General features: G+C 57.9%; 1 protein-coding gene across 1 annotated transcript; it reads right to left on the bottom strand.

Moving 5' to 3' along the window:
• Positions 1-26841: 26841 nt before the first annotated feature.
• MN1 (MN1 proto-oncogene, transcriptional regulator) lies at positions 26842-68686 on the bottom strand (the record flags this gene model as incomplete). Its single annotated transcript, XM_080717955.1, has 2 exons — positions 26842-27023; positions 64906-68686. 2 exons carry the CDS (start codon positions 68684-68686, stop codon positions 26842-26844), a joined length of 3963 nt encoding a protein of 1320 aa, XP_080574081.1.
• Between the last annotated feature and the right edge of the window lie 2881 nt (positions 68687-71567).

The following is a 71567-nucleotide window of genomic DNA, read 5'->3' as shown; positions in this document are numbered from 1 at the left end:
TTAATGAGTACATTCAGTGGGCATTGTTAAGCTCTTATTGGGCGAATGAATGGACCGTGGAGAGTGAATCCACGGGATAGCATCTGTGCCCTCTGCTGCCTCCTGTGCTCACGGCAGACATCGCTAATCGATGCCAGCACGCTCTTCCGTACAGCGTTCGGTTCAGGCTTCTTTCCGACGGCCACCTTCAATAACAACGGCCCCTAAGACACGGAATTCTGATCCACTATCTATTTTCTAGATGGAGGCAAGAGGAGGGCTGGTGGGGAATCTGTGCAGCCGCCACTCCCTCCAGAAGACCCGGGGCCAGCGGGCGGGCACAGCTGGGCAGCTGGCAGGGGCTCAGCCCGCCGGCCGCGCTTGGCTCTCTGGCGGCGTCCCTCCTGCTCGGGCCGCCCGCTCCCCACAGCTGCTCTTTTGAAAGCCGGGCATGGGAAGCTGCCGACGAGTCTCTCTGCTCCCTCTCACGCCACTGTCCCCTCGGCGCCAGCCGTGCTCTTGCCCGGGCTGCTTAATTAACAGTATTATTAATGCCCAGAGGAAAGTCACCGGCTCTTCTCTGGCTCGCAGCTTCTCTGGCTCAGAGGACAAGCTGCAGGCAGCCAGGAAGCAGCCGGTGCCAGCAGACGCCCCCTCCCACCTCTGGGCCTCGTGTGCCCGCGCCCAGCTGGGCGGCCGTCGAGGGCGGGCGGGAGGAAGGGGCCGGGAGGGCGTGCAGCCAGGAGGCGCCCGCGTGGTTCCTGCACCCTGCTCCGAGCAGCGGGTGGAAGCCAAGTTCAGGGGAGCGGTTAGAGCCCCGCGTGGGATGGCCTGCGACGCAGAGGAGAGCAGAAGTAAATAGAAGACACGTCTAGCGGCTGAGCCACCCTGGGAACCTGCCACTGTCTCTGCTCCGTTTGGTCTGTGTAAAAAGTGTGTCCTACGTGGGGGCGCACGCTTGTAACCCCAGCATTCGGGAGGCTGAGACGGGAGGATCGCGGTTCGCGGACAGCCTCGGCTACTTAGTGAGGCCCTCTGCAACTCAGTGAGGCCCTGTTTCAAAATAAAGAATAAAAAATAGAGTTAGGGGTGTAGCTCGGAGGTAGAATGGCCCTGGGTTCCGTCCCCAGTACCGAAAAAAAAAAAGTATGTCCCATGGTGGCACGCACCTGCTATCCCAGTGCTGGGGAGACTGAGACAGGAGGATCACAGGTTTAAGGCCAGCCTCAGATATTTAACAAGACCCTGTTTCAAAATAAAAAAGACCAGGGTAAGCTGGGCGTAGTGGTACACGCTTGTAATCCCAGCATTTGGGAGGCTGAGACAGGAGGACCGTGGTTCGCAGACAGCCTCAGCTACTTAGTGAGGCCCTCTGCAACTCAGTGAGACCCTGTTTCAAAATAAAGAATAAAAAATAGGGCTGGGGGTGTAGATTGGAGGTCGAACGCCCCTGGGTTCCATCCTCAGTACGGCTAAAAGAAAATAAAAGAAAAAAGACCAGGGCAGCTCAGAGGTAGAGTGCCCCTGGGTTCATTCCCTAGCACCAAAAGAAAAAAGAAAAAGGAAGGGTGCCCCTGTCTAAGCCCTTTGTGTGCCATCTCGTCTATTCCTCGTTGTAATAATCCCCAGCTAAATCCCAGGTCACCGCGCCACACGCCATGCCATAAAACACCCACAATGGCAGCCGGTTATTCATGCAGGGCTCTGCAGGAGCTCGCACCTGTGCACCACAGCTCACCTAGAGAAGAGGATCGGAGAGAGATCAGCCTCCAGAGTAGCTCAGCCAGGAGCTGGGGCGGGCTCAGCTAAGAAGGGTGCCTGGCACGGCACGCACCAAGGTGCTGGGTTCATCCCCAGCACCACAAACAAACAAACAAAGCCCCCCAAAATAAAACAGCTCCTTTGTGGGGCTGGCAAGGTAGTCCTGGCCACCGGCAGGGCGCTCAGCCAGGGCTCTGCCAGGCAGGGCCTCCGCTCCTCTCCTCCTAACATGGTGGCCGGGTTCCAAGAAACTGGGTTTAAGAGAACCAGGCACAAGTGCCAGCCATTTTTATGACCCGGCCCCAGAAATCTTGTGTCTCCTCTTCAAGTGATTAAGACAATCGTAACTGCTCACCCAGGTCGAAGGGGAGGGAACCCAACCAGACCAGGGAAGGGCCACCCCATCATGACCACCTCCAAAACACAGCCTACCACACTCTCCCGAGAGGTCATGAGCTAAGCACGATCGCTCTTCCCGGTTTAGAGATGGGGAAATAATGTTCAGAGAACTTAAGTTATTTACCCAAGGTCACACCGCTAAGCGCTGAGCAGGGAAATAGATGCAGCCAGTCTGACTTTAAAACTTAGCCTTTTTCAAACATTTATTTACTTTTTTTCCTTTAAGCCGTAGAACATTTCCTCCTAATGCACATGGAAGATGTGTAAAAAAAAAAAAAAAAAAAAAAATGGAGGAAGAAGCAGAAACGGGGGGCCTGGGCCCTTCTGTGGCCTCCAGACTCCTCTGAGATAAAACTTCTTTATTGGGGGTGGGGGCATTGACCCCAGGGACATTCTACCTTTGGGCTACACTCGCAGCCTTTTTATTTTTATTTTTTAAATTTTATTTATTTATTTATTTATTTATTTATTTATTTGCAGTACTGGGGATTGAATCCAGAGGCATTCTACCTCTTAGCACTTGTAGCCCTGTTATTTTTATTTATTTAATTCATTTTTTTTGGTGGTACTGGGGGTGGAACCCAGAGGCTTTCTACCTCCGAGCTATACTCCTAGACCTATTTTTTATATTTTATTTGGAAACAGGGTCTCACTAAGTTGCTGAGAGCCTCACTAAGTAGCTGAGGCTAGCTTCGAACCCGTGCAGCCCTCCTGTCTCAGCCTCCCAAGCGCTGGAATTACAAGCGTGAGCCACCACGCCCGGCTTTTTTTATTCTTTACTTTGAAACAGGCTCTCATTAAGTTGGGAAGGCCTCACTAAGAAGCTGAGGCTGGCTACAGACCACGATCCTCCTGTCTCAGCCTCCCAAATGATGGGATTACAAGCGTGCACCACCACACCCAGCTTTTTTTAAATTTTTGAAACAGGGTCTTACTGAGTTGCTGAGGCTTTTGCTAAATTGCTGAGGCTAGCCTAGAACTTGTGACCCTTCTGTCTCAGCCTCCCAAGGCAGACAGGGGTTACTGGCAGGTGCCCCCACTCCTGGCTGGGGTTCAGGCATCTTAAGGTGGAGTACGGGGGAGACAGCATCTTTGTGTTCAGCACGGGTGAGGAGCGTGTCCCGGCCCGGGTTGGGAGACCTACCGGGTGATCAGCTCTGGCCGGCTCCGCCGTCCCTGTCCCTAGGAAACTTCCAACCACGCGGCTCTGGGGACAGAGGAGGGCGGGTGACTCATCCCCCCCCCCACGTCTGCCTGGGCGTCAATTCCCAGGTGACGTGACTTTGACAAGAACACGTGTTAACTATAAAAAGCAAGGTTATAAAAATAGCCACCTTGTCGCGAGGCGGAGGGAGAGGGACGCCCCCTCCCCATGCAGAGGAGCGAGAGGAGACACCCAACACTTCCGGGGTGGGGGTGTGCCTGTCCCCACCCTGCCGGGATCACAGGGCAGCGACATCTTGGAGATTTACCGAGGCCCCTGCCAGGGCGGCCTGGCTGCTTCAGGCAAATTGTCCCTGTGCACGGGTCATGTGATGTCTGCCAGCTTCGTTCTCCTCCTCCCCGGGGCTCAGCAAGCCTGCAGGCACTGAGGGGCAGCTGGAGGCCCAGGGCAGCCCGTGGGCGGCTCACAGCCCCGCCCTGGACCCTTGTGCAAGTCCTCCCCCTGGACCCTTGTGCAAGTCCTCCCCCTCTTCCTCCCTGGCTGGGCCATCTTGAGGGAGTGTCCTAACTTCTCTGGGCCTCCGTTTCTGCACCTATAAAATGGGACCCATGTCAGCTAAGGGGGCACCGGGAGGCGGGGGTGACATCCGCAAAGCTGGAGTGTCCAGGGTCCACCAGGCAGGTCCCGCGAGCACCCGCTTCCACCAGGACACTGCGGAGTGCAGCCCGGGCAAAGCCTGAGAGCTACTTGATTAATGTTCCATTTAGTGCAATAAACAATACAATTACTCACCACTTGCAAAGTGAGCGGAGAGCGGGGCGGGCGGGCAGGACGGGGTCTGAGTCAACCACGCGGAACATGGCAGGTTCTTGGGCTCAGCCCAGAAAGCTGGGGCCGCGGCAAGGGTGGGGCAGGAGTCTCGGGGTCCTCCACCATGGGCTCTTGCCAAGGAGGTGAGGCTGGAGTTAACTAAAGGCCACTGAGCATCTGTGGCTGGCACGTCCTTGGGCACCGGCCGGGTGGCTCCGGAGTCTCAGCCACAATGGCTTTCCGGCCCCAGGCTCTGTCAGCTGCCGGCTGACCTAGGCTGGCCTTGGCCGAGACAGAGCGCTACCTTGGTCCTGTCTCGCCTGCCTTCTTCCCCAGCAGGCGGGCCTCTTAGCAATGGAGGAAGAAAGGAGTGAGCAGGCGGGTCACCACATGGGCTTCTCCAGCCTCTGCCGGGTCCAGGGGCTGCTGCCATCGGCCAGAGGCAAGTCACACAGCTGAGCCCAAAGTCACAGAGGACACTAGAAGGTCACCGGGCCAAAGACAGACAAACGCTCCTCAGCCTAGAGTTGGGTCCCAGCCGACAAGTGTACCCCAAGTTGAAAATAGCGGAAGGAGCCAGGCAAAGTGGCGCGCGCCTGGAATCCCAGTACTTGGGAGGCTGAGACAGGAGGGTCACAGGCTCGAGGCCAGTCTCAGCAACCTAAGTAGAGTACCCTTGGGTCCAATCCTCAGTGTCTAAAAAATAAAAAAATAATTCAAGTACCACAGCCTCTGGCCAGCTAAAGCCTCCCTTGATGTGACTAGAGGGGCTGGCCCCACCCAGGCAAGTGACCCCAAAATCCTCCGTGCAAAGGTGGAGTTCCACCAAAAAAAAAAAAACACTTTAAATATAGATCTGGGCGTGGTGGTGTACGCTTGTAATTCTAGTACTTGGGAGGCTGAGACAGGAGGATGGCAGTTCATGGACAGCCTCAGCTACTTAGTGAGGCCTTCTGCAACTTAGTGAGACCTTGTTTCAAAATAAAAAATAAAAAAATTGGGCTGAGAGTATAGCTCAGAGGTAGAATGCCTCTGGGTTCCATCCCCAGTATTGCAAAAAACGAAACAAAACAAAAAAAACTCTTAAAAAATAGAAAGGGCTGGGGGAGTAGCTCAGAGGTAGAATGCTCCTGGATTCCATTCCCAGTACCCAAAAACCCAGCCGGGCGTGGTGGCGCACGCTTGTAATCCCAGCATTCAGGAGGCTGAGACCTGGAGGATCGCGGTTTGCGGACAGCCTCAGCTACTTAGTGAGGCCCTGTGCAACTCAGTGAGACCCGGTTTCAAAATAAAGAATAAAAAATAGGGCAGGGGGTATAACTCAGAGGTCAAATGCCCCTGGGTTCCATCCCCAGACCCACAAAAAAAAAAAAAAAAAAAACCAAACAAACACAAACCATGTTGACTCTTTGCCGTGGCCCCTGAGATGGGAGGCTGGGTCTCCTGAAGGGGTCCTGTGTGAGGGCAGCCCTCCCTGCTCACCCCTCCCCAGCATGGCCAACTCCCCTGAGTCCTGGTCCCTGTCCACACCGGCCTTGGCACGCTCAGAGGACCAGCCTGGTGTCGGGCTGCTCCCTCCCAGGGGGCGCCACAGCCCAGCGGGGGCCCGGGGTACAGAGCAACCCGGAAGTGATCGCCCTCGTGTCTTGGGTGCAGCCAGGGAAGCCGCCATCAACCAGCACCCCTTGCCTACATTCCAAGAGATAACGGATCAGATCTCTTCCCTGTCCCTCTCACGCAGATGTTTTCAGCTCAGGGTTTGGGGCCAAAGCACTGTGAGCTGTGGAAAGGCCCTGCCCTCCCGGGCCGGGCGCTGCCTCCAGCACCAGAGCATGATGACCCAGCCCCAGCCCGAGAGCAGCCCGGCCTCCAAGGGGAGCCCGCAGGCCAGAGCGGGACGGGCGCAGGAGGCGCTGGCGTCCTGGGGTGGGGCCGGGCTGGCGGGGAGGGCACAGGAGCCAGACCCCACTCCATTCTCCTTTCTTTACCTCGGTGGCCATGGGCACTCCTCAGTTTCCTCATTAGAAAAATGGGTAGAATCGTGTCAATCCCAAGGGAAAGTGGTCTAATAACAACAGCAAGATGAGGAGACATCAGTATTGATAGTTACCGATACAGTCAACCACCATCACTACCAGAAACAGCACCAGTGTTCTCATTATCACCACTAACACTGTCACCGTCACTATCATCACCAACATCAGCACCATCCCATCACCACCAACACCATCACCACCATCCCCATCACCATCACCATCAACACCATCCCATCACCACCATCCCATCACCACCATCCCATCACCACCAACACCATCACCACTATCCCCATCACCATCACCATCACCACCATCCCATCACCACCATCCCATCACCACCAACACCATCACCACCATCCCCATCACCACCAACACCATCACCACCATCCCCATCACCATCCCCATCCCATCACCACTATCCCATCACCATCCCCATCATCGCCATCCCCATCCCCATCACCACCATCCCCATCACTACCATCCCATCACCAACCCCATCACCATCATCCCCATCCCCATCCCATCACCACCATCCCATCACCACCATCACCATCACCATCACCACCATCCCCATCCCCATCACCACCATTCCATCCCCATCCCCATCACCACCATCCCATCCCCATCCCCATCACCACCATCCCATCCCCATCCCCATCACCACCATCCCATCCCCATCCCCATCCCCATCATCACCATCTCATCCCCATCCCCATCACCACCATCCCATCCCCATCCCCATCACCACCATCCCATCCCCATCCCCATCACCACCATCCCATCCCCATCCCCATCACCACCATCCCATCCCCATCCCCATCACCACCATCCCATCCCCATCCCCATCACCACCATCCCATCCCCATCCCCATCACCACCATCCCATCCCCATCCCCATCACCACCATCCCATCCCCATCCCCATCCCCATCATCACCATCTCATCCCCATCCCCATCACCACCATCCCATCCCCATCCCCATCACCACCATCCCATCCCCATCACCATCACCATCACCACCATCCCATCCCCGTCCCCATCCCCATCCCCATCATCACCATCCCATCCCCATCCCCATCACCACCATCCCATCCCCATCCCCATCACCACCATCCCATCCCCATCCCCATCCCCATCATCACCATCTCATCCCCATCCCCATCATCACCATCCCATCCCCATCCCCATCACCACCATCCCATCCCCATCCCCATCACCACCATCCCATCCCCATCCCCATCACCACCATCCCATCCCCATCCCCATCACCACCATCCCATCCCCATCCCCATCACCACCATCCCATCCCCATCCCCATCACCACCATCCCATCCCCATCCCCATCCCCATCATCACCATCTCATCCCCATCCCCATCACCACCATCCCATCCCCATCCCCATCACCACCATCCCATCCCCATCACCATCACCATCACCACCATCCCATCCCCGTCCCCATCCCCATCCCCATCATCACCATCCCATCCCCATCCCCATCACCACCATCCCATCCCCATCCCCATCACCACCATCCCATCCCCATCCCCATCCCCATCATCACCATCTCATCCCCATCCCCATCATCACCATCCCATCCCCATCCCCATCACCACCATCCCATCCCCATCCCCATCACCACCATCCCATCCCCATCCCCATCACCACCATCCCATCCCCATCCCCATCCCCATCACCACCATCCCATCCCCATCCCCATCACCACCATCCCATCCCCATCCCCATCCCCATCACCACCATCCCATCCCCATCCCCATCACCACCATCCCATCCCCATCCCCATCACCACCATCCCATCCCCATCCCCATCACCACCATCCCATCCCCATCCCCATCACCACCATCCCATCCCCATCCCCATCACCATCACCACCATCCCATCCCCATCCCCATCACCACCATCCCATCCCCATCCCCATCACCACCATCCCATCCCCATCCCCATCCCCATCACCACCATCCCATCCCCATCCCCATCACCACCATCCCATCCCCATCACCACCATCCCATCCCCATCCCCATCCCCATCACCACCATCCCATCCCCATCCCCATCACCACCATCCCATCACCACCATCCCCATCACCACCATCCCATCACCACCATCACCATCACCACCATCCCATCTCCATCCCCATCACCACCATCCCATCACCACCATCCCCATCACCACCATCACCACTATCCCATCACCATCACCATCCCCATCATCCCATCACCACCATCCCATCACCACCGTCCCCATCACCCCAAACACCATCACCACTATCACCATCACCATCACCATCACCACCATCCCATCACCATCCCCATCACCACCATCCCATCACCACCATCCCATCACCACCATCACCATCACCACCATCCCCATCCCCATCACCACCATCCCATCCCCATCCCCATCCCCATCACCACCATCCCATCCCCATCCCCATCCCCATCATCACCATCCCATCCCCATCCTCATCACCACCATCCCATCCCCATCCCCATCACCACCATCCCATCCCCATCCCCATCACCACCATCCCATCACCACCATCACCATCACCACCATCCCATCCCCATCCCCATCCCCATCATCACCATCCCATCCCCATCCCCATCACCACCATCCCATCCCCATCCCCATCCCCATCACCACCATCCCATCCCCATCCCCATCCCCATCATCACCATCCCATCCCCATCCTCATCACCACCATCCCATCCCCATCCCCATCACCACCATCCCATCCCCATCCCCATCACCACCATCCCATCACCACCATCACCATCACCACCATCCCATCACCACCATCACCATCACCACCATCCCATCCCCATCCCCATCACCACCATCCCATCCCCATCCCCATCACCACCATCCCATCCCCATCCCCATCACCACCATCCCATCCCCATCCCCATCACCACCATCCCATCCCCATCCCCATCACCACCATCCCATCCCCATCCCCATCACCACCATCCCATCCCCATCCCCATCCCCATCATCGCCATCTCATCCCCATCCCCATCACCACCATCCCATCCCCATCCCCATCACCACCATCCCATCCCCATCACCATCACCATCACCACCATCCCATCCCCGTCCCCATCCCCATCCCCATCATCACCATCCCATCCCCATCCCCATCACCACCATCCCATCCCCATCCCCATCACCACCATCCCATCCCCATCCCCATCCCCATCATCACCATCTCATCCCCATCCCCATCATCACCATCCCATCCCCATCCCCATCACCACCATCCCATCCCTATCCCCATCACCACCATCCCATCCCCATCCCCATCACCACCATCCCATCCCCATCCCCATCCCCATCACCACCATCCCATCCCCATCCCCATCACCACCATCCCATCCCCATCCCCATCCCCATCACCACCATCCCATCCCCATCCCCATTACCACCATCCCATCCCCATCCCCATCACCACCATCCCATCCCCATCCCCATCACCACCATCCCATCCCCATCCCCATCACCACCATCCCATCCCCATCCCCATCACCACCATCCCATCCCCATCCCCATCCCCATCACCACCATCCCATCCCCATCCCCATCACCACCATCCCATCCCCATCCCCATCACCACCATCCCATCCCCATCCCCATCCCCATCACCACCATCCCATCCCCATCCCCATCACCACCATCCCATCCCCATCACCACCATCCCATCCCCATCCCCATCCCCATCACCACCATCCCATCCCCATCCCCATCACCACCATCCCATCACCACCATCCCCATCACCACCATCCCATCACCACCATCACCATCACCACCATCCCATCCCCATCCCCATCACCACCATCCCATCACCACCATCCCCATCACCACCATCACCACTATCCCATCACCATCACCATCCCCATCATCCCATCACCACCATCCCATCACCACCGTCCCCATCACCACCAACACCATCACCACTATCCCCATCACCATCACCATCACCACCATCCCATCACCATCCCCATCACCACCATCCCCATCCCCATCACCACCATCCCATCCCCATCCCCATCCCCATCACCACGATCCCATCCCCATCCCCATCCCCATCATCACCATCCCATCCCCATCCTCATCACCACCATCCCATCCCCATCCCCATCACCACCATCCCATCCCCATCCCCATCACCACCATCCCATCACCACCATCACCATCACCACCATCCCATCCCCATCCCCATCCCCATCATCACCATCCCATCCCCATCCCCATCACCACCATCCCATCCCCATCCCCATCCCCATCACCACCATCCCATCCCCATCCCCATCCCCATCATCACCATCCCATCCCCATCCTCATCACCACTATCCCATCCCCATCCCCATCACCACCATCCCATCCCCATCCCCATCACCACCATCCCATCACCACCATCACCATCACCACCATCCCATCACCACCATCACCATCACCACCATCCCATCCCCATCCCCATCACCACCATCCCATCCCCATCCCCATCACCACCATCCCATCCCCATCCCCATCACCACCATCCCATCCCCATCCCCATCACCACCATCCCATCCCCATCCCCATCACCACCATCCCATCCCCATCCCCATCACCACCATCCCATCCCCATCCCCATCCCCATCATCACCATCTCATCCCCATCCCCATCACCACCATCCCATCCCCATCCCCATCACCACCATCCCATCCCCATCACCATCACCATCACCACCATCCCATCCCCGTCCCCATCCCCATCCCCATCATCACCATCCCATCCCCATCCCCATCACCACCATCCCATCCCCATCCCCATCACCACCATCCCATCCCCATCCCCATCCCCATCATCACCATCTCATCCCCATCCCCATCATCACCATCCCATCCCCATCCCCATCACCACCATCCCATCCCCATCCCCATCACCACCATCCCATCCCCATCCCCATCACCACCATCCCATCCCCATCCCCATCCCCATCACCACCATCCCATCCCCATCCCCATCACCACCATCCCATCCCCATCCCCATCCCCATCACCACCATCCCATCCCCATCCCCATTACCACCATCCCATCCCCATCCCCATCACCACCATCCCATCCCCATCCCCATCACCACCATCCCATCCCCATCCCCATCACCACCATCCCATCCCCATCCCCATCACCACCATCCCATCCCCATCCCCATCCCCATCACCACCATCCCATCCCCATCCCCATCACCACCATCCCATCCCCATCACCACCACCCCATCCCCATCCCCATCCCCATCACCACCATCCCATCCCCATCCCCATCACCACCATCCCATCACCACCATCCCCATCACCACCATCCCATCACCACCATCACCATCACCACCATCCCATCCCCATCCCCATCACCACCATCCCATCACCACCATCCCCATCACCACCATCACCACTATCCCATCACCATCACCATCCCCATCATCCCATCACCACCATCCCATCACCACCGTCCCCATCACCACCAACACCATCACCACTATCCCCATCACCATCACCACCATCCCATCACCATCCCCATCACCACCATCCCATCACCACCATCCCATCACCACCATCACCATCACCATCATCCCCATCCCCATCACCACCATCCCATCCCCATCCCCATCCCCATCACCACCATCCCATCCCCATCCCCATCACCACCATCCCATCCCCATCCCCATCCCCATCACCACCATCCCATCCCCATCCCCATCACCACCATCCCATCCCCATCCCCATCACCACCATCCCATCCCCATCCCCATCACCACCATCCCATCCCCATCCCCATCCCCATCATCACCATCTCATCCCCATCCCCATCACCACCATCCCATCACCACCATCACCATCACCACCATCCCATCCCCATCCCCATCACCACCATCCCATCACCACCATCCCCATCACCACCATCACCACTATCCCATCACCATCACCATCCCCATCATCCCATCACCACCATCCCATCACCACCGTCCCCATCACCCCAAACACCATCACCACTATCACCATCACCATCACCATCACCACCATCCCATCACCATCCCCATCACCACCATCCCATCACCACCATCCCATCACCACCATCACCATCACCACCATCCCCATCCCCATCACCACCATCCCATCCCCATCCCCATCCCCATCACCACCATCCCATCCCCATCCCCATCCCCATCATCACCATCCCATCCCCATCCTCATCACCACCATCCCATCCCCATCCCCATCACCACCATCCCATCCCCATCCCCATCACCACCATCCCATCACCACCATCACCATCACCACCATCCCATCCCCATCCCCATCCCCATCATCACCATCCCATCCCCATCCCCATCACCACCATCCCATCCCCATCCCCATCCCCATCATCACCATCCCATCCCCATCCCCATCACCACCATCCCATCCCCATCCCCATCCCCATCACCACCATCCCATCCCCATCCCCATCACCACCATCCCATCCCCATCCCCATCACCACCATCCCATCCCCATCCCCATCACCATCACCACCATCCCATCCCCATCCCCATCACCACCATCCCATCCCCATCACCACCATCCCATCCCCATCCCCATCCCCATCACCACCATCCCATCCCCATCCCCATCACCACCATCCCATCACCACCATCCCCATCACCACCATCCCATCACCACCATCACCATCACCACCATCCCATCTCCATCCCCATCACCACCATCCCATCACCACCATCCCCATCACCACCATCACCACTATCCCATCACCATCACCATCCCCATCATCCCATCACCACCATCCCATCACCACCGTCCCCATCACCCCAAACACCATCACCACTATCACCATCACCATCACCATCACCACCATCCCATCCCCATCCCCATCACCACCATCCCATCCCCATCCCCATCACCACCATCCCATCCCCATCCCCATCACCACCATCCCATCCCCATCCCCATCCCCATCACCACCATCCCATCCCCATCCCCATCCCCATCATCACCATCCCATCCCCATCCTCATCACCACCATCCCATCCCCATCCCCATCACCACCATCCCATCCCCATCCCCATCACCACCATCCCATCACCACCATCACCATCACCACCATCCCATCCCCATCCCCATCCCCATCATCACCATCCCATCCCCATCCCCATCACCACCATCCCATCCCCATCCCCATCCCCATCACCACCATCCCATCCCCATCCCCATCCCCATCATCACCATCCCATCCCCATCCTCATCACCACCATCCCATCCCCATCCCCATCACCACCATCCCATCCCCATCCCCATCACCACCATCCCATCACCACCATCACCATCACCACCATCCCATCACCACCATCACCATCACCACCATCCCATCCCCATCCCCATCACCACCATCCCATCCCCATCCCCATCACCACCATCCCATCCCCATCCCCATCACCACCATCCCATCCCCATCCCCATCACCACCATCCCATCCCCATCCCCATCACCACCATCCCATCCCCATCCCCATCACCACCATCCCATCCCCATCCCCATCCCCATCATCACCATCTCATCCCCATCCCCATCACCACCATCCCATCCCCATCCCCATCACCACCATCCCATCCCCATCACCATCACCATCACCACCATCCCATCCCCGTCCCCATCCCCATCCCCATCATCACCATCCCATCCCCATCCCCATCATCACCATCCCATCCCCATCCCCATCACCACCATCCCATCCCCATCCCCATCCCCATCATCACCATCTCATCCCCATCCCCATCATCACCATCCCATCCCCATCCCCATCACCACCATCCCATCCCCATCCCCATCACCACCATCCCATCCCCATCCCCATCACCACCATCCCATCCCCATCCCCATCCCCATCACCACCATCCCATCCCCATCCCCATCACCACCATCCCATCCCCATCACCACCATCCCATCCCCATCCCCATTACCACCATCCCATCCCCATCCCCATCACCACCATCCCATCCCCATCCCCATCACCACCATCCCATCCCCATCCCCATCACCACCATCCCATCCCCATCCCCATCACCACCATCCCATCCCCATCCCCATCCCCATCACCACCATCCCATCCCCATCCCCATCACCACCATCCCATCCCCATCCCCATCCCCACCATCCCATCCCCATCCCCATCCCCATCATCACCATCCCATCCCCATCCTCATCACCACCATCCCATCCCCATCCCCATCACCACCATCCCATCCCCATCCCCATCACCACCATCCCATCACCACCATCACCATCACCACCATCCCATCACCACCATCACCATCACCACCATCCCATCCCCATCCCCATCACCACCATCCCATCACCACCATCCCCATCACCACCATCCCATCACCACCATCCCATCACCACCATCCCCATCACCACCATCCCATCCCCATCCCCATCACCACCATCCCATCACCACCATCACCATCACCACCATCCCATCCCCATCCCCATCATCACCATCCCCATCACCACCATCACCATCACCACCATCCCATCACCACCATCACCATCACCACCATCCCATCCCCATCCCCATCATCACCATCCCCATCACCACCATCACCATCACCACCATCCCATCACCACCATCACCATCACCACCATCCCATCCCCATCCCCATCATCACCATCCCCATCCCCATCCCTATCATCACCATCCCCATCACCACCATCACCATCACCACCATCCCATCACCACCATCACCATCACCACCATCCCATCCCCATCCCCATCATCACCATCCCCATCCCCATCCCCATCATTCCCATCCCCATCACCACCATCACCATCATCACCATCCCATCACCACCATCACCATCATCACCATCACCATCACCATCACCATCACCACCATCCCCATCACCACCATCCCCATCCCCATCACCACCATCACCATCACCATCACCAGAACCTTCATCATCTCCATCACCATCACCACCACCACCAGCATCACCATCAATATTCCCATCATCACTGCCACCATCACTAACACCACCACCGACCGCCACCATCCCCACCATCCCCATCTCCGGACGAAGCGCCATCCTCCGGCCAGGGCTGGTGCCTTCACCGAGTCACCGTCCTCCTGCAGGTGGGATCACCGAGCTCTGGACAAGCCACCTTTCTCCTGGCCGCTCGCTCACCTCCTCCACACCACACTCCTGCTCAAAGCCGGCCCTTCCCGGGCCCTGTGCCCCTCCAGCCCTGCCCCACTCCCCTCCCCACTACGCTTCCCACGCCTCCCTCTGTCTCCAGGACTGTAATCCAGAACCCAGAATGGACTGGATGCAGCAGCTGAGGGGAGGAGAGGGGTGTTAAAGACACATCCCCACCAACAGGAGTCTACCTAAAGTTGCAAGAGGGTTGGAAGGAAAACCGCTGTCTCCCTGGGGAAAGTCAAGATTCTAACCCCGTCCCCCCACCCCACACTTTTAGGAGACGGGCCTTTCTCATGGCTAAAGTTACGTCATTTCTTCTCTGAAGCAGACCTTCCTAGTTCAAATCCCGACCCCACCCCTTCCCGTCTTTGGAGGACTGGGCTTCCTGGACTATACAATGGCTGGTTGAGACAAGAGGACCTCTGGGGGCCCTTCCTATCCTGAGCCCTGCACAGCTGACCTGGGCTCTCTCTGCCAGATCCACACACTTTTTATTTATTTATTTATTTATCTATTTATTTATTTACTGAGGCTGGAGCCCAGGGGTGTTCTACCTCCTAGCTGAAGCCCCGGCCCTTTTAGTTTTTGTTTTGAAACAGTGTATTGCTAGGCTGCTGAGAAGCCCACTAAGTTGCTAAGGCTGGCCTCAAAACCGTGATCCTCCTTTTTCAGCCTTTCAAGTACTGGGATGACAAGTGTGCGCCACTGAGCCAGCTGTGAGCCTCAGTGTCCCCAACAGGGCTCTCTCCTTGCGTCCTTTCTGGAAACAAAGCCTGGCAGAGGTCCGGGCCACCTCTGCACACTGTGGCCCAGGCCTGGGGGCCCTGGCTGGGGAGGAGCTGGAGAGGGAGCCCAGGGAGGGTGGGCACTGGAGCTTCACGTCTGCCCTGTGTCCTCCCTGCTCACTCCTTTAAAGCCACAGGCCTGGTGGTGCATGCCTGTAATCTCAATACTGGGGAGACTGAGATAGGAGGATCACAGGTTTGAGGCCAGCCTTAGCAGTTTAATGAAACCCTCAGAGACTGGAAATAAAGACTCCAAAGGGCTGGGGTGTAACTTGGAGGCAGAACACCCCCAGGTTCAGTCCCCCAATACCTCCCCCAAAAGCTTGCTGAATGAAAGAATAAATTATAGCAGGAAAAGGTGGAAGGTGGTATTCAGCCCCACCAGGAGCGATCCCAAACCCTAACGGGTCAAGACAGAGAGGCCACGAACACCCATGCATGGACGGCTCTACTGGTCCTACTGAACAGATGTATTCCAGTGAGTTATGATTTTTTTTTTTTTTTCAGTACTGGAGATGGAACCCAGGGGCATTCTACCTCTGAGTGACACCCCCAGCCCTAATTTTTTATTCTTTTTTTTGTGTGTGTGTGTGGTACTGGGTTTCCTGGAAACCCTTCTACCTCCGGGCTACACTCCCAGACCTATTTTTATATTTTTATTTGGAAACAGGGTCTCTTAAGCCAGCAAGGCTGGCTTCGAACTTGCGTGATCCTCCTGTCTCCGCCTCCCAAGCACGGGGATGACAAGCGTGCGCCACCACGCCCGGCTCACCCACCTTTCTAAATTCTCCAAAACTCCACACATGGCCGGGCATGCTGGAGGAGGCCTGTAATCCCAGGACTTGGGAGGCTGAGACAGGAGGATCGCAGGTTTGAAGCCAGCCTCAGCAACTGAGTGACGCCCTCTGCAATTTAGTGAGACCCTGTTTCAAAATTAAAGATAAGCCAGGCGTGGTGGCGCACGCTTGTAATCCCCGCGCTTGGGAGGCGGACACAGGAGGATCGCGCAGGCTCTTAGTAAGTCTTGCTGGCTTAAGAGACCCTGTTTCCAAATAACTAAAAAATATAAAATAGGTCTGGAAGTGTAGCCCGGAGGTAGAAGGGCTTCCAGGAACCCCAGTACCACCAAAAAATAAAAATAAAAATTAAAGATAAAATAGGGCTGGGGGTGTAGCTCAGACTTAGAATGCTACTGGTTTCAATCCCCAGTACAAAAAAAAAAAAAGCCCAGGTCTGTAGACAGGCCTGGGGGCTTCCAGGGCAACTGGTGCGGTCGGGATCCATGCCAACCTCATTCAGCCCAGCACTGCCAGTAAGACAGGGGTAACAGTCACGGCCCCTGCCACAGTGGACACAGTGCCCACCATCGCTCAGCTCATGGTGGTAAACCAAGGCACCCCAGGAGAAGTCCTCAGGCCCCCAGAGGCGTGTGCGCGCACTGCGCAGGGCTGGGCCTGCCTCCTGCCTCCTGCCTCCTGCCTCCTGTCAGTCACTGGGCCGCCGCTCCCCTCCCCCACAGGCCCTCAATGAGCTCTTTGTCTTCTGAGGACTCTGCTCCTGAGGGTCCCTCACTGGGACAAAGGCCTGGCAGGTGGGGGTGCTGGGCGCCCAGCGGGGGTCTCCGGAGGCTCTGTGCAAAGGAATGTGCTCCTGGGGGCTCACATTCCCTGGTGTCAGACTCCCCCAGCCCCTGGGAGGGACAAAGGCCATGCATACAGGCCCCCCCACCTGGACAGCCCGATTGGAGGGCAGGGGGCTGGTGGGGGCAAGCCTGGCACCCTGCAGGAAGAGACACAGGAGGTGCCTCCCGGCCCCTGTCAGCTAGGAAAAGCCAGCCTCACTCAGGAAGCCTTTCTTAATTATTATTATTATTATTATTATTATTATTATTATTATTATTTGTACTGGGGATGGAACCCAGGGGCATTCTACCTCCAAGCTACAGGGTCTCACTGAGTTGCGGAGGGCCTAAGTAGCTGAGGCTGTCCCTGAACCGCGATCCTCCTGTCTAAGCCTCCCGAATGCTGGGATGACAAGCGTGCGCCACCATGCCGGCTTTTTCTGAATCTTTTTAAGAAGAAAGAGCTATGCGCTGTCTGTCTTTGTGCCTACCTTTTTGACTGACTGTTCTTCCGTGCTCCCCCCAGGAGAGGCGGGGACACAGGGGGGGCTGCCTCCTGCTGAGCGACTTTCTCTGCCCTCTACCCCTTACTTCTATGGGGATCACCCTGTGTCTTGCCTGGCCTGCCCCCGCCAGCCCCTCTGGGCTCCCTGCGCGGAGCCCGTGAAGCCAGCCCCAGCAGTCATAGGAGGGACCACAAGTCCAGACCCTTCATCGCACAAGTGGGGAAACTGAGGCACCAGGATGTTCAGTCCTTTGGCCCATAAGGTTCGGTCAATGAGATGGCCTCCCCTCTCCAGGCTAAGCAACCGACCTGGAATATCAAGTTTTGTACGCATAGTTTATTAAGCACCTCCTGGGTGCTGGACACTTAAGGCTCAGAAACGCTTTACAAACATAGCCCTCGCCAGGCATGGTGGGCATGCTTGTCATCCCAGCATTCGGGAGGCTGAGACCTGGAGGATCCCGGTTCGCGGACAGCCTCAGCTACTTAGTGAGGACCTCTGCAACTCAGTGAGACCCGGTTTCAAAATAAAGAATAAAAAATAGGGCAGGGGGTGTAGCTCAGAGGTCAAATGCCCCTGGGTTCCATACCCAGACCCGGAAAAAAAAAAAAAAAAACAAAAACCTAGCCCTCTTGGTTCTTTTATGGGACTGGCCCACCTTCAGCTTGCAGCTTAAGGGAACTGAAGTTCAGAGAGGCGCAGCGATTTGCCCAGCAATGCCCCGCAGCGGCCCAAAGCCCAGGCCCCTGGCCACACTGTTCCTCCTCACGGCCGCTTCCCCGGGGCCTCCCAAGGAGGACGCAGCCCGGAGCCCCGACCACAGTCCCGGGAGTCCCTGTGCGGGGCACCCCAAATGCCACGCCCGTACCCACTCCCGATCCCCCCAAAACCTGGAAATGTATAACAGGCGTCCTTTCAGGTCACGATGCTCGGGGTCGTGCGTTACACAGCTGCTCCAGTCAGGATGGGGTTCGTTCCCCCCAAAACTCATATCGAGGCTTCTGTCCAATGTCCATGCTTCAAGGCAGGACCGGCCTGGACAGACCCGCCCTTCTCCAGAGAGGGGTGCGTTCTCCTAAGACTGGGTTACAGTTGGGTGTAACGGTGCATCCCTGTCAGCCCAGGACTTGGGAGACCAAGACGGGAGGATTGTAGATGCCCGTTTGTACCCAGCCTCAGCAACTTGGGGAGCCCCTGTTTCAAAAAAAAAAAGTTTACAAAAAGGGCTTCGGGTGCCGGGCATGGTGGCGCACGCTTGTCATCCCCGCACTTGGGAGGCAGAGACAGGAGGATCGCGCAGGTTTGAAGCCAGGCACGCTGGCTTAAGAGACCCTGTTTCCAAATAATATATTATATATATATATATATATATATATATATATATATATATATATATATAATAAGTGTCTGGGAGTGTAGCCCAGAGGTAGAAAGGCTTCCAGGAACCCCAGTACCACCAAAAAAAAAAGGGCTGGGGTGTAACTTGGAGGTAGAATGTTCCTGGGTTCAAACTACAGTACCAAAATAAACAGACCTGATTAAGCTGCTGGGACTGGATTAGTTACCAAGAGAGTGGGTTGTTATAGTGAGTTCAACACTGACTGTCTCTGTCTGTCTGTCTGTCTCTCTCTCCACCACCATGCTGTGGCGCAGCCATGAGCCCCTCACCAGAGGCTACCAGAATGGGGCTATGAGCTAAATGAACCTTTTTTACTTTGATCCAGCCAGTGGCAATGGAAAACTAATAGACTGCCTTTTTTTTAATTTACGAAGAAAACAGGTGAAATTACTTTTATTAGTATATTAAAGCTATATCACAAATTATTTCAACATGTAACCCATGCACAAAACTTTAATTTTAATTACTGAGATACTGTAGGCTTTTTCTCATACCAAGTCTTGGGAAGCTAGTGCGTATTTAATATTTAAAAAAGATCGCAATTTGGGTCAGCCGCATCTCGGGCCGGTAACGGCCGTGGGTGGCGACTGGATCAGATGTCGAGGAGTCTTTTAGCTGGCTCCCACTGCGTACCCGCCTCCCGTCCCTGTGCTCAGGCCCACGCAGGGCGGACGCTCCCAGCAGCGTGAGATCCCTGACCTTAGAGTGGTGAGTGGTTTCCCAGCATCCTCAGCTCCCTTTAACCTGGCTGCTGCTGCAACCGACCCCTGGCCGTGGCTGGCGAGGAGCCCCGGGCGCAGGCCGAGGCACCCGTCGACCCTGCACGGCGGTCAGTCTGTCCAGGCACCTGGTAATCTGTGGCCCCGCCGGCCCAAGCCCGCTCCTCACGCACACAGCCAGGAGACCTTCAGCTCAGAGCCGCTGTGCTGGCCCTAAACGCCCTGCTGGGGCTGAGCGGAGGGGGCGTCTTTATTTCTCTGCCCTTCCCGTCCTAAGAGCTAATCAGCGTCTGCCCGGCACCGTGCCCTGCCCCGAAAGCCCTCCGGTGCCTTCTGAGAACCGCAGTCCCCAGACACAGGGCGGCAAAGGGCCAACTTCAGGGGACCTCGGGCCACCACACTCTGTCACCTCAGAGACCATTACGGTGCCACCCCAATTTACCAAAAGAGAAAACTGAGGTCCACAGCTCTGAGGGGTAGCGGGCATCGCCTACCACGGTTATTCTAGAATCTCCTGGCCAGAGAGCATGGTCTTTCTACAGCTGTAAAAATGGAATCCCCTTGTCGCCCACCCACCCTGGGTCAATGACGCACCTCCCTGAGCTCTGTGCGTGGGGACGGACAGGCGGCCACCCCATCCGAGCCACGCCGGGGCCCCCAGCCACCATCCCCCAGGACTGTCGATCACATGGAGGAGGCGGCCATGCTCGGGGGGGGGGACGTTAAAGAAGGCATCTCTCTGACAGCACGGCAAGGCCCGCCCGCCCGGCTGGACACCTGGGCTTGTAGTCTGTTATCTCACCAGTGGCCCCAGTGCCAGACAAGCACCACTCAGAAGGAAGATTTATTGGGGGTTGTGGTCTCGGGTTTTCAGTGGTCAGTCCTTGACCAGTCGGCTCCCAGGCAGGACCCACAGTGGCACAGACGGAACAGACGGAGAGGGGAAGGGGCGAGGGGCAGACGCCGGCCTAAGGCCACCACCCAGATCCGCGGCCAGCCATGCCCTCCCTCCCCGCCCCCTCGGGACCTGAGCACCGCCGTCAACCACTGTCCGTGAGCAGGAGATGTTTTGTGTGTGTGTGTGCGGTGCTAGGGACGGGACCCAGGGGCGGGCTACCTCTGAGCTACACCCCCAGCCCTATTTTTTATTCTTTATTTTGAAACAGGGTCTCACTGAGTTGCAGAGGGCCTCGCTCAGTAGCTGAGGCTGTCCGCGAACCCGGATCCTCCTGTCTCAGCCTCCCAAGTGCTGGGATGACAAGCGCGCGCCACCACGCCCAGCCTTGTGCAAGTTTTAACTAAGGCTTCTCCAAATTAAGGTGACTATGGAGGGGTTGTCTTTAAAATCTTATATTCTGACAAATATGCCATTACATATGCAAAGAAAACCTTAAAAACTTGAATGAAGGAATACAGTGGACCCGCTAGAAAAACAGGGCCAACTTATATGCTGGGGTGAATGGGATCGACTCCTATTCAGCCTTCGAAACCCTACTTGGACATACCCTACTGAAAAGCACCTTCCTCAAGCCTCTTACTCTCTCAGAGTGATGTCCACCTCCCGCCACCCCGTGTCCCCTTTCTAGACTGTGAAAAAGATTATATATATTTGTGCTAGGGGTCAAACTGAGTGACACTCTACCTCTGAGCCGCACCCGCAGCCCTTTTAATTTGTATTTTGAAACAGGAGCTTCGCTGAGGGTCGCTGAGGCCGGCCTCAAACCTCTGATCCTCCTGTCTTGGTCTCCTAAGTACCAGGGTTACGGGTGTGCACCACCTTCCTTGGCTAGACTATGACTATTTTAGAGGCAGGTGGCCCATGCTGTTGGTCACAGCTGGACTCAGCTGTATTCAAAGGACACATCCTTGGGTGCCTTGTCTCCCTAGGTCTGTCTGCTCAGCTGCAAAATGGGACGATTCTTTGCTGGTGCCAGGTTGAGATGAGGGTTAAGTGAGATACCACCTGGTCTCTACGACGCCGAGTCTGGTCTGCTGTCTCGGGGCTTGATCCCTCGGCTCCTCGGGGCCTGGACTGGCACAGGGTAGGAGCTGCGTGAGTGAATTTGCTGGTGGCGTTGGAATAAACAATCTGAACTCCTGCCCCTGCCTGCGCCGCGTGGTGGCTGCTGAGGGACCGGGATCCAGGTCTGCGAGTTGGTCCCAGGGAGGCCAACCTCCCATCCTCTGGGGTTCTGGGCCCGGCACTGCGTTCACAATGTGCCCACAGGACCGCCCCGCGGGGTCGGCGGCACAGCCGAGGGGCCTGGGGCCTGAGTGGGGCGCCCTGCCTCCTCCCGGCCCGAGCAGCGCGGCCATCTTCCCATTCCAGCCCCAAGATCAAAGCAACTGCTCGGGGGGGGGGGGGGGTAATTTCTCCAAGCGTGTCCTTTGCTCCTGAAATGAGGGGCTTGCTGGGTGTGATTGAACTTTTTAACCAGTGTGTTTGTCGGTGTTTTGTTGCTCTGACAAAATACCAGAGCAAAAACAACTGAAAGGAAAGGTTTCTTTTGGCTTATGGGTTCAGAGGCTCTGTCCATGGTGGGCCGGCTCCACTGCTCTAGAGGTGAGGCAGAGCCTGGGGTGGTGGGGGCAAGCTGGTCCACTGGACAGGACAGTGGGGAAGCCGAGGAGGGAGGGAGGGAGAGAGGGAGGGGGGGGAGGCGAGAAGAGAGAGGAGAGAGAGAGGAGAGAGGAGAGAAGAGAAGAGAAGAGAGAGAGAAAGAGAGAGAGAGAGAGAGAGAGGTCTAAGAAAAGAAGCGCCCTTCCAGAGACCTACCTCCTCCACCAGGCCCCGCCGCCCAGTTCCCACCACTATCCACAGTCCACTGCGATTTTAACCCCAAAGGATGAACCCAGGGTTGGGGCAGACCCCGCAGGCCCCTGTCACCTCTGGACACCGCTGCTCTGGGTTCCAAGCCTTCAACCCAGCAGCCTTTGGGGGCCTTCTAGGTAACACCCAGTCCAATGGCAGTCTGCGGGGATCGTCCACACGTGGTCAGCTGATGTCTCTGGGCAGCGTCGGCAACACAGGAAGCGTGATTGCCATGGCTGCCCTCATTCTCGTCTCCCTCCACCTTTCCGCCTCACTCTCCCGCTTCACACAGGCAAATTGCCCCCACCCCACAGCAACGCCCTGGGCCCAAAGAAGGGATCCGCACCTTCTACAGTGGAGGGGCCCGCCTTGGACCCAGAGGCCAGAGATCTGGGGGCAGAGACGCCCTTAGTGCTGTGTGTCTGGGCTGGAGCTCTGTGGACCACACTTTGAGGAACAGAGCTTTCAACCTGCACACAGACGCAGCTGGCTTCACGGCACGCTGGCCGCCACTCTGGGCTCTGCACCCAGCTACCCGAGTTCAATACTGGTGGGATCTTTTGCTGCTGTTTTGATTCTGCCTTGCCCACCTCCCCACAGACCGCTGGTCATTCACCAGGCACCATGGCACACGCTTGAGAAGCTGAGGCAGGAGGACGGCAGGTTTGAAGCCGGCCTCAGCACAACAAGGCCCTGTTTCATGATAAAAAATAAAAGCTGGGCGTGGTGGCGCACGCTTGTAATCCCCACGCTTGGGAGGCGGAGACAGGAGGATCGTGCAGGTTTGAAGCCCCTTGCTGGCTTAAGAGACCCTGTTTCTAAATAAAAATATAAAATAGGTCTGGGAGTGTAGCCCGGAGGTAGAAGGGTTCCATCCCCAGTACCACCAAAAATAAATAAATTAATTAAATTTTAAAAAGGGCTAGAATTGTAGCTCAGGGGTAGAATGTTCCTGGCTTAATCGCCAGTACAAAAAAGGGAAAAATTAATAAATAAATAAAAGCCCTGGCATCCCTCCCTACCTGGCCGAGGAAAGAATTATTATCGGGCCCCCAGATGTGAACTGGGCCAAGGCTTCAACAAGTCCCTCAAGGGCCCGACTTGGCTTCCACAAGCACGTAACACATACACGCACGCACACGGCACACGCACACACGCTGCAGCATACAGCCCCATGTTTTATGGGCCTGAGTGACACACGTGCCCGAGTCACCGTTAACATATTTATTGTGATTTAGCTGCTCAGGAAACATATACAGGTATATACAGAATGCATGAATACGGAAGACTGCGCTTTACATATTTTTTTTTAAAAAAAGAAAGAAAAAAAATAACACTCAATCTCATGAGCTCTCGTCACAGTCTTCCAAGCATCTCAGAAACAGATCTCTCTTCCGAGTGGCGCGCCGGGGCTCCGGCGCCCTATTTACATGTGCAATCACACTGGGTTTTCTGCCCCCGAAGACGTCGCAATGCGGTGCCGAAAGCCAGCGCTCGCAGTCTCCTGCGCTGGGTGTGTTTTTAATATGTTTTTTATTCTTCCCAGTAAGCCCGATTTCATGAGACGACGACATCCTTTTCGCTTAAGGCTGTTTTAAAAAGCTGTTCCGTCCTGGGGTCGTGGTGGGGAACGAGAATGTTTTGCAACCTCGGAGTTTCCCAGGGTCCCAAGAACCGGACGGATGGAGCGCTGGGAACAGCAAAGACAGGAGCCGGGACACTGGGCTTCCCCGACCCTGGCAATTTCGAAGTCGTTCCTTTTAAAGCGTGGCATGGCCGAGCTCTGGGGCCGCTGTGCGCGGCCGGCTCCTCCTCCGGCAGCCTCGGGCGGAGAGGGGCCTCCGTCCCTCCTCAGCCTTCGGTGGCAGAACTTAAGAGCTTGTACCTTGATGGGTGCGCGTGCCACCTGCCTCTGCCTGCCCGCTGCAGCCCGGGCCAGGGTCCGCCCTGGTCTGTGTGCCCAGCAGAGACAGCCCGACTCACACCTCGGCCAAGGGGGCGGCCGAGGAGAGAGGCCCGAGAGAGGGCAAGGTGTTCTAGAAACCCTTCTCCCTGGGCTGAAAAGTTCTCGGAAATAAACAATCTAGGTGCGGCACGGTGAGCGCCAAGCCTTCAGGTCTCTTACTAAAACAGAAGCAAAACCCAGGATCTGGAGACACCGGGGGCCCGGCAGGGAGGGCCTCAAAACGCATCGTGCAGTGAGACCTGCTCCTTAACAAAAACGGAACTGAAGCCTAAGAGCCGCTGATTTCCCGAGGCGCCGCCGGTCGCCCCTTCCGGGTCGCGCCCTGGAATCTCTGGGCACCCCACAGCCCCCCAGAGTCAGACGCCGCCTGCCCGCTGGCCAACCCTGGGCCCGCGGGGACCAGCGCTCCCCTCTGTCCTGCGTAGACGCGATTCCCTGTGGACACGCAGGACTCAGCCCTAGCTTTAAAACAGGGTGACGATGAATCCAAAAGGGTGGAGGAGAAAATTCAGGGTTCAAAACGAAGAGGCCCAGGAATCGAAATCTGCCGTGGCTCCCAGGTGTTTGCAAACCCCTACGGGTGAGCCTGGGGCCTGAGCCCTTCCAGGGCTGCGCTGGGAAGGAGCAGGCGAAGGGGGAGGCCTCACCCGGGCCCCCTTCTTCCCAGGATACTCCGCCATGAAAGCACAAGGGCCCAGTGGCGCCTCCTCCTTCCCCTCTCCCTCCGGCACCCAAGACCCATGGCTGGGCTGATACCAAGCCCAGCCGGCTGAGGCCCCGCACAGCGCAGCTGGGCCTGGAGGGCGGCAGGCCTCCCAGTGCACCAGGACTCCATCCATCCCGTAGGTGCGGGCCGGCTCCCAGCGCGGGAGGGCACAGAGAGCTGAAGGCCTATTTTCTTAGAGAACAGACAAAACTAAAAATCGCAGGCAGAATACCTAAGGGGGTATGGATGTTTGGCTCCTGTCCGGCTGATGACAGGCGGCTGTCAATATATAATATCGTGATGACAATCTGACTTTTACCCGGCAATATTCCATAGCTACTTTTCCCCACAATTTCCATTTTAACAAGCAGTGAACAACAACAACAAAAAAAAAGAAAAAGAAAAAAAAAAAGAAAAAAAAAAGAAAAAAAAAAGAAAGTTAGGGATCAAAGAGAATTTAAAAAAAGGAAAGCAACTCTTGTCTTATTATGAAATAACAATACTTGAACATACAAGCCGTCTGAAAGTAAAAACAGAGACCGAGGTCCTCTAAAAGTGTATGCCAAGATTACAGGGAAAAAAAAAAAAAAGAAAAGAAAATGGGGGATTCTCTAGTGGAAAAAAGAAAAAAGGCCAAAGCAAAAGTTTGCTAACTGTGGAAGGTTAACATTGGTAACGTAGTGTAGCTGACAGTTTCTTTAAAAAAAAAAAAAAAAAAAAAGAAAAGAAAAGAAAGAAAAGAAAAAAGAAAGAACAACTTTTGAGGTTATCTTTTTCTCCCCCCCGCCCCTTTAAGTTAACCCTTTCCGGTCCGTGCCACTAAGGAGATACCAACCTAGACCCTCCCCCCTCCAAAATAAAAGCGTCCACTCGCGAGAGTGGCCCTCTCCACGCGAGGCGGCGGGCATGGCTCCGGCGGGCTCAAGTCAGGGCGGCCACGAAGGTCCCGAAACGGTTGGAGATATCGGAGTGGAGGGAGCGCCAGGTGGGCACGGAGGCGCGGGCCTTGGCGTCGCTCACGTCGTCGGTGCAGTGGACGGACAGGCACTGTAAGTGGCTTCCGGGCTGCGTGGCGGGGGCCTTGCTGGCCGGGAGGTCGTGGGCTGCAGAGGAAGCAGACAGAGGAGTTAGCGGCCCAAGGCCGGGCACTGAGGGCACCTGCGGGTGTTGGGCCGGACCCATCTCTGATGGACTAGCATTCCCAAGACATTAACTGGACCTGAGGGACTTAGGAAGGCCTCCTGGAGGAAGGGCACCTAAATCGGGGGTCAAGGGACATGTAGGAGTTTGCCGCCGGGCACAGCGAAAGGGCAGAGGAGAGGATTGTGCGGGTCAGGAACCGTTGTCAGGGCCTGCTATGTCCTGGGAACTTTTTATGAATTCTTTTTAGTCCTGGGGATGGGACCCAGGGGCATTCTACTCCAAGATCCACCCCCTTTTTAATTTTTTTTTTTTTTAATTTTGAAACAGGGTCTTGCCGAGTTGCCTGGAACCTGAGATCCTGTCTTAGCCTCAAAGGGAAGCCTCTTAAAACTGCAGCTCACTGCATACCAAGCCCGGGAGAGAAGGACAGCGGCTAAGAACACGAAGACCTGAAAGACGGACGTGGACACCTGCCCGGCACTTGGAGGAAATGCATAGTACGGTCCCCAGGGGACACAGGTGGTGCCCAGCCTGCCCCGTGGGGCCGCAGAGCCAGGCTCCCCTCGCCCCAGCCCGGCTCACGGTGCAGCAGGAGCGGAGCCTCCCAGGGCGCCTCGAGGGGCAGAGGCAGCCCGCACCTGCCAGGCTGCGCCCTGGTCCTCGGTGCCCGGCCCCCGAGTCCTCCCAGAAAGGCTCAGGCTCGGGCTTCCCTCAACACCCAGCTCTGACCCGCGCGGTGCTGAGCCCCAAGTCGAGCCCCACAGGAGTCAGGTCTCCCCCCACCCCCTCTCTCTGAAGCGGGATCATCCACAGGGCCCTCCGGTGACCCCAAACCCCAGCGGCCATGCTGATATCTGTGCTGGCCTGCAAGGTCAAGGTCTAAGGGCATCTGGCAGCCATTCCCGCCTTAGCAGGAGTTAGGCCCGGCTACGAACGCGGGCTAACTGTGCCCTCTGCCTCGGCAGCAGTGGGGGGCTCTGGAATTGGGGGTGGGGCCGACTCTGGCTGAAGGAGCACACCCAGGTACTGAACTCCACCACCCCGCCTGCCTCCCCCAGCACCAGCCTGCGCCTGCGGGCGCTGCGCCAGGAGCCAGGAGCCGCCGCCAGCGGGGAGGGGGCCTCCCCCAGGAGCCCAGCTGCAGAGATCTCCCCAAGGGCTGGGCCCAGGCTGGGGGGGCGCAGTGACTAACTGCGCTGGGTCCCACACCACCCCAGGGCTTGCGGGCCTGCATGCTGGGAACCAAGGAGAGGCCCGCCTGCACTCCTAATTATTGACGCCATTAATACTCCCTTATGGAGGCCCTACTATGTGCGGGGCAGGTGCTGGCAGACGCACACATGGTCACTGTGAAGTCGTAACTGCCCTGCGGGGCCTCCAGGCCCCACTCGTCCCCTCTCTGACCCTTAGCTGCCTGGAGTACCCAGACCCAGGATCAGGCCCCCAGGCCTTGCGCTGACCTGGATACACAGATGTCCCCACACTGGGCTACTGGGACTCTGGGGGGCCAGCAGGTGAGGGGTCCTTGCAGCGCCCCCGTTCCCGGGGACTGGTGGTTGGTGGCGGCACTCCTGCCCTGAGGTTGGGGTCTCCACATCCTCGCGTGGAGAAGGGAAAGATGGGGTTCAAGGCCCATCTGGCCTGAGCCACACTGCAGATACCCGGGACGCTCGCCTCCGAGCCGGGCCCAGGGGCACGGTGGACGCCCCCTGTGTGGTCCCCAAAGGAGTGTGAGACCTGGGTGGGGACGGGGAAGCCTCAGGCAGAGAGAGGGGCAGATTCTGAAAGTGAGGTGTCCCGTCTCCACACGCACCCCCTGGGGGGCCCCCATCGCTTGGACCCACTGCACAGATGGGGACACGGAGGCTCGGGGGAGACGGTGCCTTTGCTGAAGCAGAGAGGAGCCTGGGCCCCTGGCTCTGGGGGGAGGTGGGACCTCGTGGGGAGACCAGGGACTGAGCCGAGTGGTGCTCACAGCGGCCCCCCCAGGGCCAAATCCCCCCAAGTCACGATGGCGCGTGCGCGCTCTGCCCAGCCCCAGAGCCCACTGCTCTGGGGCACTCAGCTGAGCATGGCCATGCACCGTCCACAGGACCCCAGCAAGCCCCGCCGTGGGGTGGGGGCCTGGGGCTGAGGGTGAGGGGCTCCCGGCGTCCAGAGCAGGGACTGCCCCTCCTCGGCCTGGGCCTGGGCCGAGCGGGAGCCGCCGGGGCTCCGTGGGGAATGTTTCTAAGACTGGCTTGTTCTTCAGTTCTCCACAATCCGAGCATGACCGAGCCCATCCGCGGGCGGATTCATTCCGGGGGAACCCAACACGCCCCGGGATGGGGGCTCCCCCTGGCTACCGATAAATCATCCCAGGGAAGTGGGCTCAAGTCAAGGCCTGTCCCCGCCGCCGGGGTGGAGGACCGCAGTCCCCAAGCCAGGCCCCACGCCGGCATCTGAGAAGAAACCGCCCCTGGCCGAGTCCCCAGGGCTGGGGACCCCGCGAGCCGGGCCGACTCCACAGAGCAGCGAGTCTCATCTGCGGCCCCGTGAGCTGTGGCCGCAGGGCCCGGCTGGCACCCCGTGGCGCTCAGGAGTCTACCCGCGACCCTGGGGTGACCCTTTCGGCAGACTGGGAGACCCTGAGAAGTGAGCTCCTTTTAGCCCACGAGTCCCAAGCTGGGGAGACACCCAAGCACCCCCACTGTAGGCAGCGAGGCTTCACCTGGGCTTGGTGATTTGGGGGACCTGGAGGGACCCCGGCTGCCCCGGCCACTCAGGAACGCAGGTGGCTGGTGTCCCCTCGTGGGGAGCAGACGGACCTGGCCGCTCAGTAAGAGGGGCCCAGGATAGTTTCCAAAGACAGCCATTGACTGGTCACCGGCGCCCATGGTCCATCCCTCTCTCGGAGGCCCTTCGCCATGTGGACCAGCCCTCCTCTCCAGGGCAGGGGCCACAAAAACCACGGGGGGGGGGCAGCCAACATCACTTATGGTCCCCACAGGGCTGCACAGGACAGCGGCTGCTTGAGCGCCACGGGGACCTCGCCGCGGCCCCCGGAGCCCCGGTTCTAGGAATGGGGGGATCATAGGTAGGCCTGGCCGGCGGGCTGCCCGCAGCACTAAGGGAAGTGGTCTAGCCGGTACCGTGCCACACACTTAGGATCACAGTACCTGGGAGGCTGAGACAGGAGGATCGCGCAGGTTCGAAGCCAGCCTCGCGCGCTGGCTTAGGAGACCCTGTTTCCAAATAAAAATGTAAAAATAGGTCTGGGAGTGTAGCCCAGAGGTAGAAGGGCTTCCAGGAACCCCAGTACCACCAAAATAAATAAATAGATAAAAATAAAATAAAAAATAAAAAGAGCCAGGCGTGGTGGTGGATGCCTGTAAGCCCGGTGCTTGGGAGGCCGAGACAGGAGGATCGCAGGTTCAGGGCCAGTCTCAGGAACGTAGCCAGGCCCTCAGCAACCTTGTGAGACCCTGTTTCCAAGTAAAGACATAAGGTCAGCTGGGGTGTAAGTGGGAGGTGGAATGTCTCTAAGCTCAATCCCCAGTGCCAAAAAAGAAAAATAAAAAGAACTGAGGGTGTGGCGCAGGGGTAGAATACCCCTGGGTTCAATCACCGGTGCCAAAAAGAGAGAAAGAGTTAAGAAAAAGAAAGAGGCTTCGCCGCAGTGCCGGCCCAGCCCACGCTGCCTGGAGGGTCCCGGGACTTTGGGGGCCACGCCCACAGCAAAAGTGCGCAGGTCCCTGAGCTTGGCCTCCACCCCGAGGTCCTCCTGTCTCAGCCTCCCAAGTTGATGAAGGTGTGCACCACTGTGCCCAACCTTTTCTTATTTATATATATTTTTTAAATTAGCTAAGGGGCCTGGTCATCACAGGGGTCTGCTCTGAAAACCCGCGGAAGAGGTTAGGATCTGGGTGAGCCGGGCCGGGCGGGCACCTGCCTCAACTGCCCTCCAGCTGCGTCTCAGCCCGACCCTCGGCCCCGGGGGCAGGGGGCGTCTGGAGCCCCGCAGGGTGCGGGGAGGAGTGCGCACGGGGCTCCCTGCCGACCTGGGCTGTCCTGTGGGGGCACCCTGAGCTCCTGCTGGGCTACTGAGAGAATTAAATGAGATAGTGGGTGGGGGAAAAGGTACAAGGAAGATCCGGATCTTGAGATTCCCTCTCAGCCCGGGGCGTAGCTGGCCGGCGGGGCCCTTTGCCGCTCTGGGGCGCAGCCTCTCCGTCTCGGTGGGTGCCGGGCTCCCCCACCCCCTGCCCGCCCCGGCAGGGCCCCAGGGTGCCGTTCTAGGCAGAGCAGAGCAGGCGAATTAGAGTTCCCTGTGTATTTTTAACTCCCGTTATGTAAGAGGCACTGTGGGCCCGGCACAGGCAAGCCTCTCCCGCGTCCCGGCAGGGAGGCAGCTTCTGGGTTGTCCTGACTTGGTGGCGGTGGGGGTGAATTCAGTGCTAAGGGGGCCCAGGAGTCTCAGAGGCTGGGCCACCCACCTCCTCTCCAGACCTCAGCAGCCCCGGAGTCCCCAGTGCCAATCCCCCCATACGCCATGGCCTCAGGCCTTGCCAGCCCTTCCCGCACCAGCGCCGCTGTCTCCTCTGTTGACTCCCCCCAGCCCGCCCAGCTGCCCCTCCGGCCATGTTCTTCCAGTGCCCCAGGCCGAGGCAGTGACCCGCAGCCTGGCTGGCAGACGGCACCTGCACCCCCAGCCACCGGATGAAATGGCACCGCTGGCGACCGCCTTGCTGGCTGCAGGGACGCCCTGTCAGCTCCGGGAATCGAACCCAGGGCCTCAAACATGCTGGACAAGTAGTAACCGCTGAACTGCACCCCAGGCCGTCCACAAGGCTTTTTACTGCAACGCTGAAGCAGGGCGCGGTGGCGCACGCCTGTAATCCCAGGACTCAGGAGACTGAGGCAGGAGGATCACAGGTTCAAGGCCAGCCTCCGAAGGTTAGTAAAACCCTCAACAACTTAGTAAGACCCTGATAAAAAGGGCTGGGGGTGCAGCTTAGAGGTAGAATGTCCCAGGTTCAATTCTAGCACCAAATAATAGTAATAATAATAATAATAATAACAACAACAACAACAACCACCACCACCACCACCACCACTATCGTCACAGAGCCTGCCCAGCAAACGGAGCAGGCCTGACCCAGGGTGTAGCCCCCAGACTCAACTGGAACCTTTGGCAGGCCCCATGTCCCCAAGAAAGACTCCTCCTCTGCCTGTCCACAGTCGACACCTGGGCCATGTTCCTCTCTCGAAGGAAGGAAGGACGGAGTTGGGGACACACCAGCGCTGGGCTCGGGCAGCAAGAGTGGGTCTCTGCAGAGCCAGGCATGGTGGCGCCTGCCCGTCCGCCCAGTGCGCAGGAGGCGGAGACACCAGGATCATGGGTTCAAGGCCAGCCTCGGCAATTTAGCAAGGTCCTGTTTAAAAGAAAAAAAAAAAGGGAGCCAGGCGTGGTGGCGCACGCTTGTAATCCCCGTGCTTTGGAGGCGGAGACAGGAGGATCGCGCAGGTTCAAAGCCAGCCTGGCTGGATTAAGAGACCCTGTTTCCAAAATAAAAATACAAAATAGGTCTGGGAGTGTAGCCCAGAGAAGGGTTTCCAGGAACCCCAGTACCACACACACACAAAAATGGGGCTTGGTGTGTGGCTTGGAGGTAGAATGCGCCTGGATTCTTTAGTGCCAAAAAATAAAAAAAAAATCTCAACAGAAAGGGAGTCTACGCGGCCCCCAACTTAGCAGGAAATGCCAGACCCGCCACCGCCCAAGCGAGGCAGGGAGAGCCGCTCTGACTCAGAGCTCGGACCCTGGGTTGACGGAGCCCTGGGTTTGAGTCCAGCCCGGCCTGAATCCCAGCTCTGCATGACCTCTAGAAGCGACCCCTCCAGGGGAGCCGGCGGGGGGGTGGGGGGCAGAGGCGGCCATGTGTGTGGGGATCCCTGCTCCCTGGCACAGAGCAGGCACCTGGGAAGGATTTGGCTAAAGGTTTCCCGAAAGATCACCAGCCCCTGCCACCTGCGACCTGCTCACTGTGTGACCTTGAGTAAGTCACACCCGCTCTGGGCCTGTCTGGTCCTGTCTAAAAGACTGGCTGGCATGGGGCTGGACGACCCACCCAGCCCTTTGGAAAGATGAGATTTTAAACTGGGTGTGGTGGCACGCGCTTGTAATCCCCGTGCTTGGGAGGCGGAGACAGGAGGATCGCGCAGGTTCGAAGCCAGCCGTGCTGGCTTAAGAGACCCTGTTTCCAAATAAAAAGTATAAAATAGGTCTGGGAGTGTAGCCCGGAGGTAGAATGGCTTCCAGGAACCTCAGTACCACCAAAAAAAAAAAAAAAAAAAACCAGAACCTGAGCGCCTCCACCTTAGCCCAGGCACCACCCAGGGGTCAGGGACTGAGGGACACTGGGAACTCCCATGGGCCAGGCCCAGGGGACCGCCCGGCCCTCCACCTGCACCCCGGCCCCTAGCCCACTCCCCATCCAGACAGAACAGGGAGAGAGGAAAACGGCCGTCTCTGTCTTCGGGCTCTGCATACCACCGGTCCCCATCTCCTGAGAGCGTACTGACACCCAGGGAGAGTGGGCCCACCTCACGGCAGGGGAAACTGAGGCTCGTGCCAACGTCACGGACAGGGTCAGGCAGCCGGCCAGCAGCAGGCCCGAGGCCACGGCACATGTCTGAGGCCGACTAATGGTTTTACTAGTCACATGAAGACATGAAGAAAACGTCAGTGGTCCGAGCGCGGGTCCCATCCTCCTCCCCTCACCCCTCCGTCCTCCCAGCATCCCTCTCCCTCCTCCCGCTGTCTCCCCCTCCCTCCTGCGTCTAGTCCTCTGTCTTCCCCTCTCCCTCTCCCTCTGAGGTCAGCTCTCTCCTGGGTCTTGGAGACAGGCCCTCAGGCTCCCACCAGGATGAGAACTATCGGGGCTGACAGAGCAGCTGGGACAGAAGCCGCCGTCCCCTCCCTGCGGGGCTCCCCGTGCAGCGGCGGCTGCTGTGGGAGCCGCGGGTCAGGGGCGGCGCGTGGTCCCCGCGGCAGGAGGCACGCGGCCCCCTGGCCCTGGGCCCTGGCCGGGACGGCCCCGCTGGCCACGGGGAGCAGGGAGCGGGCCGTGGGCAGACGCGCGCCAGCCACCGAGGCCTTCGGAAATTAATCGGAGCTGACTTGGCTGAGGGCAGCTGTCACTTAGATTGGGATGGTGGAGGCCCGGGAGGAGCTGTGTCCAGGGGACATCAGCACTGGCCACGGACAGACGGGTCTCAGGAGCGGGGACGGCCCCAGCTGGAGGAGGAGACCCGGCGTGGGGACCGCCGTTCCGGGGACCGGGTGGCTCCTCACAGGCCCTGGTGCCTCCCATCCTGCCCAGCTGAGACTCCATCCCCATCACCTGCACCACGCCGTGGCGGGGCTGTCCGTGGCCCTGGGGAGGAGAAGTCCCGAGCCGCGGTGCCCAGCGCCATGGAGTAATCCCACCTGACACTCAGCGCTCCAGCCCGGCCCCCCGGGAGCATCTTCTTACCTTCCTGGCCCACCGAGTGGACCCCTCCCTGAGCCCTGGCTGACAATACCGACTTGCATTAAACAAGATAGATGCAGGCAAGCTCGGCTCTTGGGCCTTCAGCCAGAAGGCTGAACCCGGAGAGGGTGTTTCCAGAGTCTCGCCTCGTCCCCCATCTGCGGCTCTGGGGCGCTCCTTCCTGGGGGGCCAGGGGGCGGCTGGCCTGCTCACCTGCCCTGGCCCCCTGGGAGGTCTCCGCACGGGGCTGGGCAGTGGGACAGTCACACACCGTGGGGACAAGCCTGCCCTGGCCACCACCAGGCGCTGGACCCCGGATCCGCCACAGCTCCCCGCGATTCTGCGCCCCACTCCGGGTCACTCCTGCCTTGTGAGGAGGGGGCGGGACGTCTGGGACCCAGAGACACTTGGCGTCTCCTGCTGTAACTGTTTCCCTGGCCTGGGGGGCCCCTGGGAGGTCCTCACAAGGACACCCGCAAAAGCACCATGACCAAAGAGCTGCCCCGGCTGTGCCAGGAGTCCCCAGCCTGGCCCAGAGGCATTCTGGGAAACACCTGCCGCAAAGCCCAAGCCGCCGTCAGGGCCCTGGGGAGCGCCGGGATCTGGGAAGACTTTGAGGGGTGCAGAAGGCAGAAAGCCTACGTAACTCAGAAAACCCTGGAAGGAGTTTGGACTTGTTCCTGCAGGCAATGGGGAGCCACGGAAGGCTTCGGAGCAGGATAGGACTCTGTCGGGATGTATAAATGGCTTGAGCCTCGTTCACTCCAGCCTCGGCATGGGACACCTGATTTAGGAATGTACGTGGGCCCCGGCTTCTCCAACCCTAAGCACCTAAGGACGGCACAATGCCCCGCACCAAACCAGAAAGGGCACCTGGAGAAAGCTCTGCTCTAACTGGGCCGACCTGTAACTCGGGTCCCCGACAAACCCGGCTCAGGTCCTGACGGGCCCTGACCTCCAGGAGGGACACGGCCTCCCTGTCCTTCGTGACCCTCCGCACGACGGGAGTGACTGGCGGTCCCGTGACTCGCTGCACTGGCTTCTCTCTGCAGCTACGAATAGGGAAACTGAGGCCAGAAAAGCAAAAGTACAGCCCAGTGACTAGGAAGGTTAAGGGACCGGCACTTAATCTGCGCTTGGGCTTCCTCCCCTGCGGATGAGATCATACCCGGCCGCTCAGGGCTACGGGAGAAGACGACAGAGAACACTGGCCATGTCGGCTACGCTACGGCTGAGGTTACCCCGCTCAGCCCTCGCCCGGCCCAGCAGAATCTAGTCCCTTAGCCCCACTTCACAGACAAAGAGCCTGCCAGGCTCAGCAAGCCCCAGCCCCAGCCCGCAAGCCTGAGTCGGCCCCCCCCCGATGTGTAAATAAAGTTTTATTGAAACAACCACACTCGTGAACTTGTTTATGCTGTTTCCATTTGGCTGTGACAGACTGTATGTGTCGGTCAGGTTCCTTTATTTATTGTTTTGTTTTGGTTTTTTTTTTCAGTTCTGGGGATGGAACTCAGGGGCATTCTACCTACAAGCTATACCCCAGCTCTATTTTTTATTCTTTATTTTGAAACAGGGTCTCACTGAGTTGCAGAGGGCCTCACTAAGCAGCTGAGGCTGTCCACGAACCGCGATCCTCCTGTCTCAGCCTCCCGAACGCTGGGATGACAAGCGTGCGCCACCACGCCCGGCTCTGGTCAGGATCCTTTAGAGAAATGATGATTACCCAAATATCTGGGCACCTCCTGGCCCACTCAAATTGAAACATAAAATGAACCCAGCATAAGACATCTGTGACCTCGTGACCTACGGAGGCCACCCACCCACCCGAGTCCCGAGTGAGCGTCCCATCCAAACCACCCTGTGGGCCGCTGGGAAATGTCCACTGATCTCTCCGCCGCCGTGGGGTGGAGGACGGGTGGACAGGTGCTCGCTGGCTGGGCTCCGGGATGGCGGGCTGGGCTTGCACGACGCAGGTGCCTGTGATTCTGGCACTGGCTTGGAGAGCCGGGCGTGGGCTCCCCAGGAAGGCAGGGAGCCTGGGAAGAGCCAGGTGCGGGGCGGGGCGGGTGACTAAGTCGGCCTCACCTTCCTTCCCTCAGTTCCCCAGACGGGCGCTTGCTGACAGCCATGCCCTGCCTCTGGAAGGATTTTCTGTATTTGCAAATGTCTCTGGGATAGAGGAGCGGGATTAAGACCCAGGGCCTCTCCTCTCCTCTCCTCTCCTGCCAGGGCGGGGCCAGCACAGCCTCCTGGGAAGGCACAGACCCGCCCTCAGGGGCTGGGAAGACCAAGGAGAGAGGGGTCAATGGGGCACAGACACGGCCAGCTCGGCCCGCGCCCAACTCGTCTAGAGGTTAACGGTGGACTCTCACGACGCCCTCACCAAGAGGCAGCGACACCTCTCCCACCGTCTCTTTCCTTGACCTGGACCTCCACTGTCCCAGCCTGCACCCGGCTGGCTTCTGTCCCCTCTTCCTGGGGTCTCCAAGCCCCTCCGTGGGCTCTGATAGCCACCACCACCCTTCCCGGGACTGACATCTTACAACTGCCCCGCTACCTGCCACGGCCCCGGCATGTGCGGCCCGTGGAACTGAGGAGGGGTCTCTTCTGCTCGCCACGCTGTCTCTGGCACCCGGCCCACAGGAGGCCCTCAGCCCAGAGGAGCTGGCCACATCAGTCCCTGGGGCAGAAGGAACCCTACAGGATCTCTAAAATCAATCAGGCACAGAGGCGCACGCCTGTAATCCCAGTTATTTGGGAGGCTGAGACAGGAGGATTGCAAGGTTTGAGGCCGGCTTCAGCAATTTAGTAAAGCTTTCAGCAACTTACAGAAACTCTGCTTCCAAAATAATAATAATAATAATAATAATAATAATAATAATAATAATAAAAAATATGACTCTACCTTGGAGGTAGCAGGCCCCTGGATTCAATTTCCTCCCCTCAGAACAAATGTCTAACACAAAGTGAACTCAAAGCATGAATCCTTGGGCTCAGATGACCTGGAACAGGAGCTTTCCCAGGCCTGGGGTGCCAAGGACAGGGACCTGCCTTCACATCGCTACGCTCCTCCCAAAATTCCTAAGGCAGAGGAGCACCCCTTCCCTCTCCAGAATCCCACCCGGCCAGCAGCCTTCCTTCCAAGTCTGGAAGCTGGAACTCTCCCAGGTGGTTTTAGACCCTGCAGGTGGGCGAAGGAGCCACAGGATGGAGGCGCCTTTCATGGAGGACAAAGCCAGCCGTCCTCGGCCAGAGCAACTTTCTTCTGCTGGACCCTGCCCCGGGAAGGCCCCCTCCCAGCCCGGCGGCCTCTGCGCTGAGGCCTGGGGTGAGTGCATCGCCCTGACGCCATCTCTGGGCTGGGTGGGGCTGTTGGTTGGGCTTTTGTTTTGATTTGTTATTAGACATAGAGAGAGAGAGAGAGAGAGAGAGAGAGAGAGAGAGAGAGAGAGGATCAGAGCAGCAGAGAATTATTTAACTGATTCCTTCCCAGGAAAGGAAGAAAACCACACCACAGCCCAGACATGATGGACTTGCCCAGCGCCACACAGAGAGGGTCCCGCTGACTCAAGACCGCCAAGTCCAGCCGGGCGCGGTGACGCACACCTGTGACCCCAGGGCTTGGGAGGCTGAGACAGGAGGATCACAGTTTCAAGGCCAGCCTCAGCAACAGAGCAAGACCTTGTTGCTCTGTTAAAAAATAAAAATAAAAGGGCTGGGAGTGTCGCTCCAAGGCGGAATGCCCCTGGGTCCCAGCCCCAGTATCAAAAACAAGAAGACGAAGACACGGCGGAGTCCATCTCCAAAGACTCTTGGACTTTTGTCCTACACCAGAAACAAACAGGAAAGAAGGGGAGAGACGCGTGTTCCCAGCTGTCCTAAATCCCCTCACCCGCCTTCCTGCGGCTCTTGCTTCCTGGGGAACAGGGGATATCGAGCCCAGCATCGGTGTCCCCTGATGGTGAGCGTCCATCCAGGCCAGGCCTCGCCCTCGCAGGGTCTGAGCCCCAGGGAACCAGGCCCCAGCCGGAGAGCTAGCCATGCAGAAAAGGAAAACCTTCCCCCTGGCAGAGCTCACCCACCTGGGGAACCAGAACCTCCTGCAGAGGAGGCTGCCGCTGCCTGTGGGCAGAGCTACAGAGGGCCTGCCGGCTTCTGTTGCCTAGCAACAGGCTGCCACCCACGGGCCCACCCAGAGTTCTTGGGTATCACAACTGGATGCCCTTGGGAACTTCCACAAGCTCGGGGGCAAGACCAGTCCAGAAATGGGATGTCCAGCAGGGTAGCCCCTAGTACAGGTGGCTCCTGCATTTTTAAATTATATCAAATCAATCAGCTACATTTGCAATCAACTATATTTCTAGCATCTGAGAGCTGCGCAGCACTAGAGAGGACAGATAGAGGACATTCATTCCTTTCTTTCTTTCTTTCTTTCTTTCTTTCTTTCTTTCTTTTTTTTTTTTTTTTTTTTGCGGTACTGGGGATGGAACCCAGGGGCATTCCATCTCTGAGCTGCACTCCCAGCCCTATTTTTATTCTTTATTTTGAAACAGGGTCTCCCTAAGATGCAAAAGGCCTTCTCACTAAGTAGCTGAGGCTGTCCGCGAACCGCAATCCTCCTGTCTCCGCCTCCCAAATCCTGGGATTACAGCCGTGCACCACCACGCCCGGCTCGGACAGAGGACATTTCTATGGTCTAGAAAGTTCTATGGGAGAGTTGGTCCCATCTCTCCCAAAGTTCTCCCAGAATTCTATGGGGCTGGTCTAGAAGGTTAATCTGCAAAATCTCTCCCCGCCTCCGCCAGCTGCTGCCAACACACGTTTTCTTGCAAAAGGTGAGCCTCACCAGTTTCGCATAGGAAGCTTCCATAGATGGATGGGACGGACGTTTGGGGGTGGGAGGCGCCAACACGGATTTTCCCGGGATTATCAACCACAGGAAACACCCAGCAAATCATCTCAACCGCCCTGGTGCCCAGAGCAGACATTGCTAATCAACTGCAGCACTGCTCCTATGAAACCCAGGCCCCGCCCTAGAGTCTTAACACAGTGCCACAGGCAGCCAGGACTAATCAATCCAGATTACCTGACCTGGTCCAATCACAGAGAGGCAGAAGCTGAGGCCAAAGACATGGATGACCTGTGTGGGGCAGGATGATGGGTGAAGGTCAAGCCAGGGTTAAAGCCACAGCTCCGGCTCCTACTGCCGCCATCCCACCTCCCCACGTCACGACATCCCCTGGATGACGAGCCGAGGGAGGGCCCTCTGCCCCGCAGTGGAAACCACAGCCCAGTCCTGAGAACCCCCCGGCCGCTCCCCACCTTGGACCTCACGGCTCCAGAGTCTACACCCAGCCCGGAGGACGCGACCCTTGACTTCATCTTCCGCCCCCCCACTCAGGTCCTCTCTGGCCAGCGCAGCACCCGTCCCGTGATGCTTAGCTGCAAGGCGCGGCCATCACTGGCTGGGGACCACCTGGAGTTCAGAGTCACTGAAAGAGGATGGGGGAGATTTGCACCGCTGCCCACGGCCCAGTCAGCACCCAGAGACACAGACCGGATGGAAGGACAGCCATTCCCAGGTGGAGAAACTGAGGGGAGGAAAGACGCAGGCCCTGGGCCGAGCAGAGGACCACGTGGTCCAGGACCCATGCGCGGGCGTCCCAGCTGGCTGACTGCAGACAACGCATCTTCCCTCTCTGGGCCTTGGTCTCCCGCACGGAAGTGACGGTCTGACCTTGGTCCAAGAAACACACACACCAGTGCGAAACTACAGGTATAAAATGTAAAACGAAACAGCTGCCATGGTATCGCTCCAACTCTGCAGAAAAAACATGTTTTTAACTTTCTTTTTGCAGTACTGGGGATGGAACCCAGAGGCAGTCTACCTCTGAGCAACACCCTAGCCCTATTTTTTTGTTGTTGTTGTTATTCTTTACTTTGAAACAGGGTCTCACAGAGTTGCAAAGACCTCACTAAATAGTAGCCGAGGCTGCCCGCGAACCACGATCCTCCTGTCTCATCCTCCCGAATGCTGGGATTACAGGCGTGCGCCACCACGCCCGGCTTTGCTTGATGTTTTTAATGGTGGTGAGGGGGGGAAATCAAAGTAAGACTATTTCACAAAAATGGAAGTCGTGTGTGAGTCAGAATTCGGTGTCCACGGATAGCGGCATGTCGGCACACCGGCGCACCTGTTCATCTGCGCGGAGACACTGCTCGTGTGTAACGAGGTCAGGGCTGGGAGGTGAGGACAGAGACTTGATGGGGTGGACGGCCCCAAACACTCGCCTTCTGACACTTAAAAAAAGGGTCGGCAGCCCCTGTGCTGATTCACTGAGTAGTCAAAATTACTCCCATTTTACAGATTATAAAACTGAGGCAGAGAGAGGAAGGGACCGGACCTAAGGCCCCACAGTGGCCTTAAAAGGGACTGTGTGTGAACACCCCTTGACTCAATCCCCAGTACCAAAAAATAAACAGAAATAAATAAGCAGCTGGGCGGGCAGGTGTGGTGGCGCACGCTTGTAATCCCAGTATTCGGGAGGCTGAGACAGGAAGATCGCAGGTTCGCGGACAGCCTCAGCTAGTTAGTGAGACCCTGTTTCAAAATAAGGAATAAAAAATAGGGCTGGGGGTGTAGCTTGGAGGGAAGAATGCCCTTGAGTTCAATCCCCAGTACAAAAAGTAAATAAGTAAATAAATAAATAGAAATAAAGACAGAGGATAGGGGCCGTCTTGTCCCCAGCCAGCGCTCCTCCTGGGAGGACTCCGCGCGGGCTCAGCACCCTGGGGCGTTCAGGGCGAGCACACGTGGCCCCCGCAGGCGGCCGGCACCGGGCCAGCGGTGGGTGACAACTGGACCCGCTTTCACCTGCCTCCTTCACTGCGTCTTGGCAGAGAAATTGCCCAAGACTAATTGCAAGTAGTATTTAGTGTTATCACGGATAATTACATGAAATTAATCTGGCTTCTACCTGGAAACCCTTTCTCAGTTGCCTTTGGAGGCAGCTGGGGTGAAAATCGGGACGTGGAAGAGCAGCTGGGCCGTGGGCAGAAAGGACCTGGCGCGGAGATTTGCGGTCAACCAAGTCATCAAGCAGCGATACCGGCGGGCACTTATGCAGCGCCTACTGTATGCCCGGCGCCATGCCGCCTGTCTGGACACACCGCTGAGCCTCAGAAGCGCTGCAGGTGCAGCTGTGTGGCGGAATCAAGACAGGGGCTTGGGGACAAGAGCCGGTGCTGCCTGAGCCCCCCCACCCCCAGGCTACGTGGGCCTCGGCTTCCTCGCCTGTCAAATGGGAATAAGGGCACCTGGGCAGCGCGCTCTGGTCCTTAGCAAGGGCTCAGGGCCGCTCACGCCTCCTCCACCACCACCACCACCCGTGGTCACAGTCAGCGGGTCTTCCTGCTGCTGCTGGGCCGCGCTGGAGGCCGGGTGGGGGGCACTCAGGGGAATTTGGGGAAGGCCTAACTTTCTCAGCCTCCCCCAAGGAGACCCCACACACAGCCAAGAAGCAGGAAGAAGGAGCCCTGAGTGATCCAGGGAAGCCCAGGCCGCCCCCTCCCCAGTGACGCCCCCACTGGCCTCCAGGAGCCCCAGCAGGGGCCCCAGCTCCCCCGAGGCACCGAGAAGAAAGGGGCCCCCTCTCCACGGCTGCTCCTGCCAGCCTCCCCGAGGCCCGGGGGGCCCGCTGCCGCTGTGAAAGGCCGCCGGGCGCCGGGGGCTCATTCAGCTGTTTTTGGGTGGCTCGGATGAGTTCATTTTACCGAGGAAGAATATTAAACAGCTCCCGGGGAAACAGATGCCGAGCTGGTTTCCTGAGCGCGGGAGGAAAGGAGGCCGCGGCCGGGAGGCAAGGGCTCCAGTCCCGCCGCAGGCAGCGCGCGGTGGACTCACATCACCAGGGCGACCGGCTGCCCAGCGCAGCCCGGAAGGCAGGGGCTCCACGGCGCCCATTTCATAGAAGGGGAAACTGAGGCTGGGGTGGTTATGGGCCTGCGCCGAGAGCAGGCCGCCCTCACCTCCTGCACACTCGCAACCCAGACTGGCTGGGCGGGAAGCTGGCATTTCCTCCCCGCCGCCGCAGCACGGAGGGGCGAAGTAACTGGCCCAGGGCCACACAGCTCCAGTTCAGGGGAAACCCACGGGCGGGCTGGAGCCTCTTAAAGGTCTCCTTGGCTTCTACTGAGGGTCCCCAGGCTCGCTGTCCACAGAAGCGCTCATCACACCAGGGGGACTCCACTGCTACCTACATTTTTCTTCTCCGACAGCAGTGGTAGTCTGTTTGTACCGAAGCTCACCCGGTCAGTGCCCACAAAACTCCTTTAGCCTGTCATCTCAGTACTTGGGAGGCTGAAACAGGAGGACCACAGGTCAGAGGCCAGCCTCAGCAACTCAGCAAAGCTCTCAGCTACGAAACAAAGCCTGTTTCCAAATTAAAAAAAAAAAAAAAAAAAAAAAAGGCTCAAGGGTAGAATACCCCTGGGTTCAATCCCCAGCCCGACAACATGAAACAAAATTTTAAAGCCCATGAGGTCAACAGTGCCGTGGTCCCCATTCACAGATAAGAAAACTAAGGCCAGGAGGTAATATTTACTAAGCCCAGAAGGAGCGGCTGGGACCGGTCCCTGGGCCACCTGGCAACACCCCGGCCACATGCCCCTCTCCCGAGCCCCACTTCTCAGACCACTGGGCCAGCTTTGCCCCCGGCAACTCTGCAGGTGATAAGACCCCGTTGCCAGAGACCCCGTTGCCAGAGACGGGCGCTGTCCCCTCCCCGGCTCCGCTGCGCGGCCCACCCAGCCTTCAGCGCTTCAGAACAGCGTGGAGTCGGTGGGAGCCGCTGTCTCCCGCGGATCCTGGGGGTCTGGTGCAGGAATCAAGGGCTCAGACCTGCGGATGCTGGCTGGGTTAACCCCGGCTTTAACCCACCCACGCGCCCACATCCGCACGGGTGGCGGCTCGATCCTCGTCTCTAACACACTGCGGGCTCAGTACCAGAACCCAGCCCGACAGCCTTCGAAAGAGGCCGCTGTTAGCCGGGCGTGGGGCGCATGCGTGTAATCCCGGCATTCGGGAGGCTGAGACAGGAGGACCGCGGTTCACAGACAGCCTCAGCTACTTAGTGAGGCCCTCTGCAACTCAGTGAGACCCTGTTTCAAAATAAAGAATAAAAAATAGGGCTGGGGGTGTAGCTCTGAGGTCGAACGCCCCTGGGTTCCATCCCCAGTACGGCTAAATAAATAAATAAAATAAAATAAAGAGGCCACCGTGACCGCCACCCCCACCCCCACAGAAGTGATCCGTAACTTAAAACCCTATGAAAAGCACACCTGTACTCAGTGCACGGGAGGCTGAGACAGGAGGATCACATGTTCGAGGTCAGCCTCGGCAACTCTGTGAGTCTCTTGGTAGCAACTTTAGTGAGACCCTGTTTCAAAATAAAAAAAGAAAATAGGGCTGGGAGTGTAGCCCGGTGGTAGAAGGGTTTCCAGTACCACCAAAATGAAAGAAAGAAAGAAAGAAAGAAAGAAAGAAAGAAAGAAAGAAAGAAAGAAAGAAAGAAAGAAAGAAAGAAAGAATAGGGCTGGGGGGTGTAGCTCAAAGGTAGAATGCCCCTGGGTTCAATTCTTAGTACCAAAAAAAAATAATAATTTCTAAAAAGGGGGCGCCCCCCCCATGACAAGGTTCCCTGGCTCTGGGGAAAGAGGGGTTAAAAGGTGCAGGTCCCTGAAGCCACAGGCAGGGCTGGGCCCCAAAGGGTTAATGGGCTCTGTGCTCCGAGGGCGCAGCGGAGCCCCCGCCCCATCGCCAGCGCCAGCGCCAGCGCCTGACCCCTGACATCTCCGCTCCCAGCCGCGCTCCCTCAAAAACGGGAAGGAAAGACCTGCACAGACATGTCGGGGAGAAGCGGGGCCCACAAAGAAGGGAGGACGCAGATTTCCTTCAGCAGAAATAAAATCGAAGAAAGACCTAGAAGGGGGACAGAGCGAGGGAGCCGGAGATTTAAAAGCGGCAGACAAGTTCTCGGGAATCACCGGCTCCGCTCAATTTTCTGATTAATTAACCCTGAAAGGGGTCTCTCCCGGCCCCGCCCGGGCGGCGGGGCTGCCAGGGCCCCTCTGGGGGGATTTGCCTCGAGGGCCCCCGGGGGCTCAGTCCCGTCTGGAGGACGGTGCTGTAGTTAAAGCCCGGGGATGATAAGGAATTTATCAAATAAGATTTACGCGGGGAACCCTAATTAAGAGGTTAGTCTCCGACTTAATTGCCTTCAAACCTAGGCAGGCCCAGGCAGATGGATTTTCAGTCTGACCTCATTAAAAAATAATAATAACCAAATAGAATACAAAAAAAAAAATCCCGAGTCCACCAAGAGGCGCGCGGGACTGGGGTTGGGGGGCGGGCGGGCTCAGTTCTTAAAGGTCGGGTGGGAGGGGGCTGGCCTGACCCAGAATCCAAGTGACAGCCGCCTCCTTTCTCCTCCCATGAGATGCAGCGGTCCTGGGGTCCCCTCTCCAGCCCCCGGGCCCCTGAAGGCCGCACGCAGAATGGAAAACGACCACAGGCCCGGTCATCTGGGGTTAAGAATGGTTTTGTTTGGGGCAGAGAATGTGGAGGAGCCCAAAGGAACTGGCCCATTGTCCCAGCCATGAAAGGGCGAGGTGGGGGAGAGGAGAGGGAGGCGAGGGGGAGAGGGAGGCCCAGCGACACCGGGATCTCAGAGATTCCCCACCCAGGGATGAACTTTTGTTTGTTTTTTGTTTTTTTGCAGTACGTTACATCCCCATCCCTATTTTTTATTCTCTGTTTTGAAACAGGGTCTCACTAAGTTCACTAAGTAGCTGAGGCTGGCCCGGAACCTGCGATCCTCCTGTCTCAGCCTCCCAAGGACTGGGATCACAAGCGTGCGCCACGGCGCCCGGCTTGCCCTGGTCTCTGTTTTGTTCCTTGGTGCTGGAGAGTGACCCCAGGGGTGTTCTACCTCTGAGCCACACCATTGAAACAGCTCCTTGTTGACTTGCTGAGGTCCCCCTAAGTTGCCGAGGCTGGCCTTTGAAATCGCACGATCCTCCTGCCTCGGCCTCCCGAGTTCCGGGGTCGCAGGTGTGCTCCGAGCTGCCTGGCTTGCCCCGTGGTCTTTGACACGCGAGCAGGGCCATGCACGTGGCCCCTCTGCTAGGGGTCGGGCTTTGCTTTGCTCCCACAATCCTCTTGGCCACCCCCCCCCCTTTGTCTGATTAGTCAGTAACATACAAGGTGGGGAATTGGAAGAAATTTTCTTTCCAAAAGTGAAATGGAGAAGAAACCCATGGAGCGAGCCCAGCAGGCCTGCTCACCGTGCCATGGATGTGGGAAGAAACCCCAGGAGGAAACACCTGCCCCGCCCTGGCGACCCCACGGGCGTTCAGCCGTGGGAGGCTCCACCTCAGGGTTCTTTAAAACCTATCAGCACCGATATCACAATGGTTTAGAAAAGTTTTCTATCTTTTCAATTATTATTATTTTTTTGGGGGGGGCGGTACTGGGGCTGGAACCCAGGGGCACTCTACCTCCAAGCTACACCCCCTGCCCTGTTTTTTATTCTTTATTTTGAAACGGTGTCTCACCGAGTTGTGTAGGGCCTCACTAAGTAGCTGAGGCTGTCTGGGAACCGTGATCCTCTAAGCCTCCTGAATTTCGCTGGGATTGCCAGCGTGGCCACCGCGCCTGGCTGAAAAGTTTTCTAACAGTTGGAGGAGCCGGTTCTCCTAACTCCACTCAAGCAGGGAGCTGGGGAGTGTGCGTGTGCGCTGGTTTTTTAAAGCTAAGGAAGTGGGTACAGTGGTGCTCACCTGTCATCCCAGCACTCGGGAGGCTGAGACAGGAGGGGTGCAGGTTGGAGGCCCGCTAGGCAACTTAGCAAGGCCCTCAGAGACCCTGTTTTAAAAGATAAAAGGGCTGGGCCGGGCGTGGTGGCGCACGCTTCTCATCCCAGCATTCGGGAGGCTGAGACAGGAGGATCGTGGTTCGCAGACAGTCTCAGCTCCTTAGTGAGGCCCTCCGCAACTCAGTGAGACCCGGTTTCAAAATAAAGAATAAAAAATATTGTAGGGGGTGTAGCTCGGAGGTCGAATGCCCCTGGGTTCCATCCCCAAACCTGCAAAAAAAAAAAAAGATAAAAGGGCTGGCAGCACAGAGGTAGGATGCCTGAGTTCAATTTCCAGCATCCCAATAAAAATTAAAAATAAAGACAACTCTACATAAATACAGAGAAAGGCCAGCTCTGTCCCAGATTCATTTGGTCACAGACTTGTACGCAAAGGCATCTAGCCATCTGAGGAGTCTCTGCCGGTCACAGTGGCCACTGTGTACTGCGTGTAGCACCCAAGACCACCCCCCAAAGCTGCAGGCGGCATGCCCATGACCCCGGGGGCGCCCGCGGCTTTAAGCCAAGCCTAATGCCACCTGTGACACACCAGGTTCTAGCCCGAGTACCTTGTCTTTCTCTCTACTCTCTCTCTCTCTCTCTCTCTCTCTCTCTCTCTCTCTCTCTCTTTCTTTGGTGGTGGTACTGGGGTTCCTGGAAGCCCTTCTACCTCCGGGCTACACTCCCAGACCTATTTTTACATTTTTATTTGGAAACAGGGTCTCTTAAGCCCGCGCGCGCGGCTGGCTTCGAACCTGTGCGATCCTCCTGTCTCTGCCTCCCAAGCGCGGGGATTACAAGCGTGCGCCACCACGCCCGGCTCCTTTTCTCTTAATCAATCCTCAACATGCCCTGAAAGAAAGGAGAGGAATAGGAGGCCTGGGGGGGGGTCCCTTCTGCGCCCCTCCTCTCCTCCCCAGTGTCCAGCACAAGGTGACCCCGGAGGGGACCCGCGGGACGGGCACTGTATACAGAAGCCTCACTCCGTAGGACAGGTCTTGGGCTGGCAGGGCCCGAGGCTGGATGGGGGCCGGGATGGAGAGAAGAGATGGTGGGTCCTTGGGTCTGAAGCAGCGCCCCTGCTAGGTCTCAGGGGCCAGACACAGTCGGACTCAGCACTCAGTGTCTGGACGGGGATCACCCCAGCCCTGGGGCCAGGCGGGGCCGCCATCCTGTGGGAAGCTCTGGGCACCAGCACCCGGCAGGCTCGGGCCACACGGCCGAGGTGTCCTGCTCAGTGGGCCTCGGGAGACACCAGGATTGGCCGACTGGACAGACAGGCAGACCCCGGGTTCAGGAGGCAGCATGGCCTGACCCAACCCCACCACGCCGCCACCCCATCCGGGTGAGCCCGGGCAGCTCTACCCTGAGCCGTTAAAACAGGGCTGGGCATGCCGGGCACTTGACATCGGCAGCCTGTTAGGGTTTCTTTGGCACCCAGAGACCAGGCGAGGAAGGCCAGAGAGAAATTTCCAGAAGGTAGGAGCCAGGCCGGGGTTGCCCAGAGACCCAGCTCCGCATACCTCCGGGAGCTGCCCCGGGTGACCTCTGCCAGGCCTGGGGAAGGAAGGGAACAGGGTCTCCCTGGACAAGCACAGGAACTGCAGCCGGCCCAGCTCAGGGAGAAGACGGACATTCCTCGCCCCACTGCCTGCGGCAGGCTCAGCCGGACCTTGGGGCCCAAGCACCTCATCCCGTGGGCTGGTGGGGACATCCCCTAATCTGTGGTCCAGTGCCCCCAAACTATCAGCAAAGAATGCCCACCCCCCGAGGAAGGGCTGGGTCATAAGGAAAGAAAACACATCATATCATCCCCACGCTCTGAGCTCAGAGGCACCACCGCTAATTGCGTACCTACTACGCGCGGTCAGACCCCACCCTGCCTGCGTGGCACCCTCCCCAGCTCCCTGTCACCCTGGGATTACAGGCAGTCCAGCTGCAGAGATGACCACCCGACGGTGCCCGCGCCTGGGGTCCCTGTGGTCCAGGCCCTGCCTGCCGGTCATTCCCCGAGCAGAGCACGAGCTCAGCCCGCCCCGCGCTTGCGCCTAACTCCCTGCACCCTGTTCAGGGGCCGCTCAGAGGGCAGGCGCTCACGGCTGAAGAGCCAGGAATTCAGAGGCCCAGAGAGGCTGGCGCCACTTTGGGGTTTTTGTCTGTTATTTGGGGGTATTGTGTGCGTGCGTGCTGAGGATTGAACCCTGGGCATTCTACATTAAAGCTAGCCCCCCTTTATTTGCAGATTTGGGGGTGGAACCCAGGGGCATTCTACCTCCAAGCGACACCCCCAGCCCTATTTTTTATTCTTTATTTTGAAACAGGGTCTCACTGAGTTGCGAAGGGCCTCACTAAGTAGCTGAGGCTGGCCTGCGATCCTCCTGTCTCAGCCTCCCGAGTGCTGGGATGACAAGCGTGCGCCACCGCGCCCAGCTTACTCGAGCCCTTTTTATTTTTCCTTTCAAACAGGATCTCACTGAGTTACCGAGAGTCTCACAAATCACTAAGGCTGGCTCTGACCTGCGATCCTCCTGCCTCGGCCTCCCAAGTACTGGGATTGCAGGTGTGCGCCACCACGCTCGGCTGGAAACCCACAGGACAGGGGGATTTGAGGGACCCGGCTGTGGCCATCGGCCAGAGGGTTGAGCAGTGAGCCACAAACCCTGAGTTGGTTGCCCTTTCGGGCCTTACAGTACCCGTCACCACCTCACAGAGACCTGGTGGCCCAGTCTACAGGCTCCCTCCTTCAAGTCCTCCGCCTAGCCCGGCCTTTCCTGTGACATTCCTTGGGAACAGGGGCTTTTGTTAACCTGGCTCCTGGCTGGATCCCAGCACCTGGAACACCCTCCCTCACCACACAGTAAGAACTTAAGTGTTTGTTGAATGACTACTAGGCTGGCACTTCCGAGTTCAGGCTTCATGACCAGCTGCTGAGCATTACCATGACTCGACCTCCGTCGGCCACCAGAGATGGGGGCTTCTGTCGACGTTTGGAGTGGGGTGACCGCGTGGGGGAGGGTGGCAAGGACTGAACTGTACGAGGCCGGAGTTGGCAGTGCCCGCGCCTCAAGCCACGGCGACCCCGAGGAGCTGCAGGACGAGACCTGCTTTACAGGCGGAAAAATTGAGGCTCAGAGATGCGAATCGCCTGCCCCGGGCCGCACGGCACGCAAGAGCAGAGCCGGATTCAAGCCCTAACCTCCCGCCCTGACCGGGGCAGGGCTCTGGCTCCGGGCCTCTCACTCCCTCCAGCTCCCTGGCTCTCCGTCAGCCCAGCCTGCGGAGGAGCGGGCGCCCCCGCCCAGGTGCCAGACGCGGGGGGCTGCATTTTGCCAGCACCAACTCCGGGGCTGTTTAGGGCTGGACTCCTGACAAGGTGCTCAGAGGCCGGAACGGCTCTCTCCCTTGGTGTGTCAGGGGACTGTCCCCTGGGAACCTGGGGAGAGTGGTCAGCCTAAAGAAAAATACCTGGTGCCACCATGCAAAGAGCAGAACCGCCACCATGGGCCACCAGGCTGCGGGCAGCCCCGGTGCGCACACAGGATCTGCACACGGCCGCCTGGACCGGCCCAGCCTGGGTCCCCTCCAGAGCCGCCAGCCCGGAGCTGGGGCAGCACCATCAGCACTTCCCAAGCTCACCCAGGTGCTATGCACAAAACCCCAGGCATACAGCAGGCGCTCAATAAAAGCCAGTGCTGGCACGGTGCGTGCCTCTGAGCGCCAGCTCGCATATCTTTACTCAGAAAACTCTCCTAGACCCGGGAGGTAGGAACTAGTGCTATCTTCTTCAATTGTGGAAATGGAGATAGAGACAGATAAGGAAGTAAGCTACCCAAGGAAACACCGCTAGAAAGTTAGGGGTGCTCCAGGGCCTCTGTGTATGTGTGTGTGTGTGTGTGTGTGTGTGTGTGTGTGTGTGTACGTGTGTGTGTGTGTGTACGTGTGTGTACATGTGTGTTAGTTACTGGACTGAACCCAAGGAGGTTCTAAATCTAAGATCCACCCCTAACCCTTTTCATTTTTTACTTATTTTAATTTTAATTTTTAGTATTTGTTTGTTTGTTTGTTTGTTTTGTGGTACTGGGGATGGAATCCAGGTCATTCTACCTCTGAGCTACACCCCCTGCCCTATTTTTTATTCTTTATTCTGAAACAGGGTCTCACTGAGTTGCGAAGGGCCTCACTAAGTAGCTGAGGCTGTCCTCAAATAGGGATCCTCCTGTCTCAGCCTACCGAATGCTGGGATTACAAGCATGCGCCGCCACGCCCAGCTTGTATTCCTTATTTTGAAACAGGGTCTCAATGAGTCACGGAGGGCCTTGCTAAGTGGCTGAAGCTGGCCAAGAACCGCGATCCTCCCAAGTCCTGGGATCACAGGCGTGCACCCCACGCCCAGCTCAGCACCTGGGCTCTTGACCCTGTTCCTGTGCTGCCGGCCACAGCCATCCTTGGTGGGCCTCAACATATTTTCCCCTCTTGTTCAATTTTTATCGATGAGAAGACCAGGCTGGAGAAGCAAAATGGCTCGTCTCAGCTCACAGAGCTCAGGGCGCCAGGCCTGACATCAGCCTGCGCACCTGGGAGGCCGTGACGCGGTTCTGCCACGAGGTCAGGAATCGACCACAAACACCGCCCTCCAGAAAGGGGCACGTGTGCACGGCGCCTCCTCAAAAGGCGGGGAGATTTCTGGTTAAAGAAGAGCCACGCTAAGCCAGGCGTGGTGGCGCACGCTTGCAATCCCAGCATTTGGGAGGCTGAGACAGGAGGATCGCGGTTCTCAGCCAGCCTCAGCTACTTAGTGAGGCCCTTTGCAATTCAGTGAGACCCTGTTTCAAAATAAAGAATAAAAAATAATAAAAAAAAAATGGGGCTGGGGGGTGTAGCTCGGAGGCAGAATGCCCCTGGGTTCCGTCCCCAGTACTGAAAAAAGAAAAAAAAGTTCTCAGATTTCTGTTCTGTAGATCTGTGGGGGCCCGCAGACCTGCCTCTTCCTGGGCGGTACCTGGGGACAGAAGCAGCCCTTTTCCAGCTGGTCAGGGGGGGGCCTGGGTGTCCCCTGTAGTCACACAGGAGCCAGGGAGGGGTGCCCCAGAGGATGATGGGAAGAGGTGAGTTCCCCCCCACCCCAGCCCAGAACGAACAGCTCAGGTTTGGGGACTAGCTTTGAAACCACCCTACGCCCCAAAGTTCACCAAGTCCACCGTAGGAAAGAGTGGAAAAAATAAAGTGTCCCGTATGGGCGAAGCCAGCCCCTCTCCCTGCCCAGCCTGGACTCAGACAGTCCCCAGCCCTGACCTGCCCAAACCAGCGGCCACCGCGCGCCCTGACTTCAGAAACCACAGCTGGAGTCCGGAGGGAAGGAGCCCTGCCACCCCCCAGAGAGGGGGTGCCAGTTTTTGCTGGCTTAAAAACAGATCAATTTTACTCTAAAGTTGAAAATGAAACATGCTCCTGTTTGGGAAAAGAATTTCATTAGGGGGAAAATATAATATAAAAATACCCATTTAGAAAGAATGTGCTATTAATTCTTAGCACTCTATGCAGAAGGGAAAATTGCATTTTTATCTAAATGGTTTTTCTGCATAAGCCATTTACAATCTTCTTTTCCTCTCTGCAACAGGGCCGGCGACCATTAGTACTGGGACAGACAGCTGAGCTGAAATCGCCCTCCAACAAATTTAATACGTAACCCCTGGAAATCTATTCCAACAGGAACCTCGGCAAACAGGCCCACATTCCTTTTTTAAGGAAGAAATAAATATTGCCGGGGGGGGGGGGTTGAGCGCGTGACGAGGAAGGAAAGGACAAGATGGTTTAGGTTAAAAGCAAATGTTCTCGTCCCTTTCGCCAGCTGCAAAATTACACTGGCTTTTCAACTGTGCGATTGTAACCGTTAGATCACCTCCTGCTTCCCAGGCCCGCACGCGCCCAGGCAGGAGCACGCACACGCACGCATGCACGCACACGCACGCACACAGGCTTCCATCAAACAAGTAACCAAGAGGGGGGTGAAATTCGGGATCTCAAAACAAACTATTTTTAAACACGAAAGCAAATACACCAAGATTGCAATACTGCCATTTTCCCATTAAACCAACTTTCTCTCCGCATGAAAGGCAAGAATTGGCTAAACAGTACCTCTAGTCGGGTGTATAAGGAGCTGGATTTGGGGACCCCCCCATTCTTGACAACAGCAAACCCTCCCAGAGAGAAACGAGATGGGTGGCGGCCCCATCCACACCGACACAGAGCCTCTCAAGCTTCAAACTGCACAATGTTTTCTTTTTCTTTTTTTTGGGGGGGGGGCGTGTCTGGGGATGGAACCCAGAGGCATCTGACTTCCCGAGCTACACCCCCTGCCCAATTTTTCATTCTTTATTTTGAAACAGGGTCTCATTGAGTCGTAGAGGATCTCACTAAGTAGCTGAGGCTGTTCGCGAACCGCGATCCTCCGGCCTCAGCCTCCCAAATGCTGGGATGACAAGCGTGTGCCCCCATGCCCGGCTTCAGAACTTTTTTTATCCCCCAAAATGTTATTTAAAAAAAAAAAAACAGTCTTCCAGCTCTTTCTCCCTCAGATTCCCAAAATAACTACTTAACACCAACTGTCGGGGGGCCAAGTTATCCATTAAGGAGTGCAGGGTTTGCGATGGTCCCCGGTGTGGGGCTCCGGGGACCCCGCTGCCGGGGGCCACAACACCCCTGGCTCCTGTCTTCCGGTGCCGTCTGGCCCGTAAATTCTTCCTTTACAACCAGGAGTGCAGAAATGTCATAATTATAGCTAATCCAGGTAACAGGTGTGCCCCTTCCCCTCCCACCGCACCACGGCCCCCCCGGAGCCCCCCTGAAGATTTAGTAGTCCAGGCTAGGGTGTCGTAATTACAGGAAACGACTCTGGTTTTAAGGGTTAGATAAAGACCCTCTCTGAATTTAAGGCCAGACACCGATGTCCATTAGACTTTAACGGGCCCACATAAAAAGAGAAATTGTATCCTCGTCCCCCACATGCGTCCTTCCTCAGCGCCTCCAGTTCTTGTCGGCCTGTCTCCGTGCCAAGAACACCCCGTCTGGCCTGGCTCTGCAAACGAGGCCTGCTGGAAGCCGACGTGCCAGTTAATCAGGAATGGGGCCCTAGGGAAACCAGCGGCTCAAATCCCACTGTAGCCCAAAGCTGGGTTTTTGTGGTGAGGTTTAAAACACTGGAATCTGATTTTATTTTGGGTTCTGGGGATGGAACCCAGGGGGCATTCTACCTCTGAGCTCCACCCCCAGCCCTATTTTAGTTTGTTTATTTATTTATTTATTTTGGTGGTACTAGGGGTGGTACCCAGAGGCTTTCTACCTCCGGGCTGTACTCCCAGACCTATTTTATATTTTTATTTGGAAACAGGTTCTCACTAAGTTGCTGAGAGCCTCACTAAGTAGCTGAGGCTGGCTTCGAACCTGCGCGATCCTCCTGTCGCAGCCTCCCAAGCGCGGGGATTACAAGCGTGCGCCACCACACCCGGCTTATTCTTTGAGACAGAGTTTTGAGGGTCTAAGTAGCTGAGACTGGCCACCTTCCCCGCGATCCTCCTGTCTCAGCCTGTCTCCGCAGGCGTGTGCCACCACGCCCAGCTGAAAACAGTGAAAGTTTTAACTCATCATCTGGAAGCAGAGACAGCGGCTATGGGGAGCCCGCCCCAGAGGGAGAGGTGGCAGCTCAGCAGCGGGCCGGAGCACTGACACATCACGAGGACACGGGCTCCGCTTCCGAGACTCGGTGTTAAGGGGGCCAGAGCTCGCACTGGTTTTCTTTTCTTTTTCTTTCTTTTCCCCCCTAGCTTCTGAGACTTCGGCGGACTTTTTCTTCCTTCTTTGGAAGTCCAACCATGCATTTTTAAAAAATTACACACACACACACACACACACACACACACACACACACACCACCGTCCAAACCATTTGTCAAAGCAACAAGAGAGAAGATGCTCCAGAGACGGTCAGGATTCCTAAGAACCCAGAGACCCCGCCTGCCCGTCCCTGCTCAGCTCCCAGGCAACTGGGAGTCAGTACCAGGGAACCTCTCGGGGTCCCCGGACAGAGGTACCAGGAGGAGCCCACGCTCCCGAGGGCCACCCCCAGGGCCCTGGGGCACTGGCTCTGTTCTCTGTTCAAGGATCCAGCTTTGCCCTCCTCCCACAATCGAGGGCCCGAGGCCCACCCATCTCAGGTCTCGGGAACATGGTAGGAACAGACACCATGGACCATTATTCTATACCAAATAACAAGAACTCGATTATTCTACACAGAGTAAGTGGTCCTTGTTAATCCGTACTCTCACCCCCCGACCCTACACACATGCGTGTGTGTGTGTGTGTGTGTGTGTGTGTGTGTGTGTGTGTGTGTTATTAAGGATGGAACCCGCCCAGGGGCAGTCTACCTCCAAAGCCACACTCCCCTGCCCAATTTTATTATTTTTATTTTGAAAAGGGTCTCCCTACATTGCAGAGAGACTCACTAAGTTTCTGAGGCTGGCCTTGAATTTGTGATTCGCCTGTGTCGGCCTCCCAAGTACTGGGATTACAGGCATGAGCCACGGCGCTCGGCTCCACACGCTCAGTTGTAAGCCCGGCAAAGCGCTCCTCACGCAGTGAAACCCACATGCTTACCAACTGAAATGACCCCAACGAAGAAATGCACACAGAAATTCACCCTGCCTCTCCCAGAGGCCAAGCAGAATTACAAACTCAGCCCAGACTGACCACTCTGAAGCCAGCAAGTTTTCACTTCACACTGAACACAGCCCAAACTTCACCCGAGCTTCTTCTTCTTGGGGGAGGGAAAACAATTATTTTTTCATTTCTTAGTAAGGCTTCTGGGGCCCGGGCAGGTAGGTGCCTGCGCACGGGGGCAGAGCCCGGTGGAAGGTCTCCAGAGCTCTGTGCCCAAGTGATTTGCACACAGTCACGGCCTAAAGATCGGGAAATTACTCCCATTTCAAAAAAAAAAGCCAAATTCTGGTCCACGGCCTCCTGTCCCTCAAATACTAGGAAACCACTGAGAGTTTCACTGTAGGGAATGAAAACAGTTCTTTTGCCCTTGGCCAATTAAGCCTCATTACGAATGCCTGCAAGTGTCCCCAGGCCTGCGGGGGCCCTGGGTGCCACGGAGAAGAGGAGCGGGGACCGGGGCTCCTGACCCCTCCACTCCTCCCACACGTGGCTTATCTCAAGTCAGAGACGTCTTCTCCTGCTTAAATCCCAACCAACTTGCGTACTTGTTGCCTGCCATTCAGAAAAAGGGAAAATTATAGCCAGACGTGGTGGTGCCCGCTTGTAATCCCAGAGCTTGGGAGGCTGAGACAGGAGGATCGCACGGGTTCGAAGCCAGCCTCGGCTACTGAGTGAGGCTCTCAGCAACTTAGTGAGACCTGTTTCCAAATAAAGTATAAAATAGGTCTGGGAGTATAGCCCAGAGGTAGAAAAGCCCCTGGGTTTTACCCCAGTACCACAAAGAGAGAAGGAAAGAAAGAAAGAAAGAAAGAAAGAAAGAAAGAAAGAAAGAAAGAAAGAGAGAAAAGAAAAAAAGGGAAAATGTGTATTGGGGGAGCCCGGGGCAGAACGCAGGGTCCTGAGGCGGCAGGGCCTGTCTAGAAGGTCCCAGAAGCCTCCACGGTCACCTTAGGGGTCACCGGGGGAAGGGTCACTTCTTTTTCCCACCGCCAATGTCCCTCTTGATGGCCCTATCTGGGCACATCCTCAACCCTCGGTGCGTCCGCAGCAGGCGGCGTGGGCCAGCCTCTCCACAGGACTTGGCTGGGTTGCTGAGACGCGGCCCAGCCAGGGCCCGCCTGGCCCTCTACATCACCCAGCGAGCCTGCCCCGGCCACTCACCGGAGCAGAAACGGGCCCTGATTGCTAACAGACCCGGGGTCGGGCGGCTCCTCCCTATCTATTTCCCCAAATGTGGGAGCTCCCGGCTCACAGGGAGAGCTTGGCCCAAAGCTGTCCTTTGCTAGCAGGCATGGTGGCACACGCCTGCCATCCCAGTGCCTGAGAGGCTGAGACATGAGGGTCACAGGTTGGGGACTAGCCCCAGCAAGTCAGTGAGACCCTCAGTAACTCAGCAAAACTGTTTCAAATTAAGAAATAAAAGAAGCTGGGGGTGTAGACCAGAGGTAGATTGCTTCTGGCTGGGTTCAATCCCCAGTACAAAAAAAAAAAAATTTCCTTCACAGAAATTATTTTCTACTCCTAAACCCAAGACTTGGTACATAATATTTCAACTCTAATGAATGTGATTCTCCCAAATTCAGGCATCCCTCAACCAAGTCCCCCCACCCCAAGAAAACAAACTGCACCTAATCTCTATCCAGTCTTCCCTACTGGCTCACGAGAAAGGGGGCGAGGCCCTCACATTTTCGGGGTTGTTTCTAGCCAGCCGGGAGCTGGGGAGAACTTGTTGACTTCTTGGTGTGTTCACCACCAGCCCGGCAGCCTCCGGCAGGCTGAGCCTGGGGATTTCAACGCAGGATGCGTGTCTGGAGCCCCCGCCCGCCCGCGCAGAAGACGATGGTTCAGAAAGATGCCGTTCCTGGTGGCCGGTGCCAATCATTCAGCGACGCACGTATTCCCGGCTCCGAGGCATCTGAAAACTGGGCTTCTCGGGAGCGGCAAAGGGTCAGATCCTTGTGTGATACCTTGCCTCGCCTTGGATGCGGGGAGCAGTAAGTGGGTGTGCGTGTGAGCGTGTGTGCGTGCGTGTGTGTTTTGCGTGTGGAGTCCGCTCATTGACTATTATCTCACGTTCCCGGGGCACTCAAACACACCAGGAGGGGCCCTCGAGGACGGGGCAGAGGGCCTCCCTGTCATTCCCCGCGACGCTGGTGACATCAGAAGGGCCCGGGGAATCGCGTCATTTCTTCTGAAAGCTCAGTACCTCTGTCCCCGGCTTTCAGAACAAATAAAAACTATGCGCCCAAAGACTTTAAATTCTTTTAAGCACCAAGAAGGAAAACCTAATTTTAAATCCTCATGAGCAAACACATCCACGGGCTACTTAGTGGCTGCAGGACAGGCTCCTTGAAGAAGGAAAGGAACGGGGGAAAGACGGAACGGGGTGACGTGGAGTTACTTCCCATCCCCTCCTGAGGGACAATGGCGCGGCTTTCTGCGGAGCATGGAGATCGCCGTGGGGACGTGCAAGAGAAAAATAAGACCGGGCTCGCCAGGCACGGGCGGGGGGGAGGGGGGCACGCCTCTAATTCCGGTATTGGGGAGGCCGAGACGTCAGGGTGGTACTTTTGAGGCCAGCCTCAGCAACTTAGTGAGACCCTATTTCCAAATTAAAAAATACAATGAGCCATTGGGGTAACTCAGAGGTAGAATGCCCCTGGGTTTCGTCCCCAGCATGACACCCGTGCGCGCGCACACACACACACACACACACACACACACACAAGCACGCGCGCACACCTGATTCTCTCCCGAGCATCCTCAAAGCACTCGACTTCCCAAAGCCTTCAGAGTCAAGGTATCCCCAGGGCCTTCGCCAAAGGTGTCTCTTTCCTTGAAAAACCTTGGTTCACTCAAGTCAAACGCCAGCGTGCCTGGCACACCCTGGAAAGCCCTAGGTCGACCGATAGAGGGTTCAAGCTCCTAGGAGGTGGACATTTTGAAAGGAGTCCAGAACTTTCCATAGAAGGAACCAAACGGGAAGCGCGACATAGATTTGGATTCACACAGCTGGTCCTACAAACTCGGGTCCGAGCAACATGAATGCTCAGGGCTTTAAAGATCAGAACAGAAAACCCTCTGAGTTTGCGTTGGGACGTTTGGGGGGGTCTCCCTGCTGTGGCGCGGCCCATTCCGACGTAAGACGCCCCTCTGGCACATTCGGAGACGGCCAACCCGAGTGTGTTAAGACCTCCCAAACTCTCCCCTAAAGAGCACTTGGGCCCCTGGGATGGTTATATATCGTGAAAAGATTCACAGACGATTGCTAGAAAGTTCTCTCTGTGACCCAGCTTGGCCAGGAAGGGATGATTATGCGGACCCAGCTACCAGCTTTCTCTGTCCAGACGGAGGAGAGGGACTCGGGAGGCTGTCATCGCCAGCACTGAGTCCCACTCCAGGGGGACCAAGGGCGCCCGTCCCATGCGGCCTCGTGAGACCCACACGGGAAACTCCCGGGACCTGGGATGGCGAGATCTGGGGGAGCCCGTGGCGGTTCCCCCCTCGGTGGAGCGCACATACTAGTTGCTTCCTGCACCTGATTAAAATGCAGACCAGCAAACAAAGCGGGCCTTGGCCTCCCGTCATTACACCCCCGGCAAAATGATGTCTTTCAAACACTCCTCCCCGCTGGGGGAGATGCGGCTCAGCTCTGCTTTCTCAACCTGGTCAGAAAATAAGTTTGGAGTTCGGGACCTGGAAAGTACGCAGAGGCCAGCATCTTCTCGCCTGCGCCCTGCGAAGCAACCCAAAGGCCCCGGGGTGAGGATATATGTGTGGTGGGTACGTGTCCTGGGAAGATGGAGGAAACGCTCTGGGCTACTTTTGCCCTGGGCAACCCATCAAAGGAAGTTTGCAAGGACCCCAGAAGGCCACCATCCCCCAAACCTGCCACACGAGCCTTCTCGGGGGCCCCCCGAATGGCAGCCGGGCCTGGCCGCTGTGCATGAAGACACCGAGGGTCTCCGCAGGCAGGGCCATGACTAATTCGAGAGCGCAGCGCCAGTCCTGGGTACCAAAAGATTACAATAAAGGAGAGTAATTTCCATAAAAGAGAAGCGTCGTCGTCTGCTTCCCACAATTGTTGGGGGGGTGGGGGAGGGGCGCCGATCCAAAGACTCTCCCCCTCGTGGAAGTGGGGTGGCGTTCCCCGCTCGGGCACAAGACCCCAGAGGGGGGCGACCTGCGTGCATCTGCTACTGAAGTCCTCCAGGTCGAAGTCACCCGTGGCCCGGGAGGCTGGATCTTCAGAATCCTTCCTCTATTTTTAGGGCTTGCGTTCTTTCAGTCCTTTACGGAATCAGAACCTGTCAACTGAGACCACGGAGCTAGCGGGTTTAGCTTCTCTGCTGCTGGGAAGGCGATTAAGGGCAGAGCGGACAGGAACTTGGGGCTGGATGGAATACACCAGGCCACGCGTGCGTGTACGCGCGTGTGCTGGGGGGGCTTCGGGATGAGGTAAATGTCACCCGGCTTCGCTCCCGTCCTGACACCTGACCCGCGGCCCCCACTCTCTTCCTGCCAGCCCCCAAACCACTCCATTCGGTTCCCCCATGATGGAGAAGGCGAGAAAAGTTAAAAAAAAATTCCTGCAAATGTCTCTCTTCTCAATCACACGCTTCTGTGTACATCAACAGCTCCCCGACAGGCGATCAAATCTCACACTCGAATCTGTCCACCCAAGATGTGCCTAAAAATAGACACCGGCCGTCCCAACACAAACGCACCTCCCTCCCCACCCCCTGCGAATCCAAACCCCGGGTGAGTCGGGATGGCGAGGCTGGGCTATCCTGACCTCTCCAGAGTGGGGATCTCGGTGGGGTAAAAGGAGCAGGAGGGCGGACCCCTCACACCCAGCGAGAGCCCCTGGGTATGGAAGGGTTTGGTGTTGTTCTCTTTCGATGTGATAGGAGCCTGCCTGCTTGTCCTCACACACTCCCGGGGACACTCCATCCTATTATATAAAGCTTCAGCCTTTTAATCGCTAAAATTAACCAAACAGAAGTAAATACAGTGTTCCTGACTACGCGTCTTTATCTCCGGAGTGCTTCTGGAGAACAAGCCGACGCTGCCGTCACTCAAGTGGGGAGAAACCAGCCACTGGTGATTTACAAAATGCTGCGGCGCAGAGTTTAGGAGATCCCGTGAAATCCCAAGGATGCACGCAAGCCCGCCCTGCCCCGGCGGGGAGAATCTCTCTCCTCTAACTTCACCTGGCCCTCCCGGACCGTTTATTAAAGATGTAGATTTTTCTATCAGCAGAGGGTATCCTGTAACTTCTTGGCCAAGGCAACCCTATTTTCGGGACCTATTAAGACTCTATGCGGAAATTTAAATACCTCTGTCGGGCAAAAGAAACCACATCGGGAATCATAGAATCTCATTGCTAGAGAGAGAAATTAGATTAGCCAACCCGCGTCCCTTTCCTCGGACCCTCAATAAGCGAGAAGCGCGTTTCAACGTTCTCTGACTTCCGATCTGAAGGAGTCTCCCAAGAAATCAAAATGAATTTTCGTGAAAGCAAGCTATCCCGGGGAAAGCCTTTCCATCTACAGAAGTCGAGCATTTATGGGGATATATTAGTATATTTTGCAGATTAGCAGGCCATGGCTGTTTAAAATCAAAACAGCCAGGAAAAAACTCCCAAAGCGGAAACCATGACAGTTCAATACCACTCGGCTCCGGCCCCTTAAAACACCCTTGTCCTTTATTAATATTTAGTAGAAATGTATAATTGCAGATGTATGCTAGGTGGGGCAAGGAGACAGGTTTATTACAGCCATGAAATATTAAACAAGCTCCGAAGAACAGTAGTTGTATGTGTCCTAGGCTAGCCGGGGAGCAGGCAGGGAGGCCCCAGTGTCAGATGCACAAAAGCCAGCCCTATCCGTTTACATCACCCCTGATTAACACCTGCGAAGTTTTGGGTTACATCTTCCGGAGGGACAAAAGTCACGTGGAGTTATGCGACCCCGGGCCTGGGTGGTTTTGCAGGGAAACTTGTATGTGCTTTGCTTTCTGCCAAACGAGTTTGAGTAAGCCTTAAAAATTCTCTGTATGGTGTAGGGACAGGGAAAACGGCTCAGAAAAAAAAAAAAAAAACAAAACAACAACAACAACAACAAAAACAAAACCCAGCGCTTCATCTGAGCTAGCTGGGACCTCCGCGCCCCCTGCCAGCCCGCCCCGCGCGTCCCAGGCGCCTCAGCGTTCACCTCCTGCCTGCCTCGAATTTCTCAGCCCCACTCGGCCCCACTGTGTTGGGCCTGGAACACTGGGAGAAACAAGACATTCCAGAAATGTCTCCCACATCACTGTAAAAACATCGGACTTCCAAAAAGGGCAAGAATGGGTGCAGAGTGTCCACGGAAGACGACTCCATTTCCCTGTGTGGGAAAGACCGTTCTCGGCTGCCCTGGGCCTTCAGACTCAGAGACCCCCGGCCGAAAACAAGTTAGACAAGAAGAGGCATCGGGTACAACGCGGGTCATTCAAGTTTTGAAAATTATATGGGACGGGGAGAGGAACCATGCTTTCCTCTGACTCCATATCCATTATTTATTTTCTATTATTTCTCCTCTCGCTTTTCAAATTCCTCCATCCTCCCCTCCCCCTCTCTCACACACAACACACCCTCATTACAAAAGATTGTGCAAACTATTTTTAAATTCCCATCATCCCCCCTGACTTTAACAGATGTCTGAATAGGCCCAAACTCCTCGGGCTGTTCTCTTTCTTTCTTTCTTTTTTTATCCCTCTTCTACAATCTCGCCCTTCCCCCACCCCAACTTTGCGCAGAGAATCGGAAGGAGAGTTCCATTCTATAAAAGTTACCCGGTGGGTTGGTTGAGAACTCGGGGGCACTCAGGGGAAGTATGATATGAAAGCCTTGGTTTTGTTTTTCTTTTCTTTTTAAATCATAATCACATGCAATCCCAGCCTAGGCTTTTCGAGAATAACAAATTGCCAATCAGGCCCCCTCCCCTTCCATCGGACAATCGGGCCCGGCCCAGGGCTCCGGGGCTCGTACATTTCTGGCCACTAACTCCGTTCCCTCCAATCTGAGCAGGGAGTATTTTGTCATCGGAGCGAAGAATTTCAGAAACGGTGTTAATATTTAATCACATTAGTACTGGCGTGTTTTACGGCGTGACAAAATAAAACAGCATTACAAAGATAGACTTTGCCTACCAGGGACCAGGAGGGCGAAACAAGGGTTAGCAGGTACTGGGACCTAGAGGTGCACTGGGAGCCATGGGATATCACTGGCCCTGGCTAATGGGACCACGGGCACTGTTTTTTTTTTTTTTTTTTTTTTCCTTTCTTTTCTTTTTTAAGGAAAAACAGAACATTTTGCCTTAGTTTTTTTTTTTTTTTTTCCTGACTCTATTTCAAAATGGCACGCTTCCCTCTGATTTTCAGCCAGCGGACTCGGGGGCCTGTGGAAAGCTCTGTGTACCTATTTATACAGTGTGTACAGATGGAATTCCAGGGTGTTATCATAAGGAAAAGTTTAATCATCCTTATTTACTACCAGTAAGGGAGCAGGAATGGGACGCAGATACCTTATAAAGCCTTAACTAGCTGCCGAGTAAGAAACAAAGGAGGTGGAGTGGGTGTCCCTGCCCACGCGGAGCCGGCGCCCAGGTCCCTGGAGGAAGTCCCTGCCATTCACCTACACATCAACCCTAAAGTGACTAGCGGATGTTTAAAAAAAAATTTTTTTTTTTCTCATATGACCGCGAGCATAAAACAAAACCTCCCTTGGTGACAGTGCTCGGTCCTCAGCAGTGAAGGACAGACTGGGAAGGAGCGGGGAGGTGCCTTGTGAAAATTGCAGTAAAACCACCCAGCGCCTCACACCGCCTAAGGCCCTCTTAAAAGCTAGATGGGAGAGCGCTACTGGTTTTCTTGATTAATTCTCTAAATAGGGTGTTTTTTTAAAAAAAAGTTTTCCCGCCCCATTTTGACAAATATGTTTTTAATTACTGGCGGGTGGAGGAGCCGGGCGGGGGTGGAGGGGTGGCGGGACCGGCCAGGTACAAGTGACAGGGGCCAAGATCTGTGCTAACCAGCTATCGATCCAGACGTTGTGTACAAGGAAATAAAAGAGAAGGGAGGGGGTGCCAGCAGGCCGCTATGTCCAACTCCATTTTAAAAGGAAAAAGAAAAGGAGCCGAGGGTCCCAAACTAACCAATTTATGGCCTTGCCTGGGAGTAGCCGGGAGAGGGCTGGCTGACGCTGGACAGGACGCGGCATCTGCGGTGCATGCTAAACACCCCGCTTCAAATGAGAACGCGCAACCGGGCGTCCCGGGCTGGGCAGGAACCAGGCAAACAAAGAGAAAAGCAGCCAGGGCTGCATTCATGAATCAGAAAATCTGAGGGAGAAAGCTATTGGGGAGAGGTGCCTTGGGATCCCCCGGCTCTGAGCCGCCCCACTCCCAGCCCGGCCCCTTCCCCTCCGGCCCACATTACAGACTCTTAAAACCTGCCCTCCCTCTGAATCCCAGGGGTCAAGAGATGACAGGCTTGAGCCAGGAAAAGCAAAAGAAAAAACTGGGAAGAGAGGACAGTGACCAAAGGAGACCTTTTATAAAAGACGGGGTTAAATTGCCAGCCACTGGCTCCTGGTAATATTCTACCCAGGGAATTCTACTAGGGTTTGAAAGAAAAAGGCTAAAAGGGGGTGGGGGGGGGCAGATGATGTTATCACATTTTGAGAAAGTGGGAGCTCTATTTTTGCAAAAAAAAAAAAAAAAAAAAAAACCCTTCAAATAAAAAGGATACGTATTGCACCCAGGGCATCTCTGGGTTTGAAAGAGCTATTAGGACTTTAACCAGAGCAACTGGCAGGAGGCGGTTTGCTGACCCCGGCCCCTCCCACCTCAGAGGCCTCCAGGCCTGGCGGGGAGGGGCGCTCAGAAGGCAGAGAACTGGGGCTGGACATCTGTCACCAAAGCCAAGCGAGATATTGACAAACGCTGGTCCTTTGTGTCTTAGGAATATATACCCATAGCCCCATATGCAAATGACTTCCCAAGAAGGGGCCTGGTCTCTGCCAAGCAAACTCCGCCCCAGCCCCCACACGCCACATGTCAAGGAGGTGCACCTGAGACAGCGGCCTGCCTCCCGCAGCCCTACAGGTCTCCAGCCCCCCCCCCTTCTTCATCAATGAAACTCTTAATAGTTGGAAAGAAGCAAAACAGCTATTCATTAGGAAACAAATGTCAAATGAGGCACTGCCTCGGAGGAGAGGGGGGAGCAGACCCGGGGCTGAGAAGTCTTCTTGTAAAGACGGTTGTCACCTACGGAACTCAACCTGGAGAGGCGGGGGCTGGCTGGGGCAACCTCGAACACAACTTTCCCAATGTCCTACCGAGAAAAGGTGGTACGCAAACTCACGGGAAATAAAACTGGCCCCAGTGTTGGGGTTGGGGAGGGGTCCACGAGCAACTCAGTTAAAGACTGGGTGGGGGTGTGGAGGCTGTGTGCGCGCACGCTCAGAACATTCCCAAAAGGTGCCCTTCCAGTTCTTGCCGTCCAAGGCCACCAGGTCTCCTTGGCAACAGGTATGCCTACGGCCCCTTGGTGCGGCCAAAGTAGGGGTACCAGCTCTGAGATGAAGAAGCCCAAGGGATGGGACGCAAGGCCGCGAACGGGGCAGGTCAGGGGTGAGGAGGGGGACCGCGTTTGCGCATATACCTTCTTTGCTGTTGGGGTTCTGGGGCTTGGCCTTCTCCCAAGGCGCCAGCGTCTTGTCCTCGTCCGCCCCGTCCACCAGGGCCTTGTCGCCTGGCATGTACCAGGTGGTGCTGTGCTCCGCCATGAGGGAGTCCAGGTCGATGGTGCTCATGGCGCTCTTCACCGCCTCGGAGCAGCAGCTGCCCAGGTCGCCGTCGGCGCCGGGTGCCCCCGAGGCCCCCACGCCACACTCGCTCCTCTTGCCACCCTTGAGCCCGAGCGGCTGGTCCTCGGAGATGCTGAACTGCTGTCTTTGCAGCTGTATCTGCGCCTGCAGGATCTCCAGAGGGTGGATCTCGTCGGGCGGCGCCCCGCTGCTGCTCGTGGGTGTCCGGACCTGCTCCAGGCCGGGCGTGCCGGGATGCCCAGCGCCCCCGCCGTAGCTGTCAGGGGTGGAGGTAGACGTAGACAGGATGCCCAGGCCGAGCGGGGCCGCAGGCGCCTTGGGGCCGTGGTCCCCGGCGCCCACCCCTCGGGGAGGGAGCTTGGGCGAGCCAGTCACCAGGGGGCTCCTGCTGGCTTTGGCCAGGGCAGGGGGGTTGTCCGAGCTGGACGACACCTCATCCTCGTTGGCGTAACTGGTGCTCACCTCGTCGGAGGCGAACTCGCCCACGTGCGGCGAGCTACTGGCCGATTTGGCCCCGCCGTCCAGGGAGGCCATGAGGTCCGGCTGGTCCCCCAGAAGCAACTCTGCCCCCTTGCCCCAGGATGGCGACGTGAGAGCCTTCTCGTGGGGCGTGGGCGCCCCTCGAGCCTCGCTCACTGAGCTGGCCCCGACGACGACGGCGGGGCCAGGGCCGGGCGCCTGCTGCTGTCCGGGGCTCACCCCGGGCGCGCCCCCGCTGTCGGGGGCCGCGGAGTACTTGTCGAAGAAGGTCCCAGGGCTCACGTGGCCGCTGTCCCTTTTTCTGCGACCCCGGCCCCGGCCACCTCCCCCGGGGACCGGTTTGCCGTCGTTCCCCGACGTGGATTCTAGGGTGTAGTTGGGGGACAGGCTGGTGCCATCCCCCTGGCCGGGAGGGTTGGGCGGGCCCGAGGCTTTGGGGCCACCGCTACTGGTCCCCGAAGGGCCTCCGGGTCCGGGGGCCCCAGGAGCAGTTCCTCCAGGGAAGTAATCCGAGCCGGGGTTGCTGGCCCCGGCAGCGCCGTCGGGCTCATTCTGGCTCAATTTCCTCTTACCCTCGGGTGGGTTCTTCTTGTTGAAGGTCACGTTGAGGTTGGGGGCGCCCAGGCTGGCGATCATGTTCTGGCAGGCGGTGGACAGCGCGGCCAGGCAGCTCTGGCCGAACAGATTGTCCTTGGAGCTGGGCTTGTTGAAGGAGCCCAAGGAGAGCGCGCCCAGCTTGCTGGCCGAGGCGCGCTGGCTGGGCTGGAACTCGGGCTGCGGCGGGTAAGCGCCCCCGCCGCCGCCGCCCCCGCCGGAGCCGCCGCCGCCGCCCCCGCCCGTGCTGGGGGGCGAGCTCACGCCCGGGCCGCTGTGGGGGGTGGTCTGCCGGCTCCCCGCGCCGAAGGGGAAGCCCGGCTGGCTCCCCAGCGCCGGCGCGGCGAAGTCCGGCGGCGGCCTGCGCTCGGAAGGCGCGCTGGGCAGCCCCACCCCGGACCCGGGCGACTGCAGGGGTCCCAGGCCGGCCAGGCCGCCCCCGAACTGCAGACCCCCCGGCGAGGGCAGCGCGGGCGCGTGGCCCTCCCCGGGCATCCGCAGCGGCTCCTGCAGGGGGCCCCGGAACAGCACCCCCGAGCCGCCGGGCGGAGGCGGGGGCGCCAGGCCGGGGTCGTGCGGGCCGCAGTCGGCGGGCAGCCCCGAGCCGGCCATCCTGCGGGGCAGCAGGTCCCCGGGCGGCGGGTGCGGCCCCGGGAACCACGCGCTCTCCAAGTGCGGCGCCTGCTCGAAGGTCCCCAGGCGCGCAGCTCCCGCGCCGCCGCCGCCGCCTTCGCGCTCAAAGTTCGGCTGGGCCAGGCCACCCACGGGGCCGCCGTGGACCAGGCCGCCCTGCCCCGCGTCCCCGGGGTGGCCGAGCTGGGCCAGGCTGGGCTGGCGCAGCCGCTGCTGCTGATTCCGGGACGCCATCTGTTTAATCATAAGGGCCGCATTTTGGCGCTGCTGCTGCTGTTGCTGTTGCTGTTGCTGCTGCTGCTGCTGTTGCTGCTGCTGCTGCTGCTGCTGGGACTGGTGGTCCGGCGCTGGGTGCTGCAGGGGAGGTCCCGAGGGAAAGCTGTCGGGCACCGGGGGGGTGAACTCCCCGGGCAGGCCCGAGTAGGCGGCGGGCGAGAGGTGGTTGTCCAGCGCGCCGCCGTGCACGCCGCCGCTCCAGGACGCGCCGCGGTCCACCCCGGCGCTGCCCGCGAAGTCGAAGCGCGGCCTCTTGGCCACGTTCATGTAAGGGGGTGCGTCGAAATGCTGGAGCCGCTGGTTGGGCGCCTGCTGCTGCTGCTGCGGAGGGGGGTGCTGCAGGTTGAAGACGGGCTCGGAGTAGGGGTGCAGGCTCCGGTTCTCCAGCCGGTGGATGGGGTACTCGAACTGCGCGTGCTGGCCGGGCAGCAGGGGGCCCCCGTCCTGCAGGCCGCCGCCGCCGGGCGCGCCCGCCTCGCCCTGCTGGGGCCGCGGGAGCGCGGGCGGGGGGCACGAATTCTGCCGCACGAGGAGCCCGGGCTGCGGGGGCGGCGGCTGCGGGGGCGGCGGGGGCTGCTGCGGCGGCGGCGGCGGGGGCGGCGGGCCCGGCGGCGGCGGGGGCTGCAGCAGCGGGTGCCGGGAGCCCACCCCCGGCTCCAGACCCACGGACATCTTGCGGCCCGCGCCAAACCTCTCGAAGAACACTCCGTGCTGCTGCTGCTGCGGCGGCGGCGGCGGGGGCTGCTGCGGGGGCTGCGGGGCGTGCAGTTTGGACAGGCTCACCATGCCCGCGGCTCTGGGCATGGCCGAGGCGCCCGGGAAAGCGCCCCCCGGCACCTGGCGGGCCGCCCCCGCGTAGTGCGGCAGCTGCCCCTCCGGGTCCGCGGGCGAGAACAGGTCGAAGTGTCCCGAGGGCGCCTCGCCCGCGTAATTGTATTCCAGCGAGTCCACGGCCCCCGGGTGGGCCACCCTGCGGGGCTCCAGGCTGTGGGCGTCCGAGCCGCCGGGGGCGGGCAGGCCGTGGAAGGAGGCGGCCCTGTTGGGGCTCTGGTCCAGCGGCAGGCAGGGCGCGGGCACGGCGTGGCCCGAGGCGCCCGAACTGTGGAAGTCCGGCAGGTTTCCCGGCCGCTGCGGGCCGAAGCCCTCCGGCCCCTGGCTCTCGGCCAGCGGCTCGTAGCCGTCCGCGAAGGGCGGCTGGCTCCCCAGGCCGCCGGCCGCGCCGCCGTAGCCCAGCAGGCGCCCCCCGTGCAGGCAGGAGGCGCCCGGGTCCGGGCCCCCGAAGTTGCCCCCGAAGTGGGGGTGGTGCGGGTGCGGGGGGTGGCCCCCGGCGTGGCCGTGGTGCGGCTGCTGGCCGCCGAAGAAGCCGTGCACGGGCTGCGCCTGCAGCCCCCCCGCGTGCAGCTCCGCGTGGCCCCGCGCGTGGAAGCCGTAGGGCTCCATGTTCATGCCCAGGATCGGGGGCTCGCCCAGCGCGCCCAGGGCGGGGTCCACGGGCCCGGGGGGGCCCCCGGCGTGGAAGGCGGGCGCCTTGAAGTGGGCGCTCATGCTCAGTCCGGCCTCGTTAAAGTTCCTCTCGCCCTGGCCGGCGCTCCTGCTGCTGGCCGGGGGCTCGAACTGGTCCAGCCCAAACATTCTCGGCGGGGGGCGCGCGGGTCAGAGGGGCATGACAGCTCGCTCCGCGGCCCGGCTCCGGCGGCGCTGCCCCCCCCCCGCTCGGACGCGGGGCGCCGCTCACACCATCCCGCGGGGCCGCGTCGGGCCCCCCCCCCGGCCCGGGCGGGGGCGCGGGCAGAAGTTGCGCGGGTGTTGGGGGGGTGGTCGCGGGCGGCGGTCACCTTCCAGGTCCGGCGGGGCCCAGGCCGGCGCCCCCGCCCCGCGCGATCGCGGGCCTCCTCCGCGTCCGCGGGCTCAGCGCGCGCGGCCGGCCGGGGGTCTGCGGGCCGCGCTGGGCATGGCGCCCCGGCCCGCGCCCCTCTGCAGCCGGCGGTCCGCGCGCGGCTCCCGCTCCGCTCTGCCTCTCGCCCGGCGCCGGGGAAGCAGCAACAAGTTTTGCATTTAGCCATCAATTTCAGCCATTACGCCCGCGCCAATCAGCGCCGCGCGGGCCGGGGGCGGGGCTCGCTCTTAAGGTGGCGCGGCCGCGGCGGGCGGGAGCCCGGCTTTGTTCCCGCCCCCGCCCCCCGCCCGGCCCGAGCCGGACCCGCGGGTGGGCGGCGAGCGGAGCGGGCGGCAGACAATGGGGTCGCCGGCCCGGCCCAGGAAGCCCTCCGCCCCCGGCCGGCCTCCCCCGGGGCGGCGCTGCGTGCAGCCCCGAAGTTGGGGGGGGGGGTCCCGGCCCCTCCCCCCCGGGCCCCCGGAGCCCCCGGCCCGGCTTCCCGGCTTCCCGGCTCCCCGCCCACCCACCCCCCAGGGCCTCGGCGGGGGCGGCCCGGGTGGACCCCCGCGGCAGCTCCTGCAGCCGCCGCCCGCCCCGCGGGCTCGGCCCCCTTAAGACATCAATTAAACGGGAGAAGCCGGGGAGCGGACTGGGGGTGCGCTGCGAAAATCAATGGGCGTCATTTAATATCTGCCCTGCTCTTTATGAAATATTTATCCCAATAATCTTAGTTAAAATGTTTAGATCTTCCCGAGCCCCACCGGGGCCGAAGTCCACCCTTGCCATTAGAAGTTGGAAGTTGGAGGGGGCTGCAGGACGGACAGAGGTGTTTATTCCGCGTGCGTGCGTGTGCGTGTGTGTGCGTGTGTGTGTGTGTGTGTGTGTGTGTGTGTGTCCGGCCTCGTGCCCGCGCGTGCGGTTTTTCCTTCCCAGTGTTGGAGGAGTTGAGGGGAATGGCGAAGGCTTTTAATTTTTCTTGCCGTAAAAATAGCACGAGCCGGTTCTGCAGGCTCACCAGCACTCTTTAGGAGAAAGGCAAGGGGGGGGGGCTAAAAAACTTTCTTTGAAGTGCCCCTGTTATCGCTATTAAATCTAAATAAAATTAAGCCTGGCGTATAAAAATGCCTTCCCCCCCTCACAAAAGAAAGTGTTTATCGCCCAAGTCTGTCTAGCGTTTGCCAAATTGCGCGTGAAATCTGAGATGAAATAAACGTTATAATAAAACCAACCCCTGAGCCCTTTTTATTTAAAAACCTCAGATTAAGCACGCCACCTTTGCAGGCAGGAGTTAAAAAGTTACCGTGTGGTGCCTGAGCTCCAAATCGCTGCTCCCAGGAGCTGCCTGCACCCCCACCCCCCCAAAAAAATGGGCTCTGGGTGAGAAGCCGGGAGAGGGCAGAATCTGCACACACTTCCGGACACCGTGCACACGCCCCCCCCCCCGAAAAATAAATAAAAACAATGAAACCGAACAACTTTAAAACTCAGAAAGCTGAAGTCAGCTCCGATCCAAAGCCCTTTTCTGGAGTCTACAGATTATATATATATATATTTTTTTCTTTTTGAAATTAAAAATGAAAATTACTCCCACCAAAAATAGGGTCCATAAATAAGCATCGGGAAGAAGTATTTGTACAGGGCGGTGGAGTTTTAAACAGATTTTTCTGCAGGATCAGGTTGTTGGTCTGTGATTAAATATTGATTTTGTGTAATTAGTTTTCATGTGAACTATCCTCTTGCTGATAGCTTAGAGGTTTCAGAACTAGAAAAGAAATGGAATTGGACATGGAAATTATTACTTAGCAAAGTGACAGGGAAGGAAGGAGAGCCAGGGAAAAGACTGAGGCTTGGCCGATTCAGGCACAAAGAAATTTAAGGATCTGCAGAGGCCCCGGCCGGCCCAGGACTTCTAGGCCAGAGTGCGGGGACCTTGAGCCTCCTGGGCAGAACTGGGGCGCCGGAGGAGCTCCTCACACTGGAAGAGCCAGTGCTGGGCTCTGAGTGGGCGCCAGGGAGGCTTGGGGTTCGAGGAACCGGAAGAAGTGGGGCCTGGGCAGTGGGCTGGGGCTGGGGGAAGTGACCGAGGCCTGCAGTCTGGGGCGAGCCCGACAGGGCGGGCGCCACGCTGAGGCATGACTTCACCCCGGTCTGGGCGGGGGTCCCCTGCACACCTGGACAGGTTTCCTGTGGAATCATTCTGTGCCATGGAGTGGGGGGGTGTTTTTCTGGGTCTGTCTCCGAGAGTTAGTGGAGTGTCTCAAAGGTGGTTGTGTTTGGGCCTGGTTGTGTTTCTGTGCAGGGTGTGTGCCTGGGTCACCCTGTTTTAACACTAGGAGTGTTGTGTGGGTGAGCGTGCGGCCTCCCTGCACTTACAGCTCCGCCTGCGTGGGGCTGACAGGGTGTCTGTGTGTGGCTGTGTGCGTGTGCATGGGTGTGTGCGGCTGTGCTGTGTGTGAACGCTTGTGTTTCGGCCAGAACTCCTTCCCCGGGGGTGAGTGAGCGTGTGTGTGTGCGCCTACCCGGTGTGGGCGGCCCTGCGTGTGCCCGGGTGTGCACTCTGCCTTCCAGGGCCGTGGAGGAGTTTCTTTGAAACGGACACATTGCCCCCTAGCGCTCAGATGAATTCAAGTCCCGCCG

This window comes from Muscardinus avellanarius (assembly GCF_963383645.1).
Source record: "Muscardinus avellanarius genome assembly, chromosome: 21".
Lineage (NCBI taxonomy): Eukaryota > Metazoa > Chordata > Mammalia > Rodentia > Gliridae > Muscardinus > Muscardinus avellanarius.
This window is presented reverse-complemented; position numbering and strand designations above follow the sequence as displayed.